Below are 72,089 nucleotides of genomic sequence, written 5' to 3' on the forward strand. Positions count from 1 at the left end.
GGAGAGGCAGAGTGAGTCTGCGCATGTGAGTGTATGTGAAAGAATGTGTATATGTGTGTGTGTAAACTTGGTCAAGTATGCGAGTGAGTGTAATGGGGTATAAGCCTGTGAGAGGGAGGGGCGCATGTGTGTGTGTATGAGAGAGGGGCTGCATGAGTGTGTGTGTGTGTCCCAAGATCCCGGTTGAGGCCAATCCCATGGATACTGAACTTGGCTATCAGCCTCTGCTCGGCCACGTTGTGTTGTTGCCTGTCCTGAAGTCCCCCTTAGAGGATGGTAATGCAAAACTCCGAGGCCAAATGTCCTGGACCACTGAAGTGTTCCCCAACTGGGACAGGACACTCCTGTCTGGTGATTGTTGTGCGGTGCCCATTCATCCATTGCCTTAGCCTCTGTTCAGTCTCACCAATGTACAATGCCTCAGGGCATCCTTGCCTGCAGCGTATGAGATAGACAACGTTGGCCAAGTCACATGAGTACCTGCCACGTACATGATGGGTGGTGTCCCTACGTGTAATGGTGGTCTCTGTGTCAACACTCTGACACGTCTTGCAGTGGTTGCCATGACAGGGTTGTACAGTGCTGTGGTTGATGTTGTCCTGAAGGCTGGTCAGTTTGCTGCGGACAATGGTCTGTTTGAGGTCGGGTGGTTGTTTAAAGGTGAGACACGGAGGTGTGGGGAAGGTGCTCATCTTCATCGGTAATGTGTTGTAGGCTGCGAAGAACATGGTGTAGCTTTTCCGCTCCTGGGAAGTAGCCTGTGTCTGTCTCCTGAGGAGGTCATTATTGTTTCTCAGTGTGGCATGTCCAGATTTTTTACAGAAACTCAGCACCCATGGACCAGTCGAACCGGGAACATTCCTCGTCACAATGGACGTTTCCTCACTCTACACCAGCATCCCCCACAATGATGGCCTCAGTACTCAACACCAACAACTGCCAATCTCCAAATATCATCCTACAACTCATCCACTTTATCCTCAACCACAAACCTTTCACCTTTGAAAGCCAGTTCTTCATTCAGACACACGGAACAGCCATGAGGACCAAATGTGTAACCCAAAATGCCAACATCTTTGTGCACAGGTTCGAACAAGACTTCTTCTCTATGCAGGACTCCAACCAACACTATACACCACCAGGGATATATTTCCCTCCGCACCCCTTTCCGCCTTCTGCAAAGACCGTTCCCTCTGTGACTACATGGTCAGGTCCACACCCCCCTACAACCCAGCCTTCCGTCCTGACACCTTCCCCTGCCACCACAGGAATTACAAAACCTGTGCCCACACCTCCTCCCTCACCTCCATCCAAGGCCCTAAAGGACCCTTCCACATCCATCAAAGTTTTACCTGCACATCCACCAATATCATTTATTGTATCCGTTGCTCCCGATGCGGTCTCCTCTACATTGGGGAGACTGGACACCTCCTAGCAGAGTTCTTTAGGGAACATCTCCGGGACACCCTCACCAATCAACCACACCGCCCTGTGGCCCAACATTTCAACTCCCCCTCCCACTCTACCGAGGACATGGAGGTCCTGGGCCTCCTTCACTGCCGCTCCCTCACCACCAGATGCCTGGAGGAAGAACGCCTCATCTTCCACCTCGGAACACTTCAATCCCAGGGCATCAATGTGGACTTCAACAGTTTCCTCATTTCTCCTCCCCCCACCTTACCCCAGCTCCAAACTTCCAGCTCAGCACTGTCCCCATGACCTGTCCTACATGCCAATCTTCCTTCCCACCTATCTGCTCCACCTCCTCTCCGACCTGTTACCTTCATCCCCACCTCCATCCACCTATTGCACTCTCAACTACCTTCTCCCCAGCCCCAGCCCCAGCCCCAGCCCCAGCCCCAGCCCCACCCCCATTTATCTCTCACCCAGGAGGCTCCCAGCCTCATTCCTGATGAAGGGTTCTGGTCTGAAACATCGATTTTCTCGCTCCTCGAATGCTGCCTGACCTGCTGTGCTTTTTCAGCACCACTCTAATCTTGACTCTAATCTCTAGCATCTGCAGTCCTACTTTTGCCTACCATATATATTGACGACATTTTCTTCCTCTGGATCAGTGAGGAGTCACTGATAAAACTACACAGTGACATCACCAAGTTTCATCCCACCATCAAACTCACCATGGACTACTCTCGACTATCTGTCTCATTCTTGGACACGTGTGTCTCCATCAAGGATGGGCACCTCAGCACCACACTCTACCGCAAACCCACAGACAACCTCACAATGCTACACTTCTCCAGCTTCCACCCAAAACATATTTAAACAGCCATCCCCTATGGACAAGCCCAATGCATATACAGGACCTGTTCAGATGAGGAGGAGCATGACAGACACCTGAAGGTGCTCAGGGATGCCCTTATAAGATCAGGGAGCGATGCTCAACTCATCGACTGCCAGTTCTGACGCTCCACAGCAAGAAAACGTAATGACCTCCTCAGGAGACAGAGATGAGCTGCAAATGACAGGGTACACTTCCTTGTCCAATACTTCCCAGGAACAGAGAAACTACACCATGTTCTTCGCGGCCTGCAACACATCATCAATGAAGATGAGCACCTCACTAAGACCTTCCCCACACCTGCACGTCTCACCTTTAAACAACCACCAAACCTCGAACAGACCATTGTTCGCAGCAAACTGACCAGCCTTCAGGACAACATCGACCACAACACTGTACAACCCTTTCATAGCAACCACTGCAAGATGTGTCAGAGTGTCGACACAGAGACCACCATTACACGTGGGAACATCACCCATCATGTACACGGCAGGTACCCATGTGACTTGGCCAATGTTGTCTATCTCATACACTGCAGGCAAGGATGCCTTGAGGCATGGTACATTGGTGAGACCGGGCAGAGGCTACGGCAATGGATGAATGGACACAGCACAACATTCACCAGACAGGAGTGTTCTCTCCCAGTCGGAGAACACTTCAGCAGTCCGGAACATTCGGCATCGGACCTTTGGATGACCATCCTCCAAGGCGGAATTTGGGACAGGCAACAAAGCAGGGTGGCCGAGCAGTGGCTGATAGCTATGGGGGTGGCCTCAACCGGGACCTTGGGTTCATGTCTCACACACACACACACACACACTCACATACACTCACATTCACACACTCACTCTGTCTCTCCTGCATGTACACACCTATAAGTTTATGGGGTGAATTTGCATTTGCAGAATTACATTTTATTTTGCTCAAAAACTGCATGAATCCATGTAAGATTCTGTAAGTCCCACTTTAGAAATAGAATCAGTCTGACTCAACATTGGGATACAGACAGACTTTAACCTCATACCTTTAGTGCATTGTCTGAGCTGAGATGGCACTGATTGTTAGAAAAGTTGAAACTATCTTGAGAATATAACTTACAAGGAATTCTGGAATTTCTCATATTAAAGAACCAAAAATAGCATATCCCACTCTAAAAGATGAAAGACTTAATCTAAATTTGTTTAATATATCATTACAGCTCCATGACACTGTAACCCTTTTGCTATAAGTTCTGTGTTGTATGTTCCACAACCACCTGATGAAGGAGCGTCGCTCCGAAAGCTAGTGTGCTTCCAATTTAACCTGTTGGACTATAACCTGGTGTTGTGTGATTTGTAACTTTGTCCACCCCAGTCCAACCCTGGCTCCTCCACATCAGTACTTTTTCGAGGTTGTGAGGTTTCCCTGCCTGGCCATGAATCTGACTGAACTCTATACCCAAGGAATGAGAGTGAAAGGACCTCACCCAGATCCCAGACAGCCCAGAAACAGGCCGGAGGGACTGGGACAATAGGTGTGAAAACACGACGAGCGTTTGTGAAAGATTGACCAAAGTTTTGTTTCTCACGAATGTGAGAGTTTACATGTACGCGGTGTCCAGGACAGGGGGAGTGGGACTGGGAGTCAGAACAAGAAACAGCTGTCACCAGAATCTGAAGGGCCGGTGATAGCTGAAGCAGTGTGGGAGTTTTATGATGTCAAATATAGAAATGCCACAATGCAAGGTAATTATGCGGGACACGGCAATGAATGGGTCGCGTGACATACCTGTTGCTGTCGGATCTTATTTATCTCCTCCTTAAATTTACCCAGTATTCCTTCGTGCACCACACTGTGGGGGAGTGAACTCCACAAATTCATAACCCTTTGGGAGAAGCCATTCTAGATTAGATTAGATTCTCTACAGTTTGGAAACAGGCCCAACAAGTCCACATTGACCCTCTGAAGAGTAGCCCCCCAGACCCATTCCCCTACATTTCCCTCTGACTAATGCATCTAACACAACAGGCAATTTAGCATGGCCAATTCACCTGACCTGCACATCTTTGGACTGTGGGAGGAAACTGGAACACCCGGAGGAAACCCACGCAGACACGGGGAGAATGTGCAAACTCCATACAGACAGTTGCCTGAGGCAGGAATTGAACCCGGGTCCCTAGCGCTGTGAGACAGCAGTGCTAACCACTGAGCCTGTTTTGAAATCTGCCACCCTCATCCTAAAGCTATGACCTCTCATTCTCAAACTGAGTCAAGTCAGAGAAAGGTGAGAAACCCACTGTCCTGGACAAACATGAGCCAAGATGTCAGTCAGTGCAGAGCCTGAGGTGGATGCCATGTTAACACACACAACACCAGGTTATAGTCCAACAGGTTTATTTGGAAGCACTAGCTTTCGGAGTGCAGCTCCTCCATCAGGTGGTTTGTGGGGCAGGATCAAAAGACACAGAATTTATAGTAAAAGATCTAAGTGTGATGCAATTAAAATACTACATTAAACAATCCTAGATTTCTGTTAAGTCTTCCATCTTTAGAATTGGTTGGAGGTTTTGGTTCATTATTATGTAAATCCCAGAACTTCTATAAAGTCACATTCTCAAGATAATTTAAGGTTTTATATATTAAAAAAGTGACATCACAGTTCAGATAATGCATTAAAGGTGTGAGGTTAGAGTCTGTCTGTATTCCAATCTTGAGTCAGACTGGTTCTATTTCCAAAGTAGGATTTTATAAAATGTCACATGGCCTACAGACTGATGCTTTTCGAGCAAAAATAGAATATATTTGCAAATACATTTCTGCAAATGCAAATTCACCCTATAGACTTATCTGTGTGTGTCTGTGTGCATGTGAGGGAGAGAGAGAGATGTGAGTGCTTGGTATAGTGTGTGCCTGAGTGTGATGGAGTAGAAGTCTGTGAGAGGGTGTGTGAATGGGTGTGAGTGTGGGGGGGTGTATGTGTGAATGTGTATGAGAGAGCATGTGTATGAGAGGGTCTGCGTGAGTGTGTGTGTGTGTGTGTCTGTGTGTGTGTCTGTGTCTCTGTATGTGTGTGTCTGTGTCTCTGCGTGTGTGTCTGTGTCTCTGTGTGTGTGTGTCTGTGTCTGTGTGTGTGTGTGTCTGTGTGTGTCTGTATCTGTGTGTGTCTGTGTGTGTGTGTGAGAGAGTGTGGGGTCCTGTTGAGGCCATCTTCATAGCGACTGAACTTGGCTTTCCTTAAGTTATCTCGAGAATGTGAGTTGAGAAAAGTTCTAGGATTTACATATTAATGAACTGAAACCTGCAACCCCATTCTAAAAGAGGAAAGACATTACAGCAACCTAGGTCTGTTCAATATATCGTTTCAGTTGCGTGACACTGTAATCTTTTATTATAATGTCTGTGTCCTATGATCCTGCCCCACTAGTTACATGATGAAGAAGCAGCGCTCCGAAAGCTAGTGCTTCCAAACAAACCTATTGGACTGTAACCTGGTGTTGTGCGATTTTTAACTTTGTCCACCTGCTCCTCCACATCATGTTTACACACAACATCGCAGACAGAGCGCCGATGGTCTTGCAGGAAGCAAGATCTCCCGATGATTCCGAGTGTGGATCATGGTATTGAGTGGCAGGTAAGAGTGCAGAATGTTTCACAGCACATCCAGTCAATACACAGCCTTCCAGTCATGAAACAGCACATCCCAGTCAATACACAGCCTACTGGTCATTACACAGCACATTCCAGTCATTACACAGCCTTCCAGTCATTACACAGCCTTCCAGTCATTGCACAGCCTTCCAGTCATTACACAGCATGTACTAGTCAATACACAGCATTCCAGTCATTACACAGATTTCCAGTCATTACACAGCCTTCCAGTCATTACACAGCACCTTCCAGTCACTACACAGCCTTCCAGTCATTACACAGCACATTCCAGTCATTACACAGCACATTCCAGTCAATACACAGCCTTCCAGTCACTACACAGCACATTCCAGTCAATACACAGCCTTCCAGTCACTACACAGCACATTCCAGTCATTACTCGGCACATTCCAGTCAATGCACAGCCTTCCAGTCATTACACAGCACATTCCAGTCATTACACAGTACATTCCAGTCATTACATAGCCTTCCAATCATTACACAGCACATTCCAGTCATTACACAGCACATCCCAGTCATTACACAGCCTTCCAATCATTACACAGCACATTCCAGTCATTACACAGCACATCCCAGTCATTACACAGCTTTCCAGTCATTGCACAGCCTTCAAGTCATTACACAGCCTTCCAGTGAGTGACAATGGCCCTCAGTGTGTATGAGTGAAGCTGCTTCACAGCAATACCATCTCCACACTATCTCCCATCAACAGAATGACCAAAGCAGCAGTGAAAATCACCAAAGCAATCATGAAGAAGCAAATGTAGCGCAGTCTTGTACAATGCATTCTTTGTGTGGAGACCCTGGGAAATACACCAAGAACTGTCACATTGCACCCAAACTATTCTCCAACACTGAGAAATACGGAGGCTAGACATTGTCACAGTTACAGGGACAATATCAAAGTGAAAAGGAGAGAAAGTCAAATTTCACTTCAATCAAACTGCCAGCTCTTTGTCAGGGAGGTCTGAGCGTATACATTCACTGCTCTCAATAAAAGCTGTCCATGGGGCTGTGTGGAGCAATTATCCCCACATGGGAAAGGGGACTGACTGAATACACTGTCTCTGACAGAGGCAGAATAAAATTGGAATAAACCTGGTGCAGTCACCCTTTGCCTGTGGAGTTTGGAATGACTTCTTGTGGGTCCCACAGATCCACTGTCCTCCAGTAATACAAATGGTTCAACAACAACCCTTACCACAACAGCACAGGTGCCATAAGAATGAGACTCCCTGGAGAAGGAACACCAGCAGATACCACAGGAACAGTCAGTGGCACCACACAATCAGGAGAACACTTTTTAAAGAGTATGCAATACATGTACAGAGATGAAATGGAATTGACTGAAATTAACACAGTATCTTACTGATAAGTGATAACATTGTCATGACTATGTATATTGAGAACTTGCACGAATTACAACTGCAATTTAAAAAAATTATGAAACGTGAAATATTTAGAGGAATCTAATTATATTCTTAGTATACAGACTGGTGGGCCATAGTCAGTAAGTACCTTTCTGTGTAGTTGCTGACAGTCATGAAACACACATCATTTGAAAGAGTGATTGACAATGTGTAACTTGATGCAGAAGCTAACACACAGTCAGAGAAAGCAGCTGCCAGTTTTGGTTGACACATTAACTATTCAGGGAATAACATCATGTTAATGGTTAGGAACCTGACGCTGGATTATGAGCCTGGTGTTCTGTGTACCCTGCAGTACTGCTATGAATGTGGGTCATCAAGATAGGAAGGTCAGCAGTCTTCACCTCCAGCTGTGGCCTATTCTCGACATCAGACGATGGGAACTAACACACAAACACTACAATCCTCACAGAGGCAAATCACCCATGTTTACCAGCATCATCAGGCACTGGCAGCAACGCTGACAGAGGCACACTCACTGAGGAGACACAAAAATTGCCCAGAATTCAAGATCCACGTGGTGAGGGAGAAGGAAGCGTTGAAGGAAATTAGCATCAATTAGAAAGTCATACTGATAAAATGCCCAGGATCTGAAGGTGCTACATTGCAGAGTCATAGAGTCATAGAGATGTACTGTACGGAAACAGACCCTTCGGTCCAACTCATCCACCGCCGACCAGATATCCCAACCCAATCTAGTCCCACGTGCCAGCACCCGGCCCATATTCCTCCAAACCCTTCCTATTCATATACCCATCCAAATGCTTCTTAAATGTTGCAATTGTACCAGCCTCCACCACTTCCTCTGGCATTCCATACACATACCACCCTCTGCGTGAAAAAGTTGCCCCTTAGGTCTCTTTTAAATTTTTCCCCTCTCACCCTAAACCTATGCCCTCTAGTTCTGGACTCCCCAACCCCAGGGAAAAGACTTTGTCTATTTATCCTATCCATGCCCCTCATGATTTTATAAACCTCTACAAGGTCACCCCTCAGTCTCTGACGCTCCAGGGAAAACAGCCCCAGCCTATTCAGCCTCTCCCTATAGCTCAAATCCTCCAACCCTGGCAACATCCTTGTAAACCTTTTCTGAACCCTTTCAAGTTTCACAACATCTTTCTGATAGGAAAGAGACCAGAATTGCATGCAATATTCCAACAGTGGCCTAACCAATGTCCTGTACAGCCGTAACATGACCTCCCAACTCCTGTACTCAATGCTCTGACCAATATAGGAAAGCATACCAAACGCCTTCTTCACTATCCTATCTACCTGCGACTCCACTTTCAAGGAGCTATGAACCTGCACTCCAAGGTCTCTTTGTTCAGCAACACTCCCTAGGTCCTTACCATTAAGTGTATAAGTCCTGCTCAAATTTGCTTTCCCAAAATGCAGCACCTCGTATTTCTATGAATTAAACTCCATCTGCCACTTCTCAGCCCATTGGCCCATCTGATCAAGATCCTGTTGTAATCTGAGGTAACCCTCTTCGCTGTCCACTACACCTCCAATTTTGGTGTCATCTGCAAAATTACTAACTATACCTCTTATGCTCGCATCCAAATCATTTATATAAATGGTGAGAGGTAGTGGACCCAGCACCGATCCTTGTGGCACTCCACTGGTCACAGGCCACCAGTCTGAAAAATAACCCTCTACCACCACCCTCTGTCTTCTACCTTTGAGCCAGTTCTGTATCCAAATGGCTAGTTCTCCCTGTATTCCATGAGATCTAACCTTGCTCACCAGTCTCCCGTGGGGAACCCTGTCGAACACCTTACTGAAGTCAATATAGATCACATCTACCGCTCTGCCCTCATCAATCCTCTTTGTTATTTCTTCAAAAAACTCAATCAAGTTTGTGAGACGTGATTTCCCACGCACAAAGCCATGTTTACTATCCCTAATCAGTCCTTGTCTTTCCAAATACATGTACATCCTGTCCCTCAGGATTCCCTCCACCACCGATGTCAGGCTCACAGGTCTATAGTTCCCTGGCTTGTCCTTACTGCCCTTCTTAAACAGTGGCACCACGTTAGCCAACCTCCAGTCTTCCGGCACCTCCCCTGTGACTATCGATGATACAAATATGTCAACATTAGCCTTCCACCAATTTAGAACTTCAACTTTTAGATCTGGTCTATTCTTTTCCATCACTATTTTAAATCTAATAGAATTATGGTCGCTGGCCCTGAAGTGTTCTCCCACTGACACCTCAGTCACCTGCCCTGCTTTATTTCCCAAGAGGAGGTCAGGTTTTGCACCTTCTCCAGTAGGGACATCCACATACTGAATCAGAAAATTTTCTTGTACACAACAAATTCCTCTCCATCTAAACCCTTAACACTCTGGCAGTCCCAGTCTATGTTTGGAAAGTTAAAATCCCCTACCATAACCACCCTACTATTCTTACAGATAACTGAGATCTCCTTACAAGTTTATTTCTCAATGTCCCTCTGATTATTAAGGGGTCTATAGGGCATTGAAGTGTTTGATCAGCCACGATCGGGTTGAAAGGTCGAGCAGGCTTGATGGTCTGAATGACCTACTTCTGTCCCTAAGTGAAGCTGGACACATGGCCAAGAATACTCGGTATATAGGGAGGGGTCAGAGCTCAAAGACCAGTCAAATCCGATCTGACAAACATGATGCTTCCGAATGTGTTGTTAAGTGTAGCCAATAACAGAAGGAATTGGCAATATCACCTCGTGTTCATCACCATGACATCAAAGTCCCATAGCAACAGGCACCAATCCCGACAACAATATCCCATAGCAACATCTTAAGCCATTTCCGATTGGGTGATGTGGCAGAATGTTGAATTGAATTGAATAGAATTTATTGTCACGTGTACCGAGGCATAGTGAAAAGCTTTGACTTGCGGGCAATACAGGCAGATCACAGAGTTAAATAGCATAGATAAGTAAATAATAAATAAACAGCGGCAAAAACAAAAACACAGGCCATCTTCCAATTTATATGGAGATCAAAGATGGACCAGGTCCGGAGGGACTTGATGTATAAAGATCTGGGCAACGGGGGAAAAAATACACCCAATGCCACCCTCACCCTGATGGCCACCTTTGTGTGTGGCTGCATCAAGCTGTGCGTGGATCCCCGGTACGCAAACACCAAGTGTCACTACGTACTGAGGTTCTACCTGTCCCCGGTGTTGCGAAGGATGGGCCTGGCCTCGCTGCCGTGGAACGCTCCGAGTAGTTGGACCGTTCCGTATCACCTGTCCTTCGTGGAGAAGTTTATGAAGAAAAACACCTTTGACCACGAGTTCATCAGGAAGTGGTCAGCACGTAGTGTCCTTGAGACCCTTCGGGAAAAGGAGAGGGCGGATCCTATCGAGCGGTTCCCTGAGCAGACTGTCAAAGCCATTTGGCAGAATGCCTCATCGCCAGAACTTTCCAACAAACACCAAGACATGGCTTGGCTGGTGGTGAGAAGGGCTCTGCCTGTGAGATCCTTTATGCACGCCCGGACTCTCAGCCGCACCGCACGCTGCCCTCGAAGCGGCTGCGGGGGGGACGAGACTGTCACACACCTCCTTCTGGAATGTGCCTACGCCGAAGAAGTCTGGAGAGGAATGCAGTGGTGTTTGTCGAGGTTCGTCCCGAGCAGTGCCGTGACGCGGGACTCCGTGCTCTACGGCCTGTTCCCCGGGACGCACACCGAGATGAACATCAACTGTGCCTGGAGGATCATCAACTCGGTGAAGGACGCTCTCTGGGTGGTCCGAAACCTGTTCATCTTCTAACTGAAGGAGTTGACCCCGACTGAGTGTTGCAGACTGGCACATTCCAAGGTCCAGGACTATGTGTTGAGGGACGCGCTGAAGCTTGGGGCGGTGGGGAAAGACCACCACGTAACGTCTGCCTGCCTTAGCACAGGGGGCCGACGCAGTAAGGGGGCTCTGCTGACCCCCCCCCGCTAAATATGTGGATAGTAATCGCACAGACCTGTATATATGAATGATTACTCTGTCTCTGTATGCAAAGATATGGAATGTTTACGTACGTATGGCATGACCAATTGTACAGATCATCAAAATATTTTATGAATAAAGTATATTTTTGAAATATAAAAAATAGGTACAGGCGAATGTTAAGAGTTTGTGAGTCCATTCAGTATTCTAGCGACAGTAGGGTAGAGACTGTTTTGAAACCGGCTGGTGCGTGTGTTCAGGCTTCTGTACCTTCTCCCCGATGGTAGTGGTTGTAGAAAAACATTGCCAGGATGGGATGGATCTTTGAGAATGCTGGCGGCCTGTCCTTGTCAGCGGGCCTGGTAGATGGATTCTATAGATGGGAGGTTGGCTTTTGTGATTGTCCAGGCCCAGTTCACTACTCTCTCTAACTGTCTCCGATCTTGAATGGTACAGTTCCCATACCAGATAGTGATACACCCAGACAGAACGCTCTCGATGGCACACCTATGAAAGTTGGCAAGGGTATTCGCCGTCATGCCAAACCTCCTCAGCTGCCTGAGGATGAAGAGACGTTATTGGGCCTTTGTAACCTGTGCATCCACATGGAGAGTCAAAGAAAGCTTGGTGTGGATGACTACGCCCAGGACCCTGACAATCTCCACTTGTCCCACCACTGTGCTGTTAATGTGTAGGAGTACATGAGTAACATCCCGCCGAATGTGGCTCTCAGGAACTGGCCCCTTCAGGAAATAAACTGCTCCATAAGACTTTCAGTTATCACCAATCGATCTCAGCATGACCCGACTTTCCCCAAGCTTGTGACCCCAGGCTAACCCCATTGCCCCAGTCCATTAATACCCCAGGCTAACCCCATTGCCCCAGTCCATTAATACCCCAGGCTAACCCCATTGCCCCAGTCCATTAATACCCCAGGCTAACCCCATTGCCCCAGTCCATTAATACCCCAGGCTAACCCCATTGCCCAAGTCCATTAATACCCCAGTCTAATCCATTGCCTCATACCCCAGTCTAACCCCATTGCCCCTGTTCTTCATTACCCTGGTCTGATCCCATTGCCATGTCCATTAATAGCCTGGTCTCACCTCACCCTCTGCCAAAAGTTATGACCATTCTTTGTGAATAATGATTGAGGGCGGCTGATAGTTTAACCACAGTTTGATCAATGATTTCTGCTTTGATTGGCACTGACCGTCTCAAGTAAGTTGCAGGTGGCAAATTGGATTGTGGGGTGATTATTCACAAGGATGTCATTAAACATTGACTGAATACACTGCAAACATTCAGGAACTGTTTCACTTCAGCTCCTGCTGTTTGTCCTTCAGGGGTTGTGCAAAGGCTATTTTGCACGAAGATAGCATTCTGCAAATCTCATCAACACGGAGAGTGCAGCATCATGGAAAACTCAGCAGGTCACCTGCTGTGGCCAACCTTCCAAACTATTTTTAACCATTTTCACTCAGGGACATTGGATCCAGATTAGATAGTCACAGTAAAGCTTCTTTAATTATTCAGGGAAAGGTACATAATGTGGTTAGAGAGAGAGTAAACGTTTCTCTACACTGTCCCCATCAAACACTCCCAGGACAGGGACGGCACAGGGTTAGATACAGAGTAAAGCTCCCTCTACACTGTCCCCCATCAAACACTCCCAGGACAGGGACAGCACAGGGTTAGATACAGAGTAAAGCTCCCTCTACACTGTCCCCATCAAACACTCCCAGGACAGGGACAGCACGGGGTTACATACAGAGTAAAGCTCCCTCTACACTGTCCCCATCAAACACTCCCAGGACAGGGACAGCACGGGGTTACATACAGAGTAAAGCTCTCTCTACGCTGTCCCCCATCAAACACTGCCAGGACAGGGACAGCATGGGGTTACATACAGAGTAAAGCTCCCTCTACACTGTCCCCATCAAACACTCCCAGGACAGGGACAGCACAGGGTTAGATACAGAGTAAAGCTCCCTCTACACTGTCCCCATCAAACACTCCCAGGACAGGAACAGCACGGGGTTACATACAGAGTAAAGCTCCCTCTACACTGTCCCCATCAAACACTCCCAGGACAGGGACAGTACAGGGTTAGATACAGAGTAAAACTCCCTCTACACTGTCCCCATCAAACACTCCCAGGACAGGGACAGCACAGGGTTAAATACAGAGTAAATCTCCCTTTACACTGTCCCCCATCAAACACTCCCAGGACAGGGACAGCACAGGGTTAAATACAGAGTAAATCTCCCTTTACACTGTCCTCCATCAAACACTCCCAGGACAGGGACAGCACAGGGTTAAATACAGAGTAAATCTCCCTTTACACTGTCCCCCATCAAACACACCCAGGACAGGGACAGCACAGGGTTAAATACAGAGTAAATCTCCCTTTACACTGTCCCCATCAAACACTCCCAGGACAGGGACAACACAGGGTTAATACAGAGTAAAGCTCTCTCTACACTGTCCCTTATCAAACACTCCCAGGACAGGGACAGCACAACGTTAATACAGAGTAAAGCTTCCTTCATACTGTCCCCATCAAACACTCCAAGGGAAGAGACAGCACAAGGTTAGCTACAGAGTAATGCTCCCTCTACACTGTCCCCATCAAACACTCCCAGGGCAGAGACAGCACAGGGTTAGCTACAGAGTAATGCTCCCTCTACACTATCCCCCATCAAACACTCCCAGGGCAGAGACAGTACAAGGTTAGCTACAGAGTAAAGCTCCCTCTACACTGTCTGCATCAAACACTCCCAGGACAGGGACAGCACAGGGTTAGATACAGAGTAAAGCTCCCTCTACACTGTCCCAATCAAACCCTCCCAAGGGGGACAGGAGGATGGGTGGGGGGGGAGGCCGGACAGGGGAGGAGGCTGGGAGCCAGGGGTGTGGTTGTTGTTTGATATGCTCCTCACTGCACCTTGATGTGATGGCTCTGAGAATACAGCACGTGTTAGTTTTTTGAAGATTTCGTGCCCTGTTGAGTTGTTGAGGTACAGCAACAACTGCCCTGTTGAGAAAAGGCACAGCGTGCAGTCAGTGTGAAACAGGCTGATGCTAAGAAGGAGGATGTGCTGAAAGATTTGAAAAACATCAGGATAGATAAATCTCTTGGGCCAGACGGGATATGCCCAAGGTTACTACAGGAAGCGAGGGAAGAGATTGCTGCGCCTTTAGCGATGATCTTTGCATCCTCACTGTCCACTGGAGAAATACCAGATGATTGGAGGCAAATGGCATTCCCTTGTTCAAGAAAGGGAATAGGGATATTCCTGGGAATTACAGACCGGTCACTTTTATATCGGTGGTGGGCAAACTATTGGAGAGGATTCTGAGAGACAGAATTTATGATTATTTGGAAAACTGTAGTTTGATTAGAAATAGTCAGCATGGCTTTGTGAGGGGCAGGTCATGCCTCACAAACCTTATTAAATTCTTTGAGGATGTGACAAAACAACGGATGAAGGTAGAGCAGTGGATGTGGTGTACATGGATTTTAGCAAGGTGTTTGATAAGGTTCCCCATGGTAGGCTCATTCAGAAAGTAAGGAGGCATGGGATACAGGGAAACCTGTCTGTCTGGATACAGAATTGGCTGGCCCACAGAAGACAGAGGGCGGTGGTAGATGGAAAGTATTCAGCCTGGAACTCGGTGACCAGTGGGGTTCTGCAGGGATCGGTTCTAGTATCTCTGCTCTTTGTGAATTTTATAAATGACTGGGACGAGGAAATAAAAGGGTGGGTTAGTAAGTTTGCTGATGACAGGAAGGTTGGTGGAGTTGTGGATAGTGTGGAGGGCTGTTGTAGGTTGTAACAGGACATTGACAGGATACAGAACTGGGCTGGTATGTGGCAGATGGAGTTCAACCTGGAAAAGTATGAAGTGATTCACTTAGGAAGGTTGAATGTGAATGCAGAATACAGGGTTAAAGGCAGGATTCTTGGCAGTGTGGAGGCACAGTGGGATCTTGGGGTCTATATCCATAGATCCCTCAAAGTTGCCACCCAAATTGAGAGGGGGATTAAGAAGACATATAGTGTGCTGGCTTTCATTAGCAGGGGGATTGAGTTTAAGAACCGCGAGGTTATGCTGCAGCTCTATAGAGCCCTGGTTAGACCACACTTGGAATATTGTATCCAGTTCTGGTCACCTCATTATAGGAAGGATGTGGAAGCTTTAGAGAAGGTGCAGAGGAGATTTACCAGGAAGATGCCTGGACTGGAGGGCGTGTCTTATGAAGAAAGGTTGAGGGAGCTAGCGCTTTTCTCATTGGAGTGAGGAAGGATGAGAGGTGACTTGATAGAGATGTACAAGATGATGAGAGGCATAGATAGAGTGGATAACCAGAGACTTCTTCCCAGGGTGGAATTGGCTATCACGAGGGGCATCATGTTAAGGTGATTGGAGGAAGGTTTATGGAAGATGTCAGAGGTAGGTTCATTACACAGAGAATGGTGGGTGTGTGGAATGCACTGCCAGCGGTGGGAGTAGAGTCAGATACATTAGGGACATTTAAGCGACTTTTGAATCGGCACATGCATGATAGTACAATGTAGGGTGTCTAGGTAAGTCTGATCTTAGAGTATGATAAAAGGCCGGGACAACATTGAGGGCCGAAGGGCCTGTCCTGTGCTGGACTGCTCTACGTTCTATGTTAAAACTGAGTTTGAGGTTGTTGTGTTTATCTGCTGCAGGACAAGAAAGAAGATATTCTCAAAAACCTCAGCACTAAAAATAAATGTTCCATCACCATCCAGTCAGCAACTGACTCACAGAGAATTCAAATGCATCACATTACATCATAAACAGGAACCACATCACAACTACATTGGGAAACAGAAAACAATCACGCTACCATTTACTGTGTTATTGTGGCTCAAGTGGGGACAGTGTAGAGGGAGCTTTACTCTGTATCTAACCCTGTGCTGTCCCTGTCCTGTGGGTATTTGATGGGGGGACAGTGCCTGCAGAGAATTCTGAATACTGTGGAGTGGAGAATTACTTTGTTTAAATTGTTGCTGCCCACCTTTACTGAATTAAGTCAGTGCTGATTGAGGGATCAGTCCTGGGTGGGGATGGGGCGAGTGGGGGTGGGGCTGGGAGGTGCTAACTTTGGAGGTTGAGAATAGTTGCAACTGTCAGAGCAAGTCTGAACAGTGAATGGCTGAGGTGAGAGAGACTGAAACACTCATTTCTCTGTGAATCTTGTACTGGCACTGCAGGTTGTGCACTGAACAGGAGAACACGTGAATGAGAATATGTGATATATTATTTGACCTTCCAATTGGAGACAGTCTGGCAGAGACAAGTATAAATAACTGACTGTGGCTCCAGGTTTTGACATGTAATTGCTTGATAGATTGCTGTTTATTCCTTTGTCGAGGAATTAACGTATTAGGTCAGGCTGCTCCTGGCTCCTCCTTTACTGTACAGAGTGTGGAGGTGGAGGGGAATCCAGTCCATCACTCCCTGTTTATTGTCAAACAGGAACTCTGCAATGACCCAGACTAATTGAAGATGCCCCAATCTGATTGGAACACTGATGGCCAATCTCTCATCAAGGTCTCGAGACTCTTACTTCTCTTTGAGGAGTTGGAGTTTTGAGGAGGTCCCTTGTCACTGCCTCCCTTTCTGCCTGAGAGCAGGCATCCTTAGTTAGCTACCTGTACCCACTCCAGAAGGGCTATGTGATGGTGTAAGAAGAGGGAGTTGTCACCTACAATCTCTGGTGGAGCAGGTCCGAGGGGCTGAATGGCCTAGTTTTTAATGTTCATATGGAACACCTTTTTGCTGTCGCTGAGATGGTATCTATCTGCATACTCCCCGACGTCCCAGTCGTCTCTCTGCTGGCCGGGTGCTAACTCTTCACCCAGGCCAAATGCCACCATCCCTGTGCTAACATTCTCCACCTCCCGTTCACCCATCACTCCTTCTTTTGAGCATCTTCATGCTGTCTATCCGCCAATGTCCATACTTTCATCTCCCATCACACCTTCTCCAATCCCTTCATGATTTCTGTGTGCTCCTCTTTGTCTCACTGCCCTATAACTACCCAGAGTCAGTGCACTCCTCATATTGTGCCCTCTCCCACTCAGTGCTGATGTGCTGACACAGCGTGCTGCCTGAACTCTGGAAATGCCACCTTAAAGGGACAGCCACACTGACTGACAGCATTCAGGTGAGGCCTTGATACTTTCTCAGGTCAATGTAAGTGTCTGAGCCAATATTTATCCCTCAATTAACAGCACAAATGAACACGTTATTGTTTGTGGGAGCTTGCTGTGTACAAATTGGTTGCTGTGTTCCTTATGTAACAGCTGTGATGACAATGCGAAGTGTTTGAATTGGCTGTAAAGCAGTCTGGATCTTCCTGAAAGGGAAACCTTCCTTGCCGCTGTGAAAGAAGTTGGTGGGGTTTGCCGGGTTGTGAAGGTTGTTGAGGTGTATTTGCAGCTTCGTGGTTAAACACGTGATGGGGGGGGGGGGGGGGGGGGGATTCGAACTCACCTGAGAGGTTCAGGTCTGGAATGTACTGTCTGAGAGTGTGTTGTTCGAAAGGGTTTGTATCCACAGCCATGTGAATGGCCTGTCCCTGTCAGTGGGAGAGCACATGTCACAGAAACTGTGTGGAAACATCGTGTGTTCAGAAGAGATTCCAAGCAGCATGTCTTTACACGTGAAGGCAGAAGAAAACAGACAGAGGACTCAGCAATCTCTCCTAACCCAGACTAAACAAACAGAGCACAGTGATTATCTCTAACAGTAGCAGATTACTGGTCTTATAAACAAGTCAGATAGCTGCCTGGCATTAACGTGAGTGCTGCCCTCCGACCATACCAAGCACAGCTCAACCTTTGTGGCTGGAATGACCCTGGGCACGAGAGAGGCTAACATAGTGGATAATGGTGTCCCCAGATTCAATTGCCTTCTCCCAATCTCTAGCTGATTTCTGCCACAGACACCTTTAAATGATAAGAACCCACTTGTTCACCTCAGGGAGGCAGTCTGCCACAGAACAGCGCCTTCTCCACTGTTATCAGACTTCTCAACCCAACCTGTCAATTATTCCAGTTGGTCATTTGCTGCTTCTTCTCTGTAGCTGTAACCCTGTACCCTGCGTTGTGTTCTATTATCCTGATGTATTTATGTAAGATATGATTTGCCTGGATAGCATGCAAAACAAAACTTTTCACCATATCTTGCTAAATGTGACAATAATAAATCAAATCAAATCAAATTCTGGTCTACATGTGACTCAGACCCACAGCTCTTACCTCCCTTCTGAATTGGCCAAGCAAGGCTCTCAGTTCAGGGGTAATTAGGAATGGGCTACAAATACTGCCCCAGGTGGAGACACCCATATCCCAGGCAAGAATTAAGGTGGAGACGGACTATGGTGCTGCCTGGGTTTGTGTAGCTGGCCAGTCCCACCTTGTACTGTATTTCTTTTATGAGGATCAAGATATCAGGGTCTTGCATTTATATAGCACCTCCGTGCACCTGCCATTTTCCAAGGCAGTTTACAGGAACCTTAGGAACAAAGACCTGACCACAAGAAGTATAAGTAGATAGGAGATCACATGACCAAGTAGGGGCAAGGATTTGGGAGGGAGCTTCAAATCCAAGCGGTGGATCAATAGTGGGTCAATACTGGATCAATAGTAGACCCACAAAGATAATCAGTGAAACAGAAATGTATCAGCAAAGGATCGACTGTGGATCAGCACTGGATCAATTCTCGATCAACAGATGGATCAATAATGGATCAGATATAGATCAAAAGAGATTAGCAGTGTATCAGAAATTGTTGCAAACAAAATCCAGATGATTGTGAGCGTGGAAATGAAGGAGCATTGAGAGGTCAGTAATATCTTATAGCACCTTTACCCAAGGCCAACAGAGGAGGGGGTTCGGCGGGGGGGAATTTGAAACCGCAGCCCCATCCAGAGAAGGTGGTAATACTGACTATTGGCAGGGATTTACAGTGCGGCCTCACTCTGGATTCACACCATTATCCTCCCACTCCTATAGTAGGCCGGGAATCTCTCAGAGTCATCATTTTGAAAAGTGCACAGAATTCCCCAATCTACCAGTCTCTTAGACTCACATTGACAGAAAACACAAACCAGTTATCTCTACTTAACAAGAATTATTATTTGTAACCAAGCAATAGACTCTAGCTTGATGTAAGCAATTATGAATAGTTGGCATATACCTCTACTAGGTAAAAATCTAACCCCCTTTATAAACTCCCCCTTACACACACATACAGATAGACATATACACAAAAAAAACCTGGGTGTTATGGATGGATGGAAAAACTAGGAAGGCTGGTCAGTAGTCTCTGATCACTGGGTTTGCTGTCATGATTCCTGTACTGATTAGAATATTATTCCTCAACCTTCCTTCTCCAGATGCTGTCACTGGTTTGCAGGAGGCACAGGGTGACTGATTCATGGTTATAAAGGTCTCTGAATTATTCATTAAAAGTCACTGTTTGCAGCAAATGGAAAGGGGAAATAAACTGGCTACCTCAAGGCATGACATGCTGTTTATTGCAGAGCAGAAACACAGCTCTTTCTCTTCCAGAACTCCAATGTGTTCTCCATTAACATTACACCCTGAGCTGTCAACTACCCAGGACCCAATCACATCATTGTTGGCAGGCCTTTGGCATCAACTAGTGATCACTGACCTACAGACCAATCAGCTACTTGTTGCCAAATCTCCATTTTTAACTGCAAACTGAACCTTCCTCACTACTTGAACCTACAGCTGTCTAAATAGCACTTACAGTGAGGTTCAGGAAACTTGCTTTTAAAACGTGCAGTGATCCTTAGATTAGATTACTTACAGTGTGGAAACAGGCCCTGCGGCCCAACACATCCATACTGACTCGCCGAAGCGCAACCCACCCAGACCCATTCCCCTACATTTACCCCTACACCTAACACTACGGGTAATTTAGCATGGCCAATTCACCTGACCTGCACATCTTTGGACTGTGGGAGGAAACCGGAGCACCCGGAGGAAACCCACGCAGACACGGAGAAAATGTGCAAGTGGGCGGCACGGTGGCACAGTGGTTAGCACTGCAGCCTCACAGCACCAGAGACCCGGGTTCAATTCCTGCCTCAGGCGACTCTCTGTGTAGAGTTTGCACGTTCTCCCCATGTCTGCGTGGGTTTCCTCCGGATGCTCCGGTTTCCTCCCACAGTCCAAAGATGTGCAGGTCAGGTGAATTGGCCATACTAAATTACCCGTAGTGTTAGGTTAGGGGTAAATGTCGGGGTATGGGTCTGGGTGGGTTGTGCTTCGGCGGGTCGGTGTGGACTTGTTGGGCCGAAGGGCCTGTTTCCACACTGTAATGTAATCTAATCTAATGTAATCTAATCTAAACTGAACCCAGGTCTCTGGCGCTGGGAGGCAGCAGTGCTAACCACTGTGCCACCGTGCCGCCCATGGTTTGTAAAACCAATTCTTTTCCTCATTCCTACGCATAATCAAAACACCAGAAACAAAAATGATACAGTTTTTGCATAAGGATTGACGAACAAATTGCAAACTTTGCACTAATGTCTCTACATTTCCCAAAAGCTTCAATGGGACTCATGCCAAGAACCATGGAAAATATGAGTGCTCCTTGGCAACAGGTCACTGGCAAATGCTAACATCAGTAACATGTCCTGTCAGACAGATATCTCACACATGTAAAACTAACAGACAGAGGCCAGGCATCAATGACCTTCCTCATCCTTCATTGACAATGGAGCAGCTAACACAGGTCACTCTGACAGAGAGACTGAGAATTGTGCGGTGGATAATGGCTCAGCTACCAAGAAAAGAGAGTCTGTGAGACAGAGAGAAAGAGAGAGAGAAATAGAGAGAGAGAGAGAGAGAGAGCAACTGTAAGAAACAATGAGTGTTGCAAACAGAGGGTAAGATAGCGCAGTCACCTGGCTTTCCTGTAGCTGTTTCACTGTAAGTCAGTTGAATGAGATAAAAAAATGGATTGAGCCGCAGAATTGTACAATAGTTCCAGCACAGAAAGAGGCTGTTCAGCCCATCATGTCCGTACCAGCTGAATAACCTATCCGTCCTTTCTAACCGGCCCCCGGTTTCAGGAGCAGATCCTGTTTCCTTTTCAATCAGGGTTTCTGCCTCCACCACAAACTGGGCAGTGAGTTCCAGACCCCCACCACCCTCGGGGGGGGGCGGGGGGGGGGGAAAGGGGTTTATCCTCACATCCCCATCAATCCTTCTACCAAACAGCTTAAATCTGTTAGAAATCTTTACCCACTTTGATTGGCAGTGATATGGACCTGAAGATCCCATATAGCAGTTTATAAACAATTAAGTACTTCTGAAGTTTATACACTAATAATGGAGGAGATTTGCAAACAGTGAGATGTCATGAATACACATACAGGGAAGTGACGAGTTAGAGGTAATGTCACTGGACTAGAACATCAGAACGTCTAGAACACTGTGCTCGTGTTCTTAGGATCTGGGTTTGAATCCTGTCACGGCAGATGGTGAAATTTGAATTCAATAAAAAATCTGAAATAACGAGCTGGCTTAATGGTAACCACGTAATCACTGTCCATTGTTGTAAAAACCCATCTGCTTCACTAATGTCCTTCAGGGAGGAAAGTCTGCCGTTTTTACCTGATCTGTCCTACATGTGACTCCAGACCCACAGCAATGTGGTTTACTTTCATATGCCCTCTGGGCAATTAGAGATAATCAATAAGTGCTGGCCTTATGATGCCCATAGTTATGTCAAGGACTTCTTTAAAAATTCATTCACAGCATGTGGGGGTCAGTGGCCCCTTGAGAAAGTGGGGGTGAGCTGCCTTCTTGACCCGCTGCAGTCCATGTGCTGTAGGGTGACCCACAATGCCCTGAGGGAGGGAATTCCAGGATTCTGACCCAGCGACACTGAAGGAACGGCAATATATTTCCAAGTCAGGATGCTGAGAGGCTTGGAGGGGAACTTGCAGGGGGTGGTGTTCCCATGTACCTGCTGCCCTTGTCCTTCTAGATGGAAGTGGTGGTGGGTTTGGAAGGTGCTGTCTGAGAACCTTTGGAGAATTTATGCTCTGCATTTTAATGACAAGGTGGAGTACCAACAGGGGAGAAAAGAAATGGAAGCAAGTTCTACTCTCCAGGTCTCACTGCCTCGTTGGGCACCCAGCCTGTGTGCTCAAGGATCAGTCATGGGGGGGGAGGGGGGGGGGGGGGGGGATCAGGCAGAAAGCACACTCCCTGGAGTAGCGTCATTCCTGAACACAAGGACAGCTGATGATGATAATGATGGATGCTCGCTCACGTAGTTGATTTCGGTCTGAGGTTGACCGGGTGTTGATTATTGGGAAATAGTGGATGTGAGTATTGAGGTCAACGTTCATCCAGGACCATGTTGAACAATCTCCTTGTGGGCTATATACAAGGCCCACAGGTGACAGTATCTCAGCACACACACATACACACACACATACACATACACACACACACACACACATACACATACACACACACACACAGACACACATACATACACACACACATACACATACACACACAGACACACACACATACACATACACACACACATACACACACAGACACACACACACATACACACACAGACACACATACACACACACATACACATACACACACACACAGACACACACAGACACACACACATACACACACAGACACACATACACACACACATACACATACACACACACAGACACACACAGACACACACACATACACACACACACACATACACACATACACACACACACAGACACACACACATACACATACACGTACACATGCACACACATACACACACAGACACACACACACATACACACACACAGACACACATACACACACACATACACATACACATGCACACACACACATACACACACAGACACACACACACATACACACACAGACACACATACACACACACATACACATACACACACACACAGACACACACAGACACACACACACATACACACACAGACACACATACACACACACATACACATACACACACACAGACACACATACACATACACACACACAGACACACACACACATACACACACACAGACACACACACACACACATACACACACACGCACACACACAGACACACACACAGACACACACACAGACACACGCACAGACACACGCACAAGCTCACACACAGACACACATGCACACGCTCACTCACCCACTCATACAATCACACACACACTCTCTTTCTCACACACAGACACACACATTCAAACTCACACACACACACTCACTGTCTCATACATACACACGCTCACAGACACATAAACAAACATGGTCACAGACACACACAGACACACACGCTTTCTCACACACACACTCTCTCTCTCATACACACAAACACACACAGTCTCTCTCTCTCACACACACACACACTCTATCTCACACATAAGGACGGACACCTCAGCACCACACTCTACCGCAAACCCACAGACAACCTCACAATGCTACACTTCTCCAGCTTCCACCCAAAACATATTAAAACAGCCATTCCCTATGGACAAGCCCTATGCATACACCGGATCTGCTCAGATGAGGAGGAACGTGACGGACACCTGGAAATACTCAAGGATGCCCTCACAAGAACGGGGTACGATGCTCAACTCATCAACCACCAGTTCCGACGTGCCACAGCAAGGAACCATAATGACCTCCTCAGGAGACAGACACGTGCTGCAACTGACAGGGTACCCTCCGTTGTTCAGTACTTCCCAGGGGCTGAAAAATTATGCCATGTTCTTCATGACCTGCAACACATTATCAATGAGGATGAGCACCTCACCAAGACCTTCCCCACACCTCCACTACTTGCCTTTAAACAACCGCCAAACCTCAAACAGATCATTGTTCGTAGCAAACTGCCCGGCTCTCAGGACAACTCCATGCAACCCTGTCACGGTGGACGCTGCAAGACGTGTCAGATTGTGGACATAGATACCACTATTACGCGTGGGAACACCTTGTACATGGCAGGTACTCATGTGACTCAGCCAACGTTGTCTAACGTATACGTTGCAGGCAGGGATGCCCGGAGGCATGGTACATTGGGGAAACCGAGCAAAGGCTACAACAACGGATGAATGGGCACCGCACAACAATCAACAGACAGGAGGGTTCCCTCCCAGTTGGGGAACACTTCAGTGGCCCAGGACATTCAGCCTCGGACCTTCGGGTGACCATTCTCCAAGGTGGACTTCGGGACAGGCAGCAGAGGAAAGTGGCCGAGCAGAGGCTGATAGCTAAGTTCGGTACCCATAGGGAGGGCCTCAACAGGGACCTTGGGTTCATGTCACATTACAGGTGATCACCATTGCACTACACACACACACACAGATATTCCTACACACACACACTCTCACATACACACAGACACAGATACACAGACGTGCACACAGACACCCACACACACCCTTATAGACACACAGACTCCCACACATGCACCCCCTCACAGACTTAAGACACTCTGCACTCACTACACACACACACACACTTTCTCACACTCACAACCCCCACCCCAGCCAGACACACACACACACAGATAGACAAAGACCCACATGCACACATATATTTTGTGGGGTGAATTTGTACTTGCAGAGTTACATTGCACTTTGCTCAAAAACTGCATACATTCATGTAGAACTCTGAGCTCAAAAACTGCATGAATTTATGTAAAACTCTGTTATCTCACTTTTGAGATTAGAATCAATCTAAACATCAGGTCATAGTTAGAGAACACAGGGGGCTAACACCTTCAACATATTGTCTAGCTATCACCATTGTTAACAGCTAACCCGAGAATGCAACTTTAAAAAAAAGGGTTTTGTGATTTACACATGAAAGAAGTGAAACTATCACTGTATTCTAACAGATGAAAGGCTTAACATCAATCAATTCTTCAATGTATAATTTCAGTTACATCACACTGCAAATTTTTGCTATAAATTCTGTGCAACGATCGAGCCCTCCACAATCACCTGATGAAGGAGCGTCGCTCCGAAAGCTAGTGTGCTTCCAATTAAACCTGTTTGATTTTTAACTTTATCTCACACATACACATACACTCCACAAACACTCTCTCTCTCTCACACACACACAAATACACACACCCACGCACACACATACATACACATACACACACACACTCCACAAACATGCTCTCTCTCACATACACACACATACATACACATACACACATACACTCCACAAACACTCTCTCTCACACACACACATACACACACACATACACACACCCACGTACACATATACACACACACATACACACACTCCACAAACACACTCTCTCTCACACACACACACACACATACATACACATACACACACTCTCCACAAACACTCTCTCTCACACACACACATACACACACACATACACACACCCACGTACACACATACACACACACACTCCACAAATACTCTCTCTCTCACACACACACATACACACACTCACTCCAGAAACACTCTCTCTCTCTCACACACACACACACACACATACACACACACACTCCACAAACACTCTCTCTCTCACACACACACTCCACAAACACTCTCTCTCTCACACACACTCAACAAACACTCTCTCTCTCATCGTTGGATGCTGCCTGAATTGCTGTGCTCTTCCAGCACCACTGATCCAGACTCTCTCTCTCACACCCACACACACATACACACACACTCCACAAACACTCTCACTCTCTCTCACACACACATACACACACACTCCACAAACACACTCTCTCTCACACCCACACACATACACACACACATACATACACACACAGACACACACAAAAACACACACATACACACACACGCACACAGACACAGACACACACACATACACACACACAGACACACACATACACACACATATACACACACAGACACACACAGACACACACACATACACACACAGACACACACAGACACACACAAACACTCACACACAGTCTCTCTCACACACACACAGACACAGACACACAGTCTCACACACACATACACACACACACTCACACAGTCTCTCACACACACAGACACACACAGTCTCTCTCACACACACACAGACACACACAGTCTCACACACACATACACACAGACACACACAGTCTCTCTTACACACACACATACACATACATACACAGTCACACTCACACACAGTCTCTCTCACACACACAGACACACATACAGTCTCACACACATACATACACAGACACACACAGTCTCTCTCTCACACACACATATACACACACACATACACACACATACACCCACACGCACTCACACACATATACACACACACTCACACTCACACACATACATATACACTCACACTCACACACACACACTCACACACACACTCACACACACAGACAAACACACATATACGCACACACACAGACGCACACATACACACAGACACATACACACACACACTCACACACACACATACACACTCACACACACACACACAGACACACACGCACACACACATATACACACACTCACACACACAGGCACACACTCACACATACACACAGACTCACACACACAGTCATTCACACACACAGTCTCTCTCACACACACACCCACACACACTCACACACACAGTCTCTCACACACACTCAGACACACACACAATCCCTCACATACACACATACACACACAGTCTTTCTCACACACACACACAGACACACACACACACACATCAACACACACACTGAGACACACACATACACACATATACACACACTGAAACACACGCACACTCACATACACACATACATAGACACACACACATGCACACACACATACACACACACAGACACACGCACACTCACACACACACATACACAGACACACGCACACTCACACACACATACACAGACACACACACTGAGACACACACACTGAGACTCACACATACACACACATACACACACACAGACACAAACACACTCACAGACACATACACAGACACACACACACCAACACACACACTGAGACACACACATACACACATGCACACACACAGACACACGCACACTCACACACACACATCAACACACACACTGAGACACACACACACAAACACGCACACTCACATACACACATACACAAACACACACACATGCACACACACATACACACACATACAGACACACGCACACTCACACACACACAGGCACACACACACACTGAGACACACACATGCACACACACAGACACACACACACTCACACACACAGACACACGCACACTCACATACATACACAGACACACGCACACTCACATACACATACACAGACACACGCACACTCACATACACAGACACACGCACACTCACATACACACACACACATACACACGTGTCCATTCACCCATTAACTTGCTGTTTTCTTATTTATGTTGACTCCTGATTAAACAGGAATGTGGGAGTATGGCCTGTGAGGAGGGAGGGATGTGAGCAGTAGGTTCAGAAAGGCTGGGTTATCAGGAAGACAAAAGGCAGATGGAATTCAACACATCAAATGTGAGGGTTTCACCTTCACAGTGAAAACAGAAAGACAGAGTCTTTCTGGAAGACTGAAAGGCTGAGCTGGATTGAGATGTGGGTGTTCTTGAGAAAATAAATCACTGAAAGTTAATGTGCAGGTACAGTAAGCAATTAAAAAGGTAAATGGTATATTGGCATTTCCTAAAGGATTATTTGTGCTTAGGAGTAAAGATGTTGAATGCACTTCTGCTGAGATTTCACTTGAAGCATGGTGTGCAATGTAGCTGCCTTAAGGAAAGAAATATTCACCATAGCGGGACAGCAACATGGGTTCACTAAACGAATTCCTGGGATGGAGGGATTGTTTTGTGAGGAAATGTAAAACAGATTATACATATATTCTTCAGGAGTTTAGTGTGAGATTCGATTCAATGAGATCATGGCCAAATGTATAACCCTCAACTCTACTTTCTGCCTTTTCCCCATCACTTTATATCCTTACTCATTTCTCCATATGAGTATACTTAATGACCCACCGTCTGTGGTGAAGACTTCCTCAACATCACTCCCCTCTGAGAGAAGAAATTCCTCCTCATCTCTGTCTTAACAAACATTAAGGTATGGACTGCCCTCTGCTGGCAGTATGGGTCTTATTGTTTCAGCATTGAGTGGTGTTTCTGAGACCCTTGCCCAGAGAGAGTCCAGGCTGGACCACAGCTCCTTGGAGAGCACAGTGTGGAGGTGGGGGCTGGGGCTGGAGAGAGATCAGTGGGAGTGCATCCTGAGAACACAGCTGAGGGGAGACAGTGCTGTGGTGGGAATGTCGTCGGATAATATTCCAGAACTCCAGGCTAATGGCTGAGATGGTGAAGGGAAGGGGGAGTGAGACCCCATGGTAGAGGGTGAAATATGAATTCAATTCAAAAACAGTTGGAATCAAAAGTTAAAATTAATTAATTATTAATTTCCACAACCATATGACTCTATGACTGTTGTAAAAACCCATCTGGTTCACTAATGTCCTTTAGGGAGGGAATCTGCCATCCTTACCTGGTCTGGCCTACATGTGACTCCAGACCCACAGCAATATGGGCGACTCTTAACTGCCCTCTGGGAAATGAGGGACGGATGATAAATACAGACCCCAGACCATGACACCCACATCCCATGGTTGAACAAAAAGCACTCAGTCAGAGGGACATAGTGATTGTTCCTGCCTTACAGCCTTTGAACTCCAAATATCTTTGAGACTAGTTGGCCTCAGAATCTCAGTATGGTTACAGTGCAGAAGAAGGCCATTCAGCCCATCATGCCTGGAACAATCCCATTATCTAGTGCCAATCTCCTGTCCTTTCCCACATGTCCCAGCACATTACTTATATCCAAATAATCATCCAATGCCGATAAATAGCTTCAATTGCAACTACCTCCACTCCTTTTGCATTCCAAGTGGAAGTAGGAAGGAAGTCTGAGAAGCAACATACTCATCAGGGCAAGAACCATTTCAACAGACCCTGTGAACAGGGATCAATAACCTGTCTTTCCAATCTTTCCCTCCACCCATAAGACCCAGTTTTTGTTTGTATTTGTTTCTGTGAGTGTGTAAGGGGGTGTTTATAAGGGGGCTGCACGTTTAGCCAGTACAGGTATATGCCAGCAGTGCAGCATAGTTTTACTGTAGCTACAGTCTATTTCTTTGTGGTAAATAGTAATTAACGTTATGTGCAGAAACCTGGTTGGTGCCTCCTGTTGGTCTGGATCTAAAAGACAGGGAAATTGGTTAATTCCATATATTGTTAATAAGCTTCAGTGTGTGTACTGACTCTGGGAACAGTGGGTCTTACTTTCCAATGTGCTACCCCATTGACAGTCAACAGCTAGTACTGGAGGAACGTTCACATTCTTCATCCAGGTCATTCATATATTTTGTAAATAATTGTGCTTCCTGTTCTGATCCTTGTGGCACTCCACTAGTTACAGATGGCCATTCTGAAAATTGGGCAGCACAGTGGCTCAGTGGTTAGCCCTGCTGTCTCACAGCACCAGGGTCCCAGATTTGATACCAGCCTCAGGTGACTGTGTGGTGTTTGTACATTCTCCCCGTGTCTGCGTGGGTTTCCTCCGGGTGCTCCGGTTTCCTCCCACAGTCCAAAGATGTGCAGGTCAGGTGAATTGGCCATGCTAAATTGCCCGTAGTGTTAGGTGCATTAGTCAGAGGGGAAGTGGGTCTGTGTGGGTTACTCTTTGGAGGGTCGGTGTGGACTGGCTGGGCCGAAGGGCCTGTTTCCACATTGTAGGGAATCTAATCTAATATCCCCCTTATCCCAACTCTCTGTCTTCTATCAGTTAGCCAATCCTCTATCCATATTCATATTCTGCTTCCAACATCGTGCACTCTCATCTTATTAAGTTGCCTATCCAAATCGGTTACATCCACTGCTCTCCCTTCATTTATCCAGCTAGTTACCTCCGTAAAGAATTCCAGTAAATGTGTCAGGTGTGATTTCTCCTTTGTGAACCCACGCTGATCCTCTGCTTGCTCAGAGTCTGTGTTTCTCAATGCTCTGCTATTCCATCCTCTAGAATAGTTCCTAACATTTTCCCACTAACAGATGTTAAGCTACCTATTTTTCATCTGCTTCCCTTTTTAAATAAACCTTTGAAATTGAACATTTTCCAATCCTCTGGATAAAAAAGACCAAAGGATATCAGATGCGGGAAGTCAGTGTTTCTGAAGAAAGGTCACTGGACCTGAAACGTTAACTCTGATTTCTCTACACACATGCTGCCAAACCTGCTGAGAATTTCCAGCAATTTCTGTTTTTGTTTCCAACATTCAGGGAGCTTTCAAGAATCTGAGAATTCCTGGAAGATTACTCCCAGTGCATTCACTATCTCTGTAGCTAATTCCTCTCGGATCCAGGGGTGTATCCCATCAGATCCTGGGGACTTAGTGGCCTTTAGTCCCATTAGTTTCCTGAGCACTCTGTCTCCAGTAATAGTTATTGTATTTATTTCCTCCCTTTCCTCACTCCTTCACCACTTTGGGGCCGTTGAATATTTTATCATTTTGGAATACTGTTAGTGTCTTCCACTATGAAGACTGATGCAATTCCTCTGCCATTTCCTGATTCCTCATTATTATTTGTTCATCTTCATTCTCTAAGGGACTTATGTTCACTTTTTTGATTTGATTTGATTTATTATTGTCACATGTACCTAGGTACAGTGAAACTTTTGTTTTGCGTGCAGTACAGGTAGATCGTACCGTACAAAGTGCATTAGGGTGATAGAACAGAGCGAGGAATACAATGTAACAGCTGCAGAGAAGGTGCACAAACAGTGAGATTCAATTTGAAATTTGAGAGGCCCATTCAACAGCCCAATAAACAGCGGGGAAGAAGCTGTTCTTGAATCTGTTGATACATGTGTTTAAGCTTTTGTATCTTCTGCCCAATGGAAGAGGTTGGAAGAAGTTAGAGCTGGGGTGGGAGGGGTCTTTGATGACGTTGGCTGCCTTCCTGAGGCAGTGAGAGATGTCAATGAAAGGAAGCTTGGTTTTAGTGATGGTCTGGGCTGTGTTCACAACTCTGTGTACTTCCTTACAGTCCCAGGCAGAGCAGATGCCATACCAAGCCATGATGCATCCGGATAGAATGTTTTCTGTGGGGCACCTATAAAAATTGGTGAGGGTCATTGTGGACATGCTGAATTTCCTTAGCCTCCTGAGGAAGTAGAGATGTTGTTGCTCTTTCTTGACTGTCTCATCAATGTGGGTGATCCAGGACAGATTGTTGGTGATCATCACTCCGAGGAACTTGACATTCTCGACCATCTCCATCTCTGCTCCATTGTTGTAGATAGGGGCATGACCTCCACCTTGCTTCCTGAAGGAAATGATCAGCTCTTTAGTTTTGCTGACATTGAGGGAGGGATTGTTATCTTTACTCCAGGCCACCAAGCATTCTATCATTTTCCTGTATTCTGTCGCGTCCTTGTTTGATATTGGCCACAATGGTGCTATCGTCAGTGCACTTACAGATGGCGTTCTGTTGAAGTTAGGCCCCACAGTCGTGCATGTACACGGAGCACAGCAAGGGGCTGAGTGCACATCCCTGTGGGGCGCTGGTGTTGAGGATCGTTGTGGAGGAGGTGCTGGTGTCTATCCTCACTGATTGTGATCTTTTGGTCAGGAAGTTGAGGATCCACTTGCAGAAGGTACAGCAGAGACCCAGGTTTCTGAGTTTGGAGATTAGTTTGGTTGGGACTATAAGTTGAAGGTGGAGCAGCAGTCAGTTAGAAGGAGCCTGATGTAGGTATCATTGTTATCCAAATGTTTCATGGATCAGTGTAGGGCTTGGGAGATGGTGTCTGCCACAGATCTGTTGTGCCAGTAGACAAACTGTAAGGCAGGCTGGGAGGTTAAAGTTGATATGAGGGGTGACTAACCTCTCAAAGCAGTTTGCAGTTAAGGAGGTCAGAGCCACCAGGCGGCAATCATTGTGGCATGTTACATGTGTTTTCTTTGGTACCAGGATGATGGTGGTCTACTTGAAGTAGGTGGGGACTTTAGATTATATCAAGTGGTGGTTGAAGATATCAGAGAATGCTCCTGCCAGCTGGTCCATACAGGATCTGCGATTGGGGAATTCTGTCTGGGCCTGTCACTTTCTGTCGGTTCCCTGTCTCTCTTTACACTCTTCCAAAAAGACCTTGCTGTCCATCTTGATAGTTTATCGCTCCCACTTTAGTTATTTTTTGTTCATCTTTCTGAGTGAGAGCTGTCAGGTCTGAGAGGTCATGAACCCTCGATGTGTGCAGGAAACGCTCCCAGTAGCAGCACCTCCGGCTCCAAGTTTCAGACAGCAAGCAGCAGCTGGAGGTAATCCTGTGGCACATGTATCAGAGTTGTGAGAGTTATGTGATCAGCACATTTACTGAGGTGGTCCCAGTGCTGTGTGCTAGAGAATACGGAAATAGAAGAATAGGGCTGGTGAACGTGTGACTTAAGAGTTGGAGCAGGAAGAGAGTGTTTGAGTGTTCTGGGATCATTGGGCCTGTTTCTGTGGAAGGTGGGGTCTTACCTGAAGCAGAATGGGACCTACATCCTTGCAGGTGATGTGCTAGTGCTTCTGGGAGGAGCTTGACTAGTTTGGCAGAGGGAGGGGACATAGAGCTTTAGTCTAATAGGGCCACAGGATAACACAGTAAAAGACCCAGGACAGAGAGAGTTTGGCAACATTTCAATTCAAGGGCGTACGGCCAGGCTGGATTGCCTCTACCTTAATTCTAGTAGTATTATTGGTAAGAGACTTGGGTTAAGAGCACAGATTGACACATGGAATTGTGATAATGTTGCTCTCACAGAGATGTGGTTGAAGGAGAGGCAGGATGAGCAACGGAACATTCCAGGGTATAGGATCATCAGGCAGGAGAGGGGAGGTGGTAAAAAAATTGAATTGAATTTGCTTTATTGAGGAGGTGATGTTGCAATATTAATTAAGGAGTCAGTTACTACAGTAAGGAGGGATAATATCTTGGAGGTCTTCAAATGAGGCTTTGTGGGTAGAACTTGAAAATAAAAAGGAGGAAGTTACATTCCTGGTAATGTATTATAGACCCCAAACAGTCAGTGGGCAATCGAGGAACAGATATATAGATAATTCATTGACATATGTAAAAACAAGGGGAACAGTTTTATACACAGGAATAGCAAGGCAAACCAATCCTCCTCACTATCACGAGATTTACAATGCAATGAAACATTAAAGCATTGGATGACCTTCCAACCTGTTTAGTTGTTCTTAACCAGACTTTATGCATAACAAGTCTTGGACATCTTGTTTGTAACTTAAACAAAAATGACCAATTTACTATTAATAATATAATTTTAGCAGAACGCAGATAAACTACAAGGCAATTTGCAAACAAAGCCCAACCTTTTTTGAGTATAAATACTCCCTCATAACCAGATAGATATGGTTAAGAGATAAATGGGAGGGGGCTGGGGTTGGGCAAAGGTAGCCAAGAATGTGATTGGTAGATGAAGGTGGGGGGGGAAGGTGATAGGTCGGAGAGGAGGGTGGAGCGGATAGATGGGAAAGGTGACGGAAAGGTCAGGAGGGTGGTGCGAGTTGGAGGCTTGGGACTGGGATAATGTGGGGGGAGGGGAAATGAGGAAACTGGTGAAATCCACATTGATCCCGTGTGGTTGGAGGGTCCCAAGTTGGAATATGAGACGTTCTTCCTCCAGGTGTCGGGTGCTAACGGTTTGGCGATGGAGGAGGCCCAAGACCTGCATGTCCCTGGTGGAGTGGGAGGGGGTGTTGAAGTGTTCAGCCATGGGGCAGTGGGGTTAGTTAGTGCGGGTGTCCCAGAGAAACGATCCGCAAGTTGGCGTTCAGTCTCCCCAATGTAGAGGAGACCACATCAGGTGCAACGGATATACTAGATGACATTGGTGGAGGTACAGGTGCATCTCTGTCGGATGTGGAAGGGTCCTTTGTGGGTTGATTCGCCGGCTCCTCGGATGCTGCCTGACCTGATTGGCTTGCCAGGACTAGTCCCCCCTTGATTGACCAATTCAATGTCCAACCAGCTTGCTCGTCCCTCCTTGATTGACCAATTCAATGTCCAACCAGCTGCTAGTCCCTCCTTGATTGACCAATTCAATGTCCAACCAGCTGCTAGTCCCTGAGCATGTCAATGCTGGTTGTCCACAGTGATCTAATAGCTGCATTATCTTTCTCGTTCCCAACACAAATCTTTGTCATTTGTTCTCATGTCTTTTTCAAAACAAGCTATTGTTCAAAGTTCAAAGTTCAATTTCAACTCACAGTTCCAACTAAAAAATGAGAAAATAGGAAGAAAATTAGTGACGGTCTTTGTTACATTGTATGTTTTTTTCTCCATTCTAGACTCCTTCTTCCTCACAGGGATATGTCTTTGCTCTGAGCCATGAACTATTTTTAAGAAGTCTGCCATCATTCCTCAAACACTTTTGCTGCCGAACTCCTTCCCCAGTCCCCTTCAGCCAGCTCTGCCCTGATTCCTTTGTAATTATCCTGATTTAAGTTCAGATCAGCTGTTTGAGACCAAGTTCCTCCCTCTCAAACTGAATGCTAAATTCCATCATGTTATCTATGGATATGTACAAATGCATGAAATGTAAGGAATAAATCAAATAGGCTGCAGGCACAAACTCAAATTGGGGATTATGATATAATAGTCATTATTGAGACGTGGCTGCAGGATGATCAGGATTGAGAACTAATGATTATAAGGTTTACAGACAGACAGGGCAAATGGTGAGGAAGAGAGTATGATGCTGGAAAAGCACAGTAGATCAGGCAGCATCTGAGGAGCAGGAGAATCAACGTTTCTCCTGCTCCTCAGATGCTGCCTGACGTGCTGTGCTTTTCCAATATCACACACTCGACTCTGATGTCCAGCATCTGCAGTCCTCACTTTGTCCCAAATTGTGAGGAAGTGGAGTAGCCCTACTGATTAGAAACAGAATGAGGGCATCACTGGCATTTATTGCCCATCCCTAATTGCCCTGAGGGGAGTTAAGAGTCACCCACATTGCCGTGGGTCTGGAGTCACATGTAGGCCAGACCAGGTAAGGACAGGAGTTTACCTCCCTGAAGGACATTAGTGACCGAGAAGGATTTTTTCCTGACAATCGATATCGTTAGATTCTAATTTCCATAAAGTTCTTGGATTCAAATTCCACCATTGGGCATGCCGAGATTCGACCCCAGGGCGCCAGAACATTATCTGGGTCTCTGGATTAATAATTAATACCACTAGGCCATCACCTCCTTGACAATATAATGAGGATATAATGAGGGGAAAGCATTCACTGGAGGTCATATCGATGGAACTGAGGAATACTAAAGGACCTGGAACTGTCATAGGTATTGTGTACAGACCTCCTACCAGCACTCTGAAGTGTATAAATGCAGAAATTAGGCACGTCATAGAGTCATAGAGATGTGCAGCATAGAAACAGACCCTTTGGTCCAACCCGTCCATGCCGACCAGATATTCCAACCCAATCTAGTCCCACCTGCCAGCACCCGGCCCATATCCCTCCAAACCCTTCCTATTCATATACCCATCCAAATGCCTCTTAAATGCTGTAATTGTACCAGCCTCCGCCACTTCCTCATTCCATACATGTACCATACTCTGAATGAAAAAGTAGCCCCTTAGGTCCCTTTTATATCTTGCCCCTCCCACCCTAAACCTATGCCCTCTAGTTCTGGATTCCCCGACCCCAGGGAAAAGACTTTGTCTATTTATCCTATCCATGCCCCTCATAATTTTGTAAACCTCTATAAGGTCACCCCTCAGCCTCTGACACTCCAGGGAAAACAGCCCCAGCCTGTTCAGCCTCTCCCTGTAGCTCAGATTCTCCAACCCTGGCAACGTCCTAATAAGTCTTTTCTGAACCCTTTCAATTTTGACAACATCTTTCTGATAGGAAGACCAGAATTGCACACAATATTCCAACAGTGGCCTAACCAATGTCGTATAACAGCCACAACATGACCTCCCAACTCCCGTATACAATACTCGGACCAATAAAGGAAAGCATACCAAACGCCTTCTTCACTCTCCTAAGTACCTACAACTCTACTTTCAAGGAGCTATGAACCTGCACTCCAAGGTCTCTTTGTGCAGCACACTCCCTCGGACCTTACAATTAAGTGTATAGACAGAGTAGTGCTAAAGGGGGATTTTCACTTTAACATAAATTGGGAGAGCCATATTAGAATCACCTGTCAGAACCATAGGAAATTTCTGGAGTGTGTCTGGGATAAAATAGAATACAATACAGCACAGGAACAGGCCCTTTGGCCCATCAAGCCTGCGCTGATTTCTAATCCTTATTTCGACCCACAAGTTATTGCCCATGTGCAGTTTCTATCCCTCTGTTCACCTCCCATTCACATGTCTGTCAAGATACACTTTAAACATTGCTCAAGTATCTGCGTCCACCTCCTCCAATGGCAGTGCATTCCAGGCACCCATCTCCTCCAATGGCAGTGCTTTCCAGGCCCCACCTCCTCCAATGGCAGTGCCTTCCAGGCACCCATCTCCTCCAATGGTAGTGCGTACCAGGCACAGACGTCCTCCAATGGCAGTGCCTTCCAGGCACCCACCTCCTCCAGTGCCAGTGGGTTCCAGGCCCCACCTCCTCCAATGGCAGTGGGTTCCAAGCACCCACCACCCTCTACGTGACCATTTTCCTCACATTTCTCCCCTAAACTTTCCCCGTCATACCTTGAACTTGTGTCCTCTTGTTGGCCTTTCAACCCTGGGAAAAAGCCTCTGACTATCCACCCTGTCTATGCTTCCCATAATTTTGTAAACCTCTAACAGGTCTCCACCTCAGCCTTCATCTTTCCAGTGCAAACAACCCGAGTTTATCCAACCTCTCCTCATACCTAAAACTCTCCAGATCAGGCAACACCCTGTGTGAAACATCTCCGCACTCTCTCCAAAGCATCCACATTGTTCTGGTAATGTGTTGACCAGAACTGTACACAATGCTCCGAATGTGACTTAACCAAAGGTTTATACAGCTGTGACATATCTTGCCAGCTTTTATAAAACTGAAAGAACTGTGGATGCTGTAAATCAGAAACAAAAACAGAAGTTGCTGGAAAAGCCCAGAGGCCACCCAACCCAACCAACCAACCCAACCACCCTGTAGCACAGCATTTCAACTCCCCCTCCCACTCCACCGAGGATATGCAGGTCATTGGACTCATCCACCGCCAAACCACAACAACGCGACGGTCGGAGGAGGAGCGTCTTATCTTCCGACTGGGAACCCTCCAACCACAGGGGATGAACTTGGACTTCACCAGTTTCTTCATCCCCCCTCCCCCCACCTTGTCTCAGCCGAATCCCTCCAGCCCGGCACCGCCTTCCTGACCTGCAGTCTTCTTCTTGACCTCTCCGCCTCCATCCTACTCCGACCTATCACCCTCACCTTGACCTCTTTCCACCTATCACATTTCCAACGCCCCTCCTCCAAGTCCCTCCTCCCTACCTTTTATCTTCTCCTGCTGAACACTCTCTGCTCATTCCTGAAGAAGGGCCTGTGCCCGAAACGTTGAATCTCCTGTTCCCTGGATGCTGCCTGACCTGCTGTGCTGTTCCAGCAATAAAGTTTCAACTTCTCTTCACAGATGCCTTCAGACCTGCTGAGCTTTTCCAGCAACTTTTGTTTTTGTTGCTAACTTTTATAATTGATGCTGTTGAAACTTTATTGCTGGAACAGCACAGCAGGTCAGGCAGCATCCAGGGAACAGGAGATTCGACGTTTCGGGCACAGGCCCTTCTTCAGGAATGAGCAGAGAGTGTTCAGCAGGAGAAGATAAAAGGTAGGGAGGAGGGACTTGGAGGAGGGGCGTTGGAAATGTGATAGGTGGAAAGAGGTCAAGGTGAGGGTGATAGGTCGGAGTAGGGTGGAGGCGGAGAGGTCAAGAAGAAGACTGCAGGTCAGGAAGGCGGTGCCGGGCTGGAAGGATCCGGCTGAGACAAGGTGGGGGGAGGGGGGATGAAGAAACTGGTGAAGTCCAAGTTCATCCCCTGCGGTTGGAGGGTTCCCAGTCGGAAGATAAGACGCTCCTCCTCCGACCGTCGGGTTGTTGTGGTTTGGCGGTGGATGAGTCCAATGACCTGCATATCCTCGGTGGAGTGGGAGGGGGAGTTGAAATGCTGTGCCACAGGTTGGTTGGGTTGGTTCGTCCGGGTGGCCCAGAGGTGCTCCCTGAATCGCTCCGCAAGTAGGCGGCCTGTCTCCCCAATATAGAGGAGGCCACACCGGCTGCAGCGGATGCAGTAGATGATGTGGGTGGAGGTGCAGGTGAATCTGTGGCGGATATGGAAGTTTCCCTTGGGGCCTTGGAGAGAAGTGAGGGGGGAGGTGTGGGTGCAAGTGTTGCACCTCCTGCGGTTGCAAGGGAAGGTGCCGGGAGTGGTGGTTGGGTCGGTGGGGGGTGTGGATCTGACAAGGGAGTCGCGGAGGGAGTGGTCTCTACGGAAAGCTGATAGGGGAGGGGAGGGAAATATATCCTTGGTGCTGGGGTCTGTTTGGAGGTGGCGGAAGTGACGGCGGATGATGCGCTGTACATGGAGATTGGTGGGGTGGTAGGTGAGGACCAGTGGGGTTCTGTCCTGGTGGCGGTTGGAGGGGCGGGGCTCAAGGGCGGAGGAGCGGGAAGTGGAGGAGATGCGGTGGAGGGCACCGTCGACCACGTCGGGGGGGGAAATTGCGGTCCTTGAAGAAGGAGGCCATCTGTGTTGTACGTATTTTGAACTGGTCCTCCTGGGAGCAGATGCGGCGGAGACGAAGGAATTGGGAGAATGGGATGGCGTTTTTACAGGGGGCAGGATGGGAGGAGGTGTAGTCCAGGTAGCTGTGGGAGTCGGTAGGTTTGTAGTAGATGTCCGTGTTGATTCGGTCGCCTGAGATAGAAACAGAAAGGTCTAGGAAGGGGAGGGAGGAGTCCGAGACTGTCCAGGTGAATTTGAGGTCGGGGTGGAAGGTGTTGGTGTAGTGGATGAATTGTTTAACCTCCTCGTGGGAGCACGAGGCGGCGCCGATACAGTCATCAATGTAGCGAAGAAAAAGATGGGGGGTGGGGCCAGTGTAGTTGCGGAAGATGGATTGTTCCACATACCCTACGAAGAGGCAGGCATAGCTGGGGCCCATGCGGGTGCCCATGGCTACTCCTTTTGTTTGGAGAAAGTGGGAGGATTGGAAAGAAAAGTTGTTCAGGGTGAGGACCAGTTCGGTCAGTCGAAGGAGGGTGTCGGTGGAAGGGTACTGGGTGGTACGGCGGGAAAGGAAGAAGCGGAGTGCTTTGAGTCCTTCGTGATGGGGGATGGAGGTGTACACACCCTCCTTCGACTGACCGAACTGGTCCTCACCCTGAACAACTTTTCTTTCCAATCCTCCCACTTTCTCCAAACAAAAGGAGTAGCCATGGGCACCCGCATGGGCCCCAGCTATGCCTGCCTCTTCGTAGGGTATGTGGAACAATCCATCTTCCGCAACTACACTGGCCCCACCCCCCATCTTTTTCTTCGCTACATTGATGACTGTATCGGCGCTACCTCGTGCTCCCACGAGGAGGTTAAACAGTTCATCCACTACACCAACACCTTCCACCCCGACCTCAAATTCACCTGGACAGTCTCGGACTCCTCCCTCCCCTTCCTAGACCTTTCTGTTTCTATCTCAGGCGACCGAATCAACACGGACATCTACTACAAACCTACCGACTCCCACAGCTACCTGGACTACACCTCCTCCCATCCTGCCCCCTGTAAAAACGCCATCCCATTCTCCCAATTCCTTCGTCTCCGCCGCATCTGCTCCCAGGAGGACCAGTTCAAAATACGTACAACACAGATGGCCTCCTTCTTCAAGGACCGCAATTTCCCCCCCGACGTGGTCGACGGTGCCCTCCACCGCATCTCCTCCACTTCCCGCTCCTCCGCCCTTGAGCCCCGCCCCTCCAACCGCCACCAGGACAGAACCCCACTGGTCCTCACCTACCACCCCACCAATCTCCATGTACAGCGCATCATCCGCCGTCACTTCCGCCACCTCCAAACAGACCCCAGCACCAAGGATATATTTCCCTCCCCTCCCCTATCAGCTTTCCGTAGAGACCACTCCCTCCGCGACTCCCTTGTCAGATCCACACCCCCCACCGACCCAACCACCACTCCCGGCACCTTCCCTTGCAACCGCAGGAGGTGCAACACTTGCACCCACACCTCCCCCCTCACTTCTCTCCAAGGCCCCAAGGGAAACTTCCATATCCGCCACAGATTCACCTGCACCTCCACCCACATCATCTACTGCATCCGCTGCAGCCGGTGTGGCCTCCTCTATATTGGGGAGACAGGCCGCCTACTTGCGGAGCGATTCAGGGAGCACCTCTGGGCCACCCGGACGAACCAACCCAACCAACCTGTGGCACAGCATTTCAACTCCCCCTCCCACTCCACCGAGGATATGCAGGTCATTGGACTCATCCACCGCCAAACCACAACAACCCGACGGTCGGAGGAGGAGCGTCTTATCTTCCGACTGGGAACCCTCCAACCGCAGGGGATGAACTTGGACTTCACCAGTTTCTTCATCCCCCCTCCCCCCACCTTGTCTCAGCCGGATCCTTCCAGCCCGGCACCGCCTTCCTGACCTGCAGTCTTCTTCTTGACCTCTCCGCCTCCACCCTACTCCGACCTATCACCCTCACCTTGACCTCTTTCCACCTATCACATTTCCAACGCCCCTCCTCCAAGTCCCTCCTCCCTACCTTTTATCTTCTCCTGCTGAACACTCTCTGCTCATTCCTGAAGAAGGGCCTGTGCCCGAAACGTCGAATCTCCTGTTCCCTGGATGCTGCCTGACCTGCTGTGCTGTTCCAGCAATAAAGTTTCAACTTTGATCTCCAGCATCTGCAGACCTCACTTTCTCCTTTATAATTGATGCGCCAGCCAATGAAGTCAAGCATGCTGTATGCCTTCTTGACCACCATATCCACCTGTGTTGCCACTTTCAGGAACCTGTGGACCTGTATGCCTGGATCCCTCTGTACATCAATGCTCCTAAGAGTTCTGTCATTTATTGTATAAGTCGCACCTGAATTTGTTCTTCCAAAATGCATCACCTTGTTTTTGTCCAGAATAAACTCCATCTGCTATTTCCCCAACCAAATCTAGTTGGATCATATTGTACTCACAAGCGGTCCTGAAAACATTCGATTAATTCCTCATTGTAGTTTCCCTTGCCATACTGACTATCCCAATCTTCCTGATGATGAAAGTCACCCATGATTAATGTACTGCCTTTGTTACATGCCCTCACTATCTCCTGGTTTATTCTCTCTCCCACACTATAGCTCCTGTTACTGGGCCGATAGACTATCCTGAGCAGTGTTTCTATTCCGTTTTTATTTCTTGAGATTTATTGTTTGAGATTTGGCGGTTGTTTAAAGGCAAGCAGTGGACGTGTGGGGAAGGTGTTGGTGAGGTGCTCATCCTCATTGATAATGTGCTGTAGGCTGCGAAGAACATGGCGTAGATTTTTAGCTCCTGGGAAGTGCTGAACAAGGAAGGGTGCCCTGTCGGTTGAAGCACGTATCTGTCTCCTGGGGAGGTAATTACGGTTCCTTCCTGTGGCACGTCGGAACTGGCGGTCGATGAGTTGAGCATCGTACCCCGTTTTATGAGGGCATCCCTGAGTACATGCAGGTGCCCGTCACGTTCCTCCTCATCTGAGCAGATCCGGTGTATGTGTAGGGCTTGTCCATAGGGGATGGCTGTTTAAATATGTTTTGAGTGGAAGCTGGAGAAGTGTAGCATTGTGAAGTTGTCTGTGGGTTTGCGGTAGAGGTGGTGCTGAGGTGTCCATCCTTGATGGAGATGCACGTGTCCAAGAATGAGACAGATAGGTGAGAGTAGTCCATGGTGAGTTTGATGGTGGGATGAAACTTGTTGATGTCACTGTGTAGTTTTATCAGTGACTCCTCGCCATGGGTCCAGAGGAAGAAAATGTCGTCAATGTACCTGGTGTACAATGTTGGTTGGAGATCCTGCATAAAGATGAAGTCTTGTTCGAACCTGTGCATGAAGATGTTGGCATATTGGGGTGCAAATTTAGTCCCAATGGCTGTTCCGTGTGTCTGGATGAAGAACTGATTGTCAATGGTGATCGAAGATAAAACGGATGAGTTGTAGGATGGTGTTTGGAGATTGGCAGTTGTTGGTGTTGAGGACTGAGGCTGTTGCCACGATGCCATCATTGTGGGGGGTGCTGGTGTAGAGTGCGGAAACGTCCATTGTGACAAGGAATGTTTCTGGTTCGACTGGTCCGTGGGTGCTGAGTTTCTGTAAGAAATCCGTAGTGTTGCGACAGAAGCTGGTCATCTACTGTACAATAGGTTTCAAGATCAAGGCTGAAATCAAGAAAGACAAGAAGGAGAAAGACAACAAGATGGCCGGGTCAAAACAGCAGCCCAAGAAGGAATCTCAGAAGGACAGGAAGGTGCCCGTAACATCCAGCGATGTAAAACCAGAGTCCCAAGCTGCCATGACCTCGAGAAAAGGTGTCAGAAGGGTTGGCAGGAAGCCTGAGCAGCAGCAGTCTCAAGGTGAAGGGAAACCTGGTGAAAGGAGGCCAGACAGAAGACCACCACCTCGTGAACGACGCTTTGATAGACCTATTGAAGAAAAAGCTGATGGGGGTGAATTCTCCTCCGAAAAGTATGTGCAAAATGTCCTGAAGGTGGTTCAATATGGTTTGTAGAAGGAGATCTATTACTGTTGCAGGTTGACCTTTCAATTAGAGTATTCTTAAATTAATTTAATTGGATATATTTTTGTGTGCCATGGATGGTTAAGAATCATTTATTTATGCAAAATAATATACTTTTACCTCATTTAGTGAGACAAAAACTTCAAATTTTTCAACTTATGCTTGGTTGTACCAAATGTATAATACAGTTGATGAGATCAAGTAGTTCTTGTGATGTTCTTTTTGTTACATTTGCTTCCAAAATCTGCTGGAGACGAGGGGAACACAGTGTTTCAGTGGTTAGCACTGCAGGGTCTAAATATTTCTTAAATAACAAGATTGTACGCGCTTTCACCCTTGAGCCTGCACCATCATACAATATCTGATTTGATCTTAGCTCAATTACCCTTTCCAGCCCAAACTTGCCACTGGCGGCATGGTGGCTCAGTGGTTAGCACTATTGCCTCACAGCGTCAGAGACTCAGGTTTGATTCCAACCTCGGGTGACTGTCTGTGTGGAGTTTGCACATTCTCCCAGTGTCTGCATGGGTTTCCTCCGGGTGCTCCAGTTTCCACCCACAATCCAAAGATGTGCAGGTCAGGGTGAATTGGCCATGCTACATTGCTCATTGTGTTAGGTGCATTAGTCAGAGGGAGATGGGTCTGGTTGGGTTGCTCTTCGGAAAGTCAGTGTGGACTCGTTGGGCCAAAGGGCTTGTTTCCACACTGTAGAAACTCTAAAAAAAAAGATACCTTCAACATAGCCAGAGAGATTCTCACACAGGGTCCCATTGCCCGACACGATGGGACGTCCCGGTGTGTTGGCTTTGTTCACCTTTGGAAGGCAGTAGAAGTCGCCTACACGAGAAGTACGTGGGATGAGGGCGAGTAGGGAACTCTGAAGGACTGGATCCAAAGTCCTGATCAATGTACTTTGCTCAAAAACTGCATGAATCCATGTCAGACTTTGTTAACTCACTTTTTAGATTAGAATCAGTCTAAACATTATAGACAGGGAACACAGGGGGCTAACACCTTCAACATCTTATCTGGCTGACACCAATTGTTACAGTTAACCTGAGAATGTAATTTTTTATATAAAAAAGTTTTGTGATTACATATGAAAGAAGTGAAACTATCATGATATTCGAACAGTTGAGAGATTTAACAAACAATCAAGGTATTTTTCAATGTATAATTTCAGTTACATCACACTGTAAACTTTTGCTATAAATTCTGTGTCTTACAACTGTGTCCTCCACAACCACCTGATGAAGGAGCAGCACTCTGAAAGCTAGTGCTTCCAAATAAACCTCTTGGACTATAACCTGGTGTTGTGTGATTTTGAACTTTGTCCACCCCAGTCCAACACCGGCATCTCCAAATCATGACTACATTTATTTTGTTCCAAATATTACATACATTCAAGTAAAGCCCATTTAATGAAGCTTTGTCTTGGCAAATTGCCCTGGTCTGACCCTATTTCCTGCTGTACTGATATCCTACTCAGCAATCAGCCTTTTTCCCTGCACTGGTAGGGGTTAATGACATCTCTCTGGGGATCAGCTCCCCCACTCTGCTCTCACTCTGAGAGTTTCCTGATTACACTGAATCCCTGTTAAAGCAGTTTGGTTATCCTTCGCCCTGAATTCCCACTTCAACCTGATTTCCAACAATATATCCACTCAACTTTCTTCAGAACCGAAAGGTGTTGGAAACTGTTTTTTTTAAATACTTTGGACAAAAGTAGAGAATGAACAGGAAAGCTGAGGTAGATGTGCAGTAAAGCTTGGAACACAACACTTACAACTACAATAACCATGACAGTAAATACAGATCTAATACAGAAGAGGTGGAGAAAGAGAGGTTAAACAGGTGGAAATGATGGTGTGAATGAGAGAGAATGGGTCCTCTGTGCTTCAGACAAAGTAAACAAGACACAAATACAACACAGCTCAGTGTGGAGCGGGGAGGGCGTGACAGAATGTAAGAAAACTGGAAAACAGACTTAAAGCCGTAGGTTTCTAGTCATTCAACATAATGTTGAGGCCTGCTGCACTGTCAGAGGGTCAGCGCTGAGGGAGTGCTGCACTGTCAGAGGGTCAGTGCTGGGGAGTGCCGCACTGTCGGAGGGTCAGTGCTGAGGGAGTGCTGCACTGTCAGAGGGTCAGTGTGGAGGGAGTGCCGCACTGTCAGAGGGTCAGTGCTGAGAGAGTGCTGCACTGTCAGAGGGTCAGTGCGGAGGGAGTGCTGCACTTTCAGAGGGTCAGTGCTGAGAGAGTGCTGCACTGTCAGAGGGTCAGTGCTGAGAGAGTGCTGCACTGTCAGAGGGTCAGTGCTCAGGGAGTGCCGCATTGTCGGAGGGTCAGTGCTGAGGGAATGCTGCACTGTCAGAGGATCAGTGGTCAGGGAGTGCCACACTGTCAGAGGGTCAGTGCTGAGGGAGCGCCACTCTGTCAGAGGGTCAGTGCTGAGGGAGTGCCGCACTGTCAGAGGGTCAGTGCTGAGGGAGCGCCACTCTTTCAGAGGGTCAGTGCTGATGGAGTGCTGCACTATCAGAAGGTCAGTGTTGAGGGAGTGCTGCACTGTCAGAGGGTCAGTGCTGAGGGAGTGTCACACTGTCAGAGGGTCAGTGCTGAGGGAGTGCTGCACTATCAGAGGGTCAGTGTTGAGGGAGTGCAGCACTGTCGGAGGGTCAGTGCTGAGGGAGTGCTGCAATATAGGGGGGTCAGTGCTGAGGGAGTGCTGCACCGTCAGAGGGTCAGTGCTAAGGGAGTGTGGCATTGTTGGAGGGTCAGTGCTGAGGGAGTGCTGCACTGTCAGAGGGTCAGTGCTGAGGGAGTGCCACACTGTCAGAGGGTCAGTGCTAAGGGAGTGCTGCACTGTCTGAGGGTCAGTGCTGAGGGAGTGCAGCACTGTCAGAGGGTCAGTGCTGAGGGAGTGCTGGACTGTCAAAGGTTCAATGCTGAGGGAGTGCCACACTGTCGGAGGGTCAGTGCTGAGAGAGTGCTGCACTGTCAGAGGGTCAGTGCTAAGGGAGTACGGCATTGTTGGAGGGTCAGTGCTGAGGGAGTGCTGCACTGTTGAAGGGTCAGTGCTGAGGGAGTGCTGCACTGTGGAGAGTCAGTGCTGAGGGAGTGCTGCACTGTCAGAGGGTCAGTGCTGAGGGAGTGCTGCACTGTTGGAGGGTCAGTGCTAAGGGAGTGCTGCACTGTCGGAGGGTCAGTGCTGAGGGAGTGCCGCACTGTCAGAGGGTCAGTGCTGAGGGAGTGCTGGACTGTCAAAGGTTCAATGCTGAGGGAGTGCCGCACTGTCGGAGGGTCAGTGCTGAGGGAGTGCTGCACTGTCAGAGGGTCAGTGCTGAGGGAGTGCTGGACTGTCGGAGGGTCAGCGCTGAGGGAGTGCCGCACTGTCAGAGGGTCAGTGCTGAGGGAGTGCTGGACTGTCAAAGGTTCAATGCTGAGGGAGTGCCGCACTGTCGGAGGGTCAGTGCTGAGGGAGTGCTGCACTGTCAGAGGGTCAGTGCTGAGGGAGTGCTGCACTGTCGGAGGGTTCAAGCTGACGGAGTGCTGCACAATCAGAGGGTCAGTGTTGAGGGAGTGCCGCACTGTCGGAGGGTCAGTGCGGAGGGACTGCTGCACTGTCGGAGGGTCAGTGCTGAGGGAGTGCTGCACTGTCGGAGGGTCAGTGCTGAGGGAGTGCCGCACTGTCACAGGGTCAGTGCTGAGGGAGTGTTGCACTGTCACAGGGTCAGTGCTGAGGGAATGCTGCACTGTCGGAGGGTCAGTGCTGAGGGAGTGCTGCACTGTCGGAGGGTCAGTGCTGAGGGAGTGCTGCACTGTCACAGGGTCAGTGCTGAGGGAGTGCTGCACTGTTGGAGGGTCAGTGCTAAGGGAGTGCTGCACTGTCGGAGGGTAAGTGCTGAGGGAGTGCTGCACTGTCACAGGGTCAGTGCTGAGGGAGTGCCTCACTGTCGGAGGGTCAGTAATTGTTATTAACTCTCCTGTAGTCGGAGGATTGATCCTGGCTGGGATTGTTGTGTAAATGTGAGAGCTTGTTCAGATCTGTTAAGGTACTTCTCATGTTTAGTAAACAGACTAAAGAATGTAATTGAGCAGCTCACATTGCTGAAGGCAGCAGTGAAATCCAGCATTGGTTTTCAAAGTGGAGACAGAGCAGAGGTGGAGCTGTCTGGGGAGGCAGTTTCCCAATGTCTGACAGGTCTCCCACAATACAGTGCATTTCCTGAACTTTGCCTCCCACAGCTGGAAGAATCAAAGGGAAGGTAGTGAACCAGGAAGGAAAGAAAGACCGAGGGGGAGAGAGGAACTGAAAAGGCTCGAGAGAGGGTAGGGGAGACAGAGACAGAGAGAGAGGGAGAGGGTACAGAGAGGTACTGCACTTTGCACTGTGTGTTTGGGGCAAGTGTGTTCCAGGAAAACAGGGTCAGGTTTGTTCACGTTGCCTGAAGTTGCTGTCGTTTGGAAATTGAAAGGGCAGATTATTGAACAGGGGTGGTTTGTGTTAGCTGCAGAGTGGATGGGTGTCACAAACTGGGACAGACTGAGACCGGAGGGCAGCTCTCACTGAGACCGGGCCAGGGGATAGAGTAAGGCAGCACAGTGCTGAGGTATGGCCGGCTCTGGGGACTGGGCACATGAATGGAGCAGGATTGAGAGCACTATCCGGGGGAGTTTCCGGCAGCTCCGGGAGAGGTACCTGGGGAGTCCCGGGGCCGGGAGTGAGGAGCAAGCCCTTTCCCGGAGAGAGTCGGAGCAAGGAGCTGGGGACATCCTGCACAGGTTACCGGTGAGAACATTCACAGAGCCCCCACCCCAGTCCTTACATCACCCCACGGCCAGGGAACAGCGAATTCATCCCCTGTGTTTGGTCTGTGTGCGGATTCCACATCCCTGAGTAATAACTCCCAGTGTCTGTCCCCATTCAAAGCAACAAATTCCTCCTTGCGAACATTTCACTGGTTTGCCAGCAGGATTAAAGCTGCTGTTTCCCTCTACATCTCCACCTCCCAGGACAGGGACAGCACGGGGTTAGATACAGGGTAAAGCTCCCTCTACACTGTCCCCATCAAACACTCCCAGGACAGGGACAGCACGGGGTTAGATACAGAGTAAAGCTCCCTCTACACTGTCCCCATCAAACTCTCCCAGGACAGGGACAGCACGGGGTTAGGTACAGAGTAAAGCTCTCTCTACACTGTCCCCATCAAACACTCCCAGGGACAGGGACAGCACGGGGTTAGATACAGAGTAAAGCTCCCTCTACACTGTCCCCCATCAAACACTCCCAGGACAGGGACAGCACGGGGTTAGATACAGAGTAAAGCTCCCTCTACACTGTCCCCCATCAAACACTCCCAGGACAGGGACAGCACGGGGTTAGATACAGAGTAAAGCTCCCTCTACACTGTCCCCCATCAAACCCTCCCAGGACAGGGACAGCACGGGGTTAGATACAGAGTAAAGCTCCCACTACACTGTCCCCCATCAAACCCTCCCAGGACAGGGACAGCACGGGGTTAGATACAGAGTAAAGCTCCCACTACACTGTCCCCCATCAAACACTCCCAGGACTGGGACAGTATGGGGTTAGATACAGAGTAAAGCTCCCACTACACTGTCCCCCATCAAACACTCCCAGGACAGGGACAGCACAGGGTTAGATACAGAGTAAAGCTCCCTCTACACTGTCCCCCATCAAACCCTCCCAGGACAGGGACAGCACGGGGTTAGATACAGAGTAAAGCTCCCACTACACTGTCCCCCATCAAACCCTCCCAGGACAGGGACAGCACGGGGTTAGATACAGAGTAAAGCTCCCACTACACTGTCCCCCATCAAACACTCCCAGGACTGGGACAGTATGGGGTTAGATACAGAGTAAAGCTCCCACTACACTGTCCCCCATCAAACACTCCCAGGACAGGGACAGCACAGGGTTAGATACAGAGTAAAGCTCCCTCTACACTGTCCCCCATCAAACACTCCCAGGGCAGGGACAGCATGGGGTTAGATACAGAGTAAAGCTCCCACTACACTGTCCCCCATCAAACACTCCCAGGACAGGGACAGCACAGGGTTAGATACAGAGTAAAGCTCCCTCTACACTGTCCCCAACAAACACTCCCAGGACAGGGACAGCACGGGGTTAGATACAGAGTAAAGCTCCCCCTACACTGTCCCCATCAAACACTCCCAGGACAGGGACAGCACAGGGTTAGATACAGAGTAAAGCTCCCTCTACACTGTCCCCAACAAACACTCCCAGGACAGGGACAGCACGGGGTTAGATACAGAGTAAAGCTCCCCCTACACTGTCCCCATCAAACACTCCCAGGACAGGGACAGCACAGGGTTAGATACAGAGTAAAGCTCCCACTACACTGTCCCCATCAAACACTCCCAGGACAGGGACAGCACGGGGTTAGACACAGAGTAAAGCTCCCCCTACACTGTCCCCATCAAACACTCCCAGGACAGGGACAGCTCAGGGTTAGATACAGAGTAAAGCTCCCTCTACACTGTCCCCAACAAACACTCCCAGGACAGGGACAGCACGGGGTTAGATACAGAGTAAAGCTCCCTCTACACTGTCCCCATTAAACACACCCAGGACGGGGATAGCACGGGGTTAGATACAGAGTAAAGATCCCTCTACACTATCCCCCCATCAAACACTCCCAGGACAGGGACAGCACAGTGTTAGATACAGAGTAAAGCTCCCACTACACTGTCCCCATCAAACACTCCCAGGACAGTGACAGCCCGGGGTTAGATACAGAGTAAAGCTGCCTCTCCCCAGCAGTGTGGAGAGCCCGTCCTTCAGTCAGTCCAGTCCCACTCCAGCAAATGGTGCGACTTGAACGGAGTGAACACCTTGATTTTAAACCCTTGTGGAATGATGAAGCTGACTGTCACAGGAACCTAGCTGGTTCACTCAGATCCTTGAAGGTTGTAAATCTGCTGTCTGTTACTTGGTCTGCTCTGGTCTACCAGTGATGCCAGACCCATAGCAGTGTGGCTGACTGAACTACCTTCTGAATGCTGAGGGATGGGAACAAATCCTAGAGATAGTCACATCACATGAACGAGTAAATAATGGGCTTATATAGGCAAGGAACACCAGATTTCATACCTTGAAAATGTTGTGACCATTTGGAAATTGGCCTTTCGACATTGGTCCTTCAGCCCCCAGGCAGGACATCTGTCATTTCAATCATCCTGCAATCCTCACCGTTCCTTTCGGAATCCTGACCTCAGCCCTCTCGGTCCTATCTTGAACTGGTGAAACTTTAACAGCAGTTGGATCTTGTTATGCTCCTGTTACAGGTAGAGGTACAGATGTATATTATGGGCTTACTATCTCCCAGGGATCTGTGCCAACTTGGATGTGTCAGTCGCTACTGGAATGCCATAGTTCGTGACCCCCTTTTGTGGCGTTACTTCCTCCTGCGGGATCTCCCTCGCTGGAATTCTGTCGACCATCTGTCACTGCCGAATGCAGCATTACTGAGTAAATCACTGACTGACAGCATGGAGCAGGACTATATGACAGCGTAAGTGAAGTATTGTTTGAAATCAGACTGCAGTCACCTTCCCTGCCCCCCACTGACTGCAGGTCACTGACACCCCTACCCTTCACTGTTTCTTTTGTTTCTGTTTGTGTCTGTAATGCTGTATTCCTGTACACCAGTACACGTGACAATTGTTATGGACCAGACCAGAACCCCTCAAAATACTTTAAGGGGGTAGACTAAACCTTAAGTTTTTCATTTTTATTAAAGGCAGATGTAAAGTATCGGTCCCAGATGCAATATGACTGGTCAAACTATTTGACGTTAAGTAAATCACAATTTATTTAAACACTGTAGTTAAAACACAACAAAAGAAATAAGAACTTAAAATAACAGCTCTAGTAGAAAACTGAACAGAACAATAGAAACAGTAACTATAACTAAATAACTGTTCCAAATACAGTAACATCCCGTAAACAAACTCTTGGCAAAAAGGCCAATTCAGAAAAGCAGATTTTGTCTCCTATGCAATCCAGCAACCTAGGGAGAGAACCCTCGGCCTTCGGCTGCAGTCGAGAGAGGGAAAAACAGCTTCCACTTCTTCAAGTCCATAACAGAAACTGCTGACAGCGAAACCAAAAAACTACAAGCAAACTAGAAATCCTGGTCAGAGAGAGCTGGCCTCACCCATCTGGATTGCTTCTATTGTTTCAACCTTAGGCAAAAAAAAAACCCAAGGCCTTGCAAGCTGTTTACTGTTAGTGGTTTTGGTAGATTGTTTGGTACCTTCTGCCTTAATACCTCACTTAAAAAAAAGGACAAAATAATCTCTTATAGCTACAACATCATCACACAATAAAATCTAAATGAAACCTCTGATATTACGCTGATACATCAGTCCATGAGAATGGCCAGGATTTAAAACCATATGTTTCTTGGTATATGGGCTTATATGCTGTTGTACATAATATCTATATTATAACATTCAATCCAGTAAATCAATATCCCTGATTGTCCTGGAGAGGGTGATGTGAGCTGCTCCCTTGAGCCACTGCAGTCCATGGCTGAAGCTTGTTGAAGTTTTATTTAAAAACCTGAATTGTCCAGATCTTGTTGTATTTGAACATGGATTGCTTCAGTATCTGAGGAGTCACTAGTGATGCTGAATACTGTGTAATCATTGGCGAGCATCCCCTCTTCTGATAGAGAGAAGGCCATTCACGAAGCAGCTGAAGGTGGTTGGGTCTCAGACACAAAACCCAACCATGTGCCTTTTCTAGGAAATGTATCAGAGCCACGTGACGAACCGGGCTGATGTTCGTGTAACAGATGGTGTCCTCCAACTGCTGGGAACAGGCAGGGCAAAGGCTGGTTCTGCCAAATAATTGAAAGTACAACAGGTTCTCTTCTGGGGTGAAACTCCCAGTGTCCTTTTAAAGCCCCTTCACTCTATCTCCTGAGTGTCCTCAGATTGACTTCAGACAACATGCCCCTCTCTTTGCTTTTGCTCTGACTTTCGAGCAAGCAAGTGCTATCTCTCTCTTTCTCTCTCTTTAATTCTTTCATGGGATTGAGATTTTGCTGGCAATTTATTGCACCTCCTTAATTTCCCTTGAATTACGTGTCTCTCTTGGCATTTCACAGGGTGGTTAAGAGTCACCCACATTGCTGTGGGTCTGGAGTCACATGTAGGCCAGACCAGGTAAGGATGGCCGTTTTCTTCCCTAACAGAAATAAGTGATGCAGATGTGTTTTTATAACAATCAGTGATAGTTTCCTGGTCACCATCACTGGGATACTTTGAACCCTGGAGTTAGGAATTATCCTTCCCCTGGTGGCCAGTGTGGGATTTGAACCTGTGTCTGACAGCATTAAGTAAAAACAAGGACTGCAGATGCTGGAAACCAGATTCTGGATTAGAGTGGTGCTGGAAAAGCACAGCAGGTCAGGCAGTATCTGAGGGTTCCTGCTCCTCAGATGCTGCCTGAACTGCTGTGCTTTTCCAGCACCACTCTAATCTAGAATCTGACAGCATTAGCCCGGGTGCTCGTTTACCTGTCCAGTGATATACTGCAGTTGTCACCCCCTTACATTTGGATACAGAATTGGCTCAAAGGTAGAAGACAGAGGGTGGTGGTGGAGGGTTGTTTTTCAGACTGGAGGCCAGTGACCAGTGGAGTGCCACAAGGATCGGTGCTGGGTCCTCTACTTTTTGTCATTTATATAAATGATTTGGATGTGAGCTTAAGAGGTATAGTCAGTAAGTTTGCAGATGACACCAGAATTGGAGGTGTAGTGGACAGTGAAGAAGGTTACCTCAGATTACAACAGGGTCTTGATCAGATGGGCCAATGGGTTGAGAAGTGGCAAATGGAGTTTGGATAAATAAATGTGAGGTGCTGCATTTTAGGAAAGCAAATCTTAGCAGGACTTGTACACTGGATGGTAAGGTCCTCGGGAGTGTCGCTGAACAAAGAGACCATGGAGTGCAGGTTCATAGCTGCTTCAAGTGGAGTCGCAGGTAGATAGGATAGTGAAGAAGGCGTTTGGTATGCTTTCCTATATTGGTCACAGTATTTAGTACAGGAGTTGGGAGGTCATGTTGTGGCTGTACAGGACACTGGTTAGGCCACTGTTGGAATATTGCATGCAATTCTGGTCTCCTTCCTATCGGAAAGATGTTGTGAAACTTGAAAAGGTTCAGAAAAGTTTTACAAAGATGTTGCCAGAGTTGGAGGATTTAAGCTACAGGGAGACACTGAATAGTCTGAGGCTGTTTTCCCTGGAGCGTCAGAGGCTGAGGGGTGACCTTATAGAGGTTTATAAAATCATGAGGGGCATGGATAGGATAAATCAACAAGGTCTTTTCCCTGGGGTGAGGGAGTGTTGAACTAGAGGGCATAGGTTTAGGGTGAGAGGGGAAAGATATAAAAGAGACCGAAGTGGCAATGTTTTCATGCAGAGAGTGGTACGTGTATGGAATGAGCTGCCAGAGGAAGTGGTGGAGGCTGGTTCAATTGCAACAAGGCATCTGGCTGGGTATATGAATAGGAAGGATTTAGAGGGATATGGGCCGGGTGCTGGCAGGTGGGACTAGATTGGGTTGGGATATCTGGTCGGCATGGACGGGTTGGATCAAAGGGTCTGTTTCTGTGACTCTATGACTCTGCCAGACAAGTACATTGAGGTCAATGGATCCAAACTGGGTGAATGTTCGCCGAGCTGGGAATTTGTGTTGCAGACGTTTCGTCCCCTGTCTAGGTGACATCCTCAGTGCTTGGGAGCCTCCTGTGAAGCGCTTCTGTGATCTTTCCTCCGGCATTTGTAGTGGTTTGAATCTGCCGCTTCCGGTTGTCAGTTCCAGCTGTCCGCTGCGCTGGCCGGTATATTGGGTCCAGGTCGATGTGCTTATTGGTTGAATCACATCGACCTGGACCCAATATACCGGCCAGCGCAGCGGACAGCTGGAACTGACAACCGGAAGCGGCAGGTACAGGCCACTATAAATGCCGGAGGAAACATCACAGAAGCACTTCACAGGAGGCTCCCAAGCACTGAGGATGTCACCTAGACAGGGGACGAAACGTCTGCAACACAAATTCCCAGCTCGGCGAACAGAACCACAACAACGAGCACCCGAGCTACAAATCTTCGCACAAACTTTGGGTGAATGTAGGACAGACTCAATGGCCTGACTCTGTTCCTATGCTGGAGAATCTACATCTTTCAAAACCAGAGCTTGCCGTTCCTATTGAGTGACTGACTGTTTGCTGTCAGTTTTCCAATGCTCCCTGTCCTCGCTGTGTTTTGCACTTTAAGCATTAGTCCTGTGGTGAACACTGCTCAGGAGAGCCAGGTGCAAGGATCTCAGGAATGCTGTTTCTTTCTGGGCAGGTATTTAACGAGCTGCCCCGAGGGCAGAAAGCACAGGAGAGTGCGCCCCAGTGCCTACAGCTCAGTCACCTCCTTGTTCTACTCACTGGTCTCTCAGGCAGAGCCGCGGTTTGCCATGTTTGGGCCTGGTTTGGAGCAGCTGGACACCTCACTGGTCACCAAGATGATGAACTCACCGGGAATGCTACCTGTCATCAGTCTACCGCAGCGACAGATTGACGGTACATCACATTCCAACCCCTATTCCCCCATTTATACCTCATAATCAACCTGAGGCAAAAAATTACACTTGACGCTAAATCTAACCTGTGCTATCCCTGTCCTGGGAGTGTTTAATGGGGACAGCATAGCGAGAGCTTTACTCTGTATCTAACCCCAAGCTGTCCCGGTCCTGGGGGTGTTTGATGGCGACAGTGTAGAGGGAGCTTTACTCTGTGTCTAACCCTGTGCTTTCCCTGTCCTGGAAATGTACAATGGAGACAGGGTAGAGGGAGCTGGAAAAGCAGATCAGGTCAGGCAGCATCCGAGGAGCAGGAAAATTGACGTTTCGGGCAAAAGCCCTTCAGGAATTCCTGATGAAGGGCCTTTGCCCAAAACATTGAATTTCCTGCTCCTCAGATGCTGCCTGACCTGCTGTGCTTTTCCAGGACTACTCTGATCTAAACTCTAGTTTTCAGCATCTGCAGTCCTCACTTTTGCCTACAGGGTTAGAGGGAGCTTTACTCTGTATCTAACTCCAAGCTGACCCTGTCCAGGGAGTATAGAGGGAGTTCTCCTGTGTTCTCCTATCCAGTTCTTTCAAAGAATTGCCCCAGATTGGACTTGGAAATTCCATGTAGGCACTGGATTACCTTTCCCAGTGAAGGGCAGTACTGTCATATGCGGTGGACACGGAGGGAGAGCCATGGATGAGCGTTGCTGCTTTTTGCTCTCTGCTGGGTTTATTTATATCATTCCACAAATCCTGATGATTTTCTTGGAAGGTCTGTTCTTATATGAGATTGTTTTCTGAACTTCCACCTTTCTATTTTCAGGAGTTGGATCTGGAATCAGCTTCTTATTCAAAAATGAGTACAAGTTTAACATTCTGACTTTATATTCAACAACCTGGTGAGTGTTAATGTGCTTAAACGCAAAACACTATTTCCTCTCATCTGTGCGGCTACACCGTCACTGGGAAGCTGTACGCATAGCAGTGAATGGTTTCCACTTCCAGGAGCTGCTGTCATGCAGAGATCTCGGACAACTCTGCATTGGGAAAAATATTAAAGGGGCCATCGGTGCTAAGTTGCACTAAGTTGGCTAGTTTTATATGAGCGTTAGTCAATGACCCATCTGACTGACTTAATAAGGACACAGTTTTAGCTGTTTCTCAACTGAGTTTTTTTATTTGTATCATCAATAGTCACAGGTGAGGTGCCGGAAGACTGGAGGTTGGCTAACGTGATGCCACTGTTTAAGAAGGGCAGTAAAGACAAGCCAGGGAACTATAGACCAATGAGCCTGACCTCGGTGGTGGGCAAGTTGTTGGAGGGAATCCTGAGGGACAGGATGTACATGTATTTGGAAAGGCAAGGACTGATTCGGGATAGTCAACGTGGCTTTGTGTGTGGGAAATCATGTCTCACAAACTTGATTGAGTTTTTTGAAGAAGTAACAAAGAGAATTGATGAGGGCAGAGCAGTAGATATGATATATATGGACTTCAGTAAGGCGTTCGACAAGGTTCCCCATTTTAGACTGATTAGCAAGGTTAGATCTCATGGAATACAGGGAGAACTAGCCATTTGGATACAGAACTGGCTCGAAGGTAGAAGACAGAGGGTGGTGGTGGAGGGTTATTTTCAGACTGGAGGGCTGTGACCAGTGGAGTGCCACAAGGATCGGTGCTGGGTCCTCTACTTTTTGTCATTTACATAAATGATTTGGATGCGAGCATAAGAGGTACAGTTAGTAAGTTTGCAGTTGACGCCAAAATTGGAGGTGTAGTGGACAGCGAAGAGGGTTACCTCAGATTACAACAGGATCTTGATCAGATGGGCCTTTGGGCTGAGAAGTGGCAGATGGAGTTTAATTCAGATAAATGCGAGGTGCTGCATTTTGGGAAAGCAAATCTTAGCAGGACTTATACACTTAATGGTAAGGTCCTAGGGAGTGTTGCTGAACAAAGAGACCTTGGAGTGCAGGTTCATAGCTCCTTGAAAGTGGAGTCGCAGGTAGATAGGATAGTGAAGAAGGCGTTTGGTATGCTTTCCTTTATTGGTCAGAGTATTGAGTACAGGAGTTGAGGGGTCATGTTGTAGCCGTACAGGACATTGGTTAGGCCACTTTTGAAATATTGCGTACAATTCTGGTCTCCTTCCTATCGGAAGGATATTGTGAAACTTGAAAGGGTTCAGAAAAGATTTACAAGGATCTTGCCAGAGTTGGAGGATTTGAGCTATAGGGAGAGGCTGAACAGGCTGGGGCTGTTTTCCCTGGAGCGTCAGTGGCTGAGGGGTGACCTTATAGAGGTTTATAAAATTAAGAGGTGCATGGATAGGGTAAATAGACAAAGTCTTTTCCCTGAGTTGGGGGAGTGTAGAACTAGAGGGCATAGGTTTAGGGTGAGAGGGGAAAGGTTTAAAAGAGACTTGAGAGGCAACATTTTCATGCAAAGGGTGGTGTTTGTATGGAATGAGATGCTAGAGGGAGTGGTGGAGGCTGGTATAATTACAACATTTAAGAGTAGAAGAATGGGTATATGAATAGGAAGGGTTTGGAGGGATATGGGCCGGGTGCTGGCAGGTGGGACTAGATTGGGTTGGGATATCTGATCGGCATGGACGGGTTGGACCGAACGGTCTGTTTCCGTACAGTACATCTCTATGACTCTATGGATCTAAACTACATTGCTCCAACCCTGGTTAAAGCTGATTACTACAGGAACTAACCTATGCATTTCGGTTTAATGCCACCTACACAGGGACTTGGATGTCAACAAAATATGAATTTAGGCTTTCTTATTCAAAAACAGCTCGCACTGAATCCTGTTTTGATGTTATGACTTGGTCTCATTATATTTGGATTTCAAGCCAGCTTCAACAAATTGTTAGAGAGACCATCCAGATTTCTGGGCATGTTGTGAATATTTCATGGAATCTAACAGCATGAAAACAGACCATTCAGTCCAACGCATCCATGCTGACCAGGCTTCCCAAACACTTGCATGTGTTAGCCCATATCCCTCTAAACTGTACTTGCAAATACCACTTCTTCTGGCACTTCATTCCACATACGAACTACTCTCTGTGTGATAATATTGCCCCTCAGGTCCCTGTTAAATCCTTACCCCCTCACCCAAGCCTAGGCCCTCTAGTTTTGGACTCCCCTACCCTGGGGAAAAGACCTTGGCTGTTCACCCTATCCATGCCCCTCATGATTTTATAAACCTCCATCAGGTCACCCCTCAGCCTTCTACCTTCCAGGGGAAAAAAACTCCCAGCCTACCAAGCCTCCTCTTAAGTCTTACCCCCAACATCACTCGATCTGATTAGCTCGAATCTGTCACCTTGTTCGTATCTCCCATCACCAGTGAAGACTGTTCCAGATCGAGTCTCCAAGTTTAACCTGATATTGTGTGGAGGGAATGCAGGATCTAGTTGGGAAGCTTCCTTACTCAGCAGCAGCCCCCCCTTTCTATTCTGGGGAAGGAGTGAGGTTGAAGGTGTAGGGCTCTGGGAGGTGAGATGAGATAGACTTGGACCATTCCAGTTGGGAGCAGCACATAGGAGCAGCAGAAAGGTGCTGGAACGTTGGCTCTGTTGCAATGATGTAAGTCAGGCCCTCAAGATCTCACCTCCGGTCACCTCCATTCACCATCGGCCCTATGTTTTCACCCATCCCTTCATCACATCACCACTAATACAGCCACACCCAGCTCATACATGAGGAACAGCACGGGCTTAGATATAGCATAAAGCTACCTCTACACTGTCCCCATCAAACACTCCCAGGACAGGGACTGCGTGGCATTAAATACAGAGTAAAGCTCTCTCTACACTGTCCCCATTAAACACACCCAGGACGGGAATAGCACAGGGTTAGATACAGAGTAAAGCTCTCTCTACACTGTCCCCATCAAACACTCTCAGGACAGGGACAGCACGGGGTTAGATACAGAGTAAAGCTCTCTCTACACTGTCCCCATCAAACACTCTCAGGACAGGGACAGCACGGGGTTAGATACAGAGTAAAGCTCCCTCTACACTGTGTTACATAGGTGAAAGATTATAATTATGAGACTAAATATTTCTTTGAGCCTCATTTGGGCTATTGTCATGCAGGAGAAAGTGAGGGCTGCAGATATTGGAGATCAGAGCTGAAAAATGTGTTGCTGGAAAAGCGCAGCAGGTCAGGCAGCATCCAAGGAGCAGAAGAATCGACGTTTCAGGCATAAGCCCTTCTTCACGAATTCCCGAAGAAGGGCTTATGCCCGAAACGTCGATTCTCCAGCTCCTTGGATGCTGCCTGACCTGCTGCGCTTTTCCAGCAACACATTTTTCAGCTATTGTCATGCAGACAGACCTGTACCTACTGGAAGGATCATGAGGCAGCTAATCTCCTGGCAGCCATGAAGTGCCGATGCAGTAAGCTGGTTTCCCCGACCAGGGGCATGTGGTTTTTGAATTAGGACAAACAAGAAGGGCCTGAGATAGGGAGAGCTTGTTTGTTCAGAGGGTGGTGGTGAATGTTTTGAATTTTCGGCCAAGCAAGCCCTTGAGACTCTGTCGTTGAGCAGATACAGGGGAGATGGGTTTCTGTCCTCAGAGAGACAGAGATGGTGCAGGAAAATAGTGCTGAAGGTCAGTCAGAATCTCCAAGAATGGTCAAAGGGCTAAATACCTGTGTCCTGGTGGAATTGCTGATGTTCTTTTCTCTGCACCTCCTTCAGGAAGGAACGAGAAATTGCGAGACTCGAAGAAAATGTGGCAGTCAATAAACTCTTTGTGGAACAGCAAAGTGCAGAGGGGAGGCAGGGTGAGGGAGCGAGAGAGGCTTACAGCATCATCCCTCAGGTCCAGAATGTCTGCACTGTGGTCGACGGCTTCATCTACGTGACAAATGCTGAAGGCATTAGAAGTTAGTGCAACGCCTTCGTTCAACACTACCCTACCCTCTCTCACCGAGCAAGGCTGCTGACTGTGTCTGTATTAGAAACTGAATAATACACACCCACTCACCAACAACTGTATCATGGCCAGAAATCCCCAGCACTGACTGAATCCTAGCAATAGCTTTTTAGATTACATTCAATTCTTCTCAATTCATTGTAATGTGGCACATTGAGTGTCATTGCAGGACAGCAAAGGGTCAGATACACAGTAAAGATCCTTCTACACTATTCCCGTCAAATACTCCCAGGACAGGAACAGCACGGGGTTAGATACAGAGTAAAGCTCTCTCTACACTGTCCCCATCAAATACTCCAGGACAGGGTCAGCTCGGGGTTAGATACAGAGTAAAGCTCCCACTACACTGTCCCCATCAAACACTCTCAGGACAGGGACAGCACAGTGTTAGATACAGAGTAAAGCTCCCTCTACACTGTCCCCATCAAACACTCTCAGGACAGGGACAGCACAGTGTTAGATACAGAGTAAAGCTCCCTCTACACTGTCCCCATCAAACACTCTCAGGACAGGGACAGCACAGTGTTAGATACAGAGTAAAGCTCCCTCTACACTGTCCCCATTAAACACTCCCAGGACAGGGACTGCACAGGCTTTGGGAGGTGGTTGTGTGAACATCACTGGGCTAATGTTCTTGGGACATGGGTTTGAATCCCATCATGGCAAAGGCAAAGTTTCTTTAATCAAAGGCTGGCATTAAACTGGCCCACTCTCGTGAGCCAGGACACTCCCCGTCCTGGTTTACTAGTCTCCTTTAGGAAGGAAACTGCTATCCTTACCTGGTCTACCCTACATGTGACTCCAGACACATGGCAATGTGGGACTCTGCTTTCTGAACTGGCCAGAGGGAGACACTCAGATTGACGGATAATTGGGATTGAGCAATAAATGCCAGGCTCTGTGCTTGCTGCAGATTGCTGGGCTCTCCATGTTCCTCGCTGCTGGCTCTAATGTCGAGCTGCTAGACTGTCTCCTCATTCCCAACAGAGGCTTACAGCCACTCTAGCTTGAGGCCTGATTTCCTTTGTGCTGCACCGTTGCAATGTAATACACTTGGTTTTAATGTATTTATCTGGTCCCCTCTCCCTCAGGGCATGATCGAGAGCAGGAAGTGCTCCAGATTCAGGCCATGATTGATCCAAGACTTGGTGCTCAAAGCCGCCCCCTCCTGGTCTTGTGCTGTATTTCACAGCCTGGTGTACAGCGGATACCATGCGTTTATGTGGCTCACCAGTTACAATTGGGCCAGCTGGAGCGAGCCTGGTTGGTAAGTACGCTGGGGTGTCCTCAGGCATGTACTAAATCAGACAGCGAAGGATCACTGCCCTGCACAATTCTGCAGAGAGAGAAAATCACCCAGCTTAACCACCCAGAGTTCTCAGTTGGAAAGTCCACCTAATTAGATTAGATTAGATTCCCTACAGTGTGGAAACATGTCCTTCGGCCCAACAAGTCCCCACCGACCCTCCGAAGAGCAACCACCCAGACACCTGTTTCACTTTGTGTGAGAACATATTTATTTTGTCCCTGTCATGTTTTAAAGTTTCTCATTGCTCTAATGTCAGCTGTTGACCCTCAGTGGGTTAAAGGGGTGTGTGGATTAGTGGTGCTGGAAAAGCACAGCAGTTCAGGCAGCATCCGAGGAGCAGGAAAATCGACGTTTCAGACAAAAGCCCTTTATCAGAACCTGATGAAGGCCTTTTGCCCGAAACGTCGATTACTGCTCCTCAGATGCTGCCTGAACTGCTGTGCTTTTCCAGCACCACTAATCCAGAATCTGGTTTCCAGCATCTGCAGTCATTGTTTTTACCTAAAGGGGTGTGTGTTTGAACTTAGTGAAGAGATCTGACCACTTTTTCCTTCCCTGTTTGTTTCTTTGCTTCAGGCCCACGATACAGATGCACTTTCGCTTGGAGGCTTTCTTGATGCCATTGAATGGATTCTGCAGGAAGTTGGCACCTTATGATCCACTGTAGCTTGGAGCAGGTTCCATCCTTCAGGAATGATTATATCCCAATAGCTCGGCAAACCCAAACCCACCCCACCTCATTCTCAACAGGAGAACTTACTCAAGACCCTGTATTATATCCCAAGGAGGTGACTGGATACTCGTGAACTCCTCTGATCCACTGGTCAATCAGCTGATGTTGTCTCTCTGTTGATCCCCACACTGCTGCATCAGGCAGTTGCGTGGATAAACACTGAGTGGGCCTTATCCATGTTGGGCAGCATTGATTGGTTGGATGGTATGAATAAAAAGTACTCTATGCCATTAATGAACAATCTGTTAATTAAAGGCTACAATGGGCTTGATCTTTGCCTTCCTGCAGTGATGGAGGAGTTTGGGAAAGCACCTCACATTGTGTCAAATTTGAGAAGGGCGTAATTACCATGGCCCCATGAGAGTGCCTGAGACCATAGCCCAGGGCTAGAATGGAGCAATTCATAAACTCAGAAAAAGGCACAACATATTAACCACGCTGTGGTTCCTCTTTCTGTATGAGGTCTGGTGACACAGTTGGTAGATCACTGCCTCTGAGCCTTTAGGTTCAAACCCTGCTCCAGGCTGAATTTCTGCAGTGCATCTTGTAGATAGTACACACTGCTGCTACTGAATGTCGGTGGTGGAGGGAGTGGGTATTTGTGGATGTGGAGCCAATCAAGTGGACTGCTTTGTCCTGGATGGTCTCAAGCTTCTTGTGTTGTTGGAGCTGCACCCATCAGAATCATGATGAAGGGCTTTTTCCTGCTCCTCGGATGCTGCCTGACCTGCTGTGCTTTTCCAGCACTACTCTAATCTAGACTCTGGTTTCCAGCATCTGCAGTCCTTGTTTTTACCCTGCATCCATTCAGGCAAGTGGGAAGTATTTCATCAAATTCCTGATTTGTGCCTTTTAGATGGTGGATAGGCTTTGGGGAGTCAGGAAGTGAGTTCTCACTGCAGTATTCCTAACCTCTGACCCGCTCTTGTAACCACTGTTTTAATATGGTGAGTCCATATGGTGATTGATTTTCTGGTCAATGGTAACCCCCAAGATGGGGATCTAATAATGGTAACACCATTGAATGTCAAGGGGCAGTGGTTAGATTTTCTTTCATTAGAGATGGGTGTTATGAAGGTGTAGATGTGTACTGTACCTTTAAGAGTTTTGAAAAGCTAGCAAGGACTGACTGAATGCACAGAGTCCTGAACAAGGTAAAAATGTAACACTTGATTGAAACAAATAGCTGGGGTTGTGTTGCTATGGAACAAAAGCAAATTCAAACTTGGCCAATCCATTTAAATTGTGCTCCAGAAACCAAAATCCAATCAAATTTGTATTTTACTGTTTGGGATGACATCAAACCAATGAAATGATCTGATGTTTTGGGGTATAAAATCGGACATTTTGAACAGTTGGGGGAGAACAGCAAAGAGCTACCAAGAAACAACAGACTGTTAACAGAATAGCTGTCTGAAAAGTACCTGTCTATAAGAATACCTCTCTGAAAGGTACCTGTCTATAAGAATACCTCTCTGAAAGGTACCTGTCCTTTAGAGGTTAGTGCAGCAGAACATTGAAGCTGACCTCGAGAAAAATCTACAGAGGTAAAGCTACAAAGGAGAGTCGACAAAGCTGACAGGTTTTGAAACGTGATTATTTTTGTAAATCTTAATCAGGTTTTTTATCAGACCAATATTGTAGAGTGGGAGATAAAAGATAGGTTTAAGAGAAATGAGTTGTGAAAAGCTGTTGTTTTAATGTTCTCTGTTGGAATTAATGAACAAAATTGTTAATTTTTACTTTAAGTAGTGACCTCTGGGATAGTTCTTTGCCTCTTGAAATGTAACAGATTACAGCACGGGATGAGCTTCTCTGTGTGTCAGGGTTAAATTAGCAGAGGGGTTTACCCCGTGCCGTAACAATGGTCATAGCCTGACGGCATGGAGGTTACCTACCACTTGTCAGCCCAAGCCTGGATATTGTGCAGGGTCGTGTTACGTTTGGACACGGATTGCTTCAGTGTCTGAAGACTTACAACTCTTTCCAGTCCAGAAAATATCTGAATCGTCCAAAATCTTCTATTATTTCCCAGCCAGTCCTTCAACATAAATATGTATTCCCAATAATTCAGGCAGGATATCTTCATTCAGAATGCTGAATATTTTGTGGGAAATCTTATCTGGACTGATAAGAATGATTCCAAAAAAGGAGCCCGGCATGAAAACACAGGGGATCAAATGGTGGCTTCAACTAGTCCTGTAAGGCCAAAGGCAAGTTCGGCAGTGTGCGTGGGCAAGGAGATAAGAGATAGAAAGGGTTTTTCTTAGCAGGTTTTGAGAAGATTTGTAGCTCAGGTTGAGGTTCTGGATGTAAGCTTGCTTACTGAGCTGGAAGGTTTGTTTTCAGACATTTCGTAACCATACTAGGTAACATCATCAGTGAGCTTCTGGTGAAGCACTGGTGTCAGTGACCCACTTTCTATTTATGTGTTTAGGTTTCCTTGGATTGGTGATGTAATTTCCTGTGGTGATGTCATTTCCCATGATGATTTTTCTCAGGGTGGTAAATGTGGAAATGACAGGAAATGACATCACTAATCCAAGGAAACCTAAATACAGAAGTAGAAAGTGGATCACTGAAACCAGTGCTTCACCGGAGGCTCACTGATGATGTTATCTAGTATGGTGATGAAACGTCTGGAAATGAACCTTCCCGCTCAGCAAGCAAACTTAAATCCACAGCCTCTTTCTCAATTGATACAGCAGAGACATTCATGTCCCACCAAACAAGTAAACAAGGCTTTTGAAGGAAGTGAGGGGGGACATTGTTGGGTCATGGTCACAATGTTCCCCAGAGTCAGGGAGGTACCAGAGACTGGGGAATTGAAAACATTCCAGTATTGTTAAAGAAGGGTTGTGAGGATAAGCCCAGTAATTACAGAGCAGTTAGTTTCATCCCTGTGTTGCGGAAACGTCAAGAAACAGTCGTTACATGGAAAAAATGAGGATAATTGGGAAGAGTCAATATGGATTTCTAAAGGGGAAATTATGTTCAAATAATTTTCTGGAGTTTTTGAAGAGATAACAGAGAGACTCGATGAGGGTAATGCTGTTGATGTGGTTCACATGGATTTCCCGAAGGTGTTTGGTACAGTGCCACCCAACAGGCTTGTGAGGAAAGTTCGAGATCATGAAGTAAAAGGGACAGCAGCAACGTGGATACAAAACTGGCCGAGTGAAAGGGAACAGAGAGGAATGGTCAATGGATATTGTTCAGGCTGGAGGAGGGTTTGTCCTGGAGTTCCCCAGGGGGTGGTATTGGGACCCTGGCTTTTCCTGATCAGTATTAATGATCGGGATCTTGCTGTGCAGGGGACAATCTCCATGTTTGTAGCTGACACTGAACCTGGAAGGATTGTAAACTGTGAGGGGGGGCAGTGTGGAACTCCAAAAGGACACTGACAAGTTGGTGGAGGGGGTGGGTAGGTGGCAGATGAGGGTCTATACAGAGAAGTGTGAGGTGATGCTCTTTGGTTGGAAGAACACTGAAAGACAATATAAAAAAGGGGGTACAATTCTAAAGGGGGGGCAGGGGAGATGGGTGTGTATGTGCACAGATCATTGAAGGGGGCAGGACAGATGGAGATAGCAGGGAATAAAGCACACAGTGTCCTCAGCTTTATTAATAGGGGCAGAGAGTACAAGAGCGAGGAGGTGATGGGGAACTTGTACAAGACCCTGTTTGACCCCAGCTGGAGGATTGGGGACAGTTGTGGGGGCCACTTTATAGGGAAGATGTGAGTGTATCAGAAAGAATGTGGGAGTGATTTACAGGAATAGTTCCAGGAATGAGAAACTTCAGTGATGAGGATCGATTGAAGGAATTGGGACTGTTCCCCTTGGAGAGAGGAGGCTGAGAGGGGATCTGACAGAGATTTTCAAAATCATGAGCAGAGGCTGTATAGAGTAGATCAGGAGAAACTTCGCACTTGTAAAAGGAACAAGAATGAGAGGGCACAGATTTAAAATGATGTGCAAAAACAGTAAGGGTGGCATGTGAAAACCCTTTTTCACACAGAGGTGGCCTCCTTCTTTAGAGACCGCAATTTCCCTTCCACTGTGGTTGAAGATGCCCTCCAATGCATCTTGTCCACATCCCGCACCTCCGCCCTCAAACCTCACCCCTCCAACCGTAACAAGGACAGAACCCCCCCGGTCCTCACCCTCCACCCTACCAACCTTCGCATAAACTACATCATGCGATGACATTTCCACCACCTCCAAACGGACTCCACCACCAGGGATATATTTCCCTCCCCACCCATTTCTGCTTTCCACAAAGACAGTTTCCTCTGTGACTACCTGGTCAGGTCCACACCCCCCTACAATCCACCCCCTCCCATCCTGGCACTTTCCACTGCCACCGCAGGAATTGTAAAACCTGTGCCCACACCTCCTCCCTCACCTCCATCCAAGGCCCTAAAGGAGCCTTCCACATCCATCAAAGTTTTACCTGCACATCCACCAATATCATTTATTATATCCGTTGCTCCCGATGCGGTCTCCTCTACATTGGGGAGACTGGGCGCCTCCTAGCAGAGCGCTTTAGGGAACATCTCCGGGACACCCGCACCAATCAACCACACCGCCATGTGGCCCAACATTTCAACTCCCCCTCCCACTCTGCCGAGGACATGGAGGTCCTGGGCCTCCTCCACCGCTGCTCTCTCACCACCCGAAGCCTGGAGGAAGAACGCTTCATCTTCTTTCTCGGAACACTTCAACCCCAGGGCATCAATGTGGACTTCACCAGTTTCTTCATTTCCCCTCACCCCCCACCTCCCCCCAGTTTCAACCTTCCAGCTCAGCACTGTCCCCATGACCTGTCCTACCTGCCTATCTTCCTTTCCACCTATCCATTCCACTCTCCTCTCTGACCTGTCACCCTCATACCCACCTCCATTCACCAATTTTACTCTTTGCTACCTTCCCCCACCCTCCTCTCTGACCCATCACCTCCATCCCCACCCCCAATCACCTATTGTACTCTATGCTACTTTCTCCCAACCCCACCCCCCTCTCATTTATCTCTCCACCCTGCGTCTATTCTTGATGAAGAGCTTTTGCCCGAAATGTCGATTTTCCTGCTCCTCAGATGCTGCCTGACCTGCTGTGCTTTTCCAGCACCACTCTAATCTTTACTTTTTTCACACAGTGACCAGTGAGGATCTGGAATGCACTGCCTGGAACTGTAGCGGAGGCAGGTTTGACTGGGCATTGGCTGGTTATTTGGATTGAAATCTTCAGGGATACAGGGAAAAGGCAGGAGACTGGCATGAGGCGATAAAATCGGTGGAGGTAGGATGGGCCAAAAGGTCTCCTTTTGCACCGTAAACAATACATTCATTCTATGACATTGGGGCTAGTATATGAGCATGGATAAAGGATTGGGTAACTAATAGGAGACTAATAGAGAGTTGGGATAAGGGTGTGGGGGAGATTTTCAGGATTGCTGCTGGGATCAGTGCTAGGGCCTTAGTTATTACTAATATATATTAATGGCTTGGATGAGGAAAGTGAGTGTACTATAGCCATGTTTGCAGATCATAGAAAAATAGATGGTAAGGCAAGTGATGAGGACACAGAGAGTCTGCAGAGGGATATTGAGAGGCTAGGTGAGTGGGCAAAAACTTGGCAAGTGGAATATAATGTGGGTAGATGTCACAGTACAAACTTTCAGGAAGAATAGAACTTACCATTACTGAAATGTTAAATGATTGTGGAAAGCGAAGAAACAGAGAGATTTGGGAATGCTCCTGCATCAATCACATCCAGGTTCAGTGGGTAATAGGGAAGGCAAATGGAATGTTGGCTTTTAGTTATCGAGTCATAGAGATGTACAGCTCGGAAACAGACTCTTTGGTCCAACTCATCCATGCAGACCAGATATCCCAACCAAATGTAATCTTATTTGCCAGCATTTAGCCCATATCTCTCTAAATCCTTCCTGTTCAAATACCCATCCAGATGTCTTTTAAATGCTGTAATTGTACCAGCCTCCACCACTTCCTCTGGCAGCTCATTCCATACTTGCACCACTCTCTGTGTGAAAATGTTAGCCTTTAGGTCCCTTTCAAATTTTCCCCCCCTCACCCTAAATCTATGCCCTGTAGTTCTGGACTCCCCCACCTCAAGGAAAGAGTATAAAACTAGGAAGTGTCGCTAAAACTGTTAAGGCACTAATCAGACCATGGTGGGCTACTGTGACCAGTGTTGATAGACTGGCATTGGAGTCTGTCCAGAGAAGATTCACTTAGTTGATCCCAGGTATGGAGGGACAGTTCTATGAAGAGATGTTGACTAACGTTGAGTCTGTACTCGGTGTTTAGAAGAATGAGAAACCTTATTGAAACAGTCTTAGGGGACTTGGCAGGAGAGATGTGGAAGGGTTGATTCCCCTTGTGAGAGAGTCTAGGACCAGAGGGCATCATTTCAGAGTAAAAGGTTACCCATTTAAGACAAAGATGGAAGTAAATCTGTGGAATTCTTTACCACACAGGGCTATAGAGGGTGGGTCATTAGTATATTCGAGGCTGACACAGACGGATTTTTAATCAGGAAGGGAATTAAGGGTCTGGGGAAAAGACAGTAAAGTGGAGTCGAGGATTGATTGATTGTTGTCAGGTGTCGAGATACAGTGAAAAGTGTTGTTTTGCGTGCTATACAGGCAGATCATACCATACAAAGTGCATCAGGGTAGCAGAACAGAGTGCAGAATGAAGTGTTACAGTTTCAGAGAAGGTGCAGAGACAGAGGTAGTCAGAGTCATACAGCACGGAAACAGACCCTTCAGTCCAACCAGTCCACACCAACCATGTTCCCAAACCAACTTAGCCTCACCTGCCTGTATTTGACCCATATGCCTCTAAACCTTTCCTATTCATGTACTTAACAAAATGTCTTTTAAATGCTGTAACTGTACCTGCATCCACCACTTTCTCTGGCAGTTCATTCAATATACAAATGAACTGTGTGAAAAAAAAGGTGCCTTTCGTGTCCTTTTTAAATCTTGCTCCTCTCACTGTAAAAATATGTCCCCTGGTTTTGAATCTCCCCACCCTAGGGAAAAGACCCTCATGATTTTATAAATTTCTCTAAGGTCACCCTTAAACATCCTACATTTCAGTGAAAAACGTCCCAGACTATCCAGTCTATTTTTATATCTCAAATCCTTCATTCCTGCAACTTTCTGGTAATTCTTTTCTGAATCCTCTCCAATTTAATAATATCCTTCCTCTAATGGGCTGAACAGAACTGCACAGGATTCCAGAAGAGGCCTCACCAATGTCCTGTACAACCTCAACATTATGTCCCAACTCCTATACTCAACGATCTGAGCAATGAAGGTAGGCATGCTTAATGCCTTCTTAACGCCCCTGCCTACCCGTGACTGAAACTTCAAAGAAGTATGCACCCGAACCCCTCAGTCTCTCTGCTTGACAAAACCATCTAAGGCCAAACCATTAATTGTATAAATCATACCCTTGTTCATTTTATCAAAATGCAATATCTGGCATTTATACAAATTAAACTCCATCTGCCACTCCTCAGCCCATTCACCCGATTGATGAAGGTCTCTTTGTAATCTCAGCTAAGCTTCTTCACTATCCAATACGCTACCAATTTTGGTGTAATTTGCAAACTTATTAACCATGGCTTCTATATTCTCATTCGAATCATTTATATAAACAACAAACAGAAGGGGACCTAGTATTGATCCCTGTGTCACACTGCTGGTCACAGGCCCCCAGTCTGTAAAGCCACCCTCTGTCTCAGAATTAAGAATGAATTAAGATTAATTAAATAATATCATAATTAACGTTTAATTGGTCCATTTAAAAGTCTGATAACAACTGAGAAGAAGATGATTTTATTTGATTAATTGTAGTTATGGAGCTAAGTACAATGACAAGTTTTGTTTTGTGAACAGTACAGGCAGATCATAGGGTGCTTAGACACAGTGAGAAATACAGATTACAACTGCATAGGAGGTGAACAAAGCAAGATCTACATTAGCAAGATCATCTTTATTTGAAGTTAGAGAGTCCATTCAGCAGTCTGATAACGGCTGGGGAAGAAGCTGTTCTTGAATCTGTTTGTACGTGTATCTTCTGCCCGATGGAGGAACATGAGGAAGAGTATAACCAGGAGAAGGTGGGAGGAGTCTTTGATTATGTTGGTTGCTTTCCTGAGGCAGCAGGAGTCATTGGATGGAAGGCTGGGTTGAGTGATGATGGATTGGGCTGTGTGGATCCTTGCAGTCTTGGGAAGGTGCCATATCACACTGATGCATCCAGATCGGATGCTTGCAATGGTGCATCCATAAAAATTGGTAAATGTCCTTGTGGCCATGCTAAATTTCCTTAGCCTCCTGAGGAAGTAGACATGTTGTGCTTTCTTGACTGTAATATCGATGTGTGTGTGAACCAGGTCAGATAGTTGGTGATCATCACGCCCAAGAACGTAATGCGCTCGACCATCTCCACGTCAGCCCCATTGATGCAGATATGGGCGTGCCCTGCTTCCTGAAGTCAATGACCAGCTCCTTAATTTTGCTGATTATGATGGAGAGATTTTTCTCTTTACACTATGCCACTATGCACTGAATCTCTTCCCTCATCATTGTTTGAGATCTGACCTACAACGGTGATGTCATCAGTAAATTTATAAATGGAGTTGAGAAATTTGGCCACACGATGTGAGTGTACAAGGAGTATAATAGGAGGCTGAGTATGCAGCCTTGTAGGCACCTGTGTTCAAGATTATGGCGGAGGAGGTTTTGTTGCTTATCCTATTGATTGCACTCTGTGGGTCAGGAAGTTGATAATCCAGCTGCAGAGGGGGATGTTGAGGCGTAGGTCTCAGAGTTTAGAGATGAGTTTGTTTGGAATTATGGTGTTGAAGGTCAATAAGTAGGAGCTTGATGTAGATATCCTTGTTATCCAGATGTTCTAGAGCTGAGTGTAAGGCCAGGGAGATGGCATCTGCTGTGGACTTGTAGCACCAGTAGGTGAATTGCAAAGGTTCCAGGCAGTTTGGTAGGCTGGAGTTGATGTGAGCCATGACTAACCTCTCAATCATCAGGTCAATTGTAATCTCATTGAATGGTAGAACAGACTTGATGCGCTGAATGGCTTCTGTCTGGTACTTTGTTTTCTGGTCTTATCACTTCTGTTATAGATTTTTTTTTAGATTACTCACAGTGTGGAAACAGGCCCTTCGGCCCAACAAGTCCACACCAACCCGCCGAAGCGCAACCACCCAGACCCATTCCTCTATGTTTACCCCTGCACCCAACACTACGGGCAATTTAGCATGGCCAATTCACCTGACCTGCACATTTTTGGACTGTGGGAGGAAACCGGAGCACCCGGAGGAAACCCACGCAGACACGGGGAGAATGTGCAAACTCCACACAGTCCTGAGGCGGGAATTGAACCCGGATCTCTGGCGCTGTGAGGCAGCAGTGCTAACCACTTTGCCACCATGCCGCCCATTACTTGTTCAATATGGTAATATGACTCACTTGATGACTCTTCCTTGTATCTGGAGTCATCACGACATCATTCACATTGTTGTGTGTCGGAGAAATTTGCCCAATAGGTTAGAAATCACAAAACACAGCTTGAAGTGAAATTGACAAACTGTTTATTACAAGCCATATTGCTGGAAGAGAAATTGACCTCAGCTGACACAGAACTGACAGTTTGCACAGGTGGATCAGGTTTCTCCTCCCAGAGCATTCCTGGGAGGAGACTGATATTAAGAAAAAAAAACTTTTAAAAACCAAGGATTACTGAATGATTTAGAAGCAAGTAATGTGCAGCATTACTATAGACCAGTTTTATAGTAATGCTGCACAATGACACTGATTAAGAAATGGGAAACTAAAATGTTTCTGAAAATGGAGTAATTTAGTTACAAGAGTGCTAATTGGAAAATAGTTTAATCAGATGAATGTCATGTTCGATCACACAATGCAACATCCTGACTGTATTCACAGTTCCATTCATCTTCACAGGTAGGTGTTAAACTCTCTTCTAAAGTGGTGAGGTGCTTCTATTGTCCTGTTCCTGGAGCATGTTCTTGCTGGTGCCTTTCTGTCTGTCCTGCTCTTTGTGTGGCTTTGGTATTGCTGGATTGTGAAACTGCCCTTGGGGCT

At 47.3% G+C, this 72,089-nt stretch overlaps 1 protein-coding gene and 1 pseudogene across 2 annotated transcripts; both read left to right on the top strand.

Moving 5' to 3' along the window:
- The first annotated feature begins 627 nt into the window (after positions 1–627).
- On the top strand, positions 628–43,296 carry LOC148152040 (uncharacterized; annotated as a pseudogene).
- Positions 43,297–47,603: 4,307 nt separating this feature from the next.
- Positions 47,604–62,191, top strand: fbxo4 (F-box protein 4). 2 transcript variants are annotated; one of them, XM_087975219.1, is made up of 7 exons: positions 47,610–48,093; positions 50,634–50,860; positions 54,713–54,933; positions 55,747–55,822; positions 59,646–59,833; positions 60,975–61,150; positions 61,769–62,191. In XM_087975219.1, exons 1-7 carry the CDS (start codon positions 47,917–47,919, stop codon positions 61,847–61,849), a joined length of 1,146 nt encoding a protein of 381 aa, XP_087831345.1. In that variant the 5' UTR covers positions 47,610–47,916; the 3' UTR covers positions 61,850–62,191. The 2 variants fall into 2 exon arrangements, with proteins under 2 accessions (XP_087831352.1, XP_087831345.1); XM_087975226.1 differs by lacking the exon at positions 60,975–61,150 and having other exon boundaries at positions 47,604–48,093.
- Positions 62,192–72,089: the final 9,898 nt, after the last annotated feature.

The sequence above is a fragment of the Chiloscyllium plagiosum genome, unplaced genomic scaffold (genome assembly GCF_037043375.1).
Source record: "Chiloscyllium plagiosum isolate Xiang-an unplaced genomic scaffold, Cpla_swu_hap1 HiC_scaffold_2, whole genome shotgun sequence".
Classification (NCBI taxonomy): Eukaryota; Metazoa; Chordata; class Chondrichthyes; order Orectolobiformes; family Hemiscylliidae; genus Chiloscyllium; species Chiloscyllium plagiosum.

What these genes read in the sequence shown, in the direction of transcription:
- fbxo4 (XM_087975219.1), top strand. Translation starts at nt 47,917, where the DNA reads ATGGCCGGCTCTGGGGACTGGGCACATGAATGGAGCAGGATTGAGAGC. An exon ending in ACATCCTGCACAGGTTACCG is followed by an intron (nt 48,094 to 50,633) that starts GTGAGAACATTC and finishes CTCCTGTTACAG; the next exon opens with GTAGAGGTACAGATGTATAT. An exon ending in GAGCAGGACTATATGACAGC is followed by an intron (nt 50,861 to 54,712) that starts GTAAGTGAAGTA and finishes CTTTCTGGGCAG; the next exon opens with GTATTTAACGAGCTGCCCCG.